We start from the raw sequence: 72,089 nt of genomic DNA, 5'->3' as shown, positions 1-72,089 counted from the left end.
ACTAGTTTTACTAGACCGAGTGCTTCCGTTTAGTTTTTGCTTATGAGCATGCGTCGTTTTTTTGTCCGTCGGACTAGCATACAGACGAGCGGACTTCGGGGTCCGTCGTACTTACGACGTAAAGATTTGAAGCATGCTTCAAATCTAAAGTCCGTCGGATTTGAGGCTAAAAAAGTCCGTTGAAAGTCCGGAGAAGCCCACACACGATCGGATTACCAGCCACCTTTAGTCCGTCAGCGTCCGTTGGACTTTTGTAGACGAAAAGTCCGACCGTGTGTACGCGGCATTAGAGAGCTTCCTGCACAACAAGCTTGGGATTTGGCTGAACTACCAAAAGCATTATGCTTTGCCATAGATGCCATTAAAGATTCTTTTCACCAGGCGTCCCGCCTTATGCTTATGCTTGTGCATATGCGTAGACAGTCACAGCATATTACAATCATGGTAATTAGGGAATAATGAAATAAATACAATACATTAGCAATCATTAAATACATAGAATGTAATGTTAAAGGAGAAAACTTACCTTAATATAGTCCTTCTGCAGGACCTGTATGATGGCAGAACAGGTCTCTGAATAATGATTCCCAGAGCCTGGGGGGAGATCCCAGTCGTAAACTTGATATCCTGGAGACTTCTCCCCGTCGCCAAGTACCGCACGGTGGTGACGAGCCTCTGTTCGGGAGTGATGGCTTGCCGCATGCAGGTGTCCTGCTTCGTAATATAAGGGGACAGCAAAGCCAACAGACGGTGAAAAATGGAGTCCGTCATCCTGGATTATTCTCCTGGATCTCCCACAGCAAAGGCATGTGTGAGAATAGGTCACGTTGGAGCAACCAATTCTTCGTCCATGAACTCCTCCTCGCGCTGTTCATGGACTGGACTTGGGTCAAGGCAAAAACGACAACACCAAGCCCAAGCACAGCACGAACTCTATGACAAGTATGTACCCGCAACATGGCTTTAAAACGATCAGCTGGTCAGAACGAACTAACAGAACGCACTGAAAATCAGAAAGGCCTGAGAAGAGCAAGCTGAAAATCAGAAACAAGCGGACAAGAACAGACTGAACTGATACTAACCCACAAGCACAAACTGACAAGCAATAATGAACTGAAAAGCACGAGGCTGAAAAGCGCGAATCGTCTTTCACCAAACTTCTTTCTACTCACATAAAATAAACACGAGATTAGCAGAAGGAGCCCAAAGGGTGGCGCATTGGCTATTGAACTTCCTTTTTATAGTCCCGTCGTAAGTGTTGTACACCACCGTGTTCTTGACGTTCGGAATTTCCGACAACATTTGTGTGACTGTGTGTATGCAAGACAAGTTTGAGCCAACACCCTCTGGAAAAAAGTCCACGGTTTTGTTGTTGGAATGTCCGATCATGTGTTCGCGGCTTAAGTCTTCTTGATTATCTGCTATATTGTCATACCTTGATACCTTAATCACTTCCGGTTCTCGTGTGGTCCAGTCACTTCCTATGCATTACGTCACACCACATGACTTCCTCAGGGGATCCCCTGAGGAAGTCATGTGGTGTGACATAATGCATAGGAAGTGACCGGACCACACGAGAACCGGAAGTGATGTAAGAGGCACCTGTAACGCCGTCCAAATTACAGATCTGCTATTTTTTCACTACTCTGTTGTAAGTTTCCACTTGGCTTTTAAATAAATCAATGAGTTTATACATTCTACACTATGGGAAATTCTTCTTTATCCCTCGTACATATCCGCTGGGAATGAACATCCGTATGGACTAAGCCGGAGGCACCATATAATATACAATAACTGAAGAGGGCCATCTACCAACACAACATCTTGGAAAGGTCTCCTGCTATACCCATCTCCACTAACAAAATAAGGAAAGAAAATTGCGCTAGGTGTGTGATAAATAAAAAACATAAATTACTGAAAATTGAAAACGTGAAGGATATCCTGCTGCTAAGTACTAAAACCTGATATGGGGCACAGAAAGATAGATATATAGAAAAGTGCAGCGCGGGATAATAAACCAATGGTTTTACCAAGTGAACATAATATATACAGTGGGGACGGAAAGTATTCAGACCCCCTTAAATTTTTCACTCTTTGTTATATTGCAGCCATTTGCTAAAATCATTTAAGTTCATTTTTTTCCTCATTACTGTACACACAGCACCCCATATTGACACAAAAACAAAGAATTGTTGACATTTTTGCAGATTTATTAAAAAAGAAAAACTGAAATATCACATGGTCCTAAGTATTCAGACCCTTTGCTGTGACACTCATATATTTAACTCAGGTGCTGTCCATTTCTTCTGATCATCCTTGAGATGGTTCTACACCTTCATTTCAGTCCAGCTGTGTTTGATTAGACTAATTGGACTTGATTAGCAAAGCCACACACCTGTATATAAGACCTTACAGCTCACAGTGCATGTCAGAGCAAATGAGAATCATGAGGTCAAAGGAACTGACTGAAGAGCTCAGAGACAGAATTGTGGCAAGGCACAGAACTGGCCAAGGTTACAAAAAAATTTCTGCTGCACTTAAGGTTCCTAAGAGCACAGTGGCCTCCATAATCCTTAAATGGAAGACGTTTGGGACGACCAGAACCCTTCCTAGAGCTGGCTGTCCGGCCAAACTGAGAGAAAAGCCTTGGTGAGAGATGTAAAAAAGAACCCAAAGATCACTGTGGCTGAGCTCCAGAGATGCAGTTGGGAGATGGGAGAAAGTTGTAGAAAGTCAACCATCACTGTAGCCCTCCACCAGTCGGGGCTTTATGGCAGATTGGCCCGATGGAAGCCTCTCCTCAGTGCAAGACACACAAAAGCCCACATGAAGTTTGCTAAAAAAAACACCTGAAGGACTCCAAGATGGTGAGAAATAAGATTCTCTGGTCTGATGAGACCAAGATAGAACTTTTTGGCCTTAATCCTAAGCAGTATGTGTGGAGAAAACCAGGCACTGCTCATCACCTGTCCAATACAGTCCCAACAGTGAAGCATGGTGGTGGCAGCATCATGCTGTGGGGGTGTTTGTCAGCTGCAGGGACAGGACGATTGGTTGCAATCGAGGGAAAGATGAATGTGGCCAAGTACAGGGATATCCTGGACGAAAACCTTCTCCAGAGTGCTCAGGACTTCAGACTGGGCCGAAGGTTTACCTTCCAACAAGACAATGACCCTAAGCACACAGCTAAAAAATGAAGGAGTGGCTTCACAACAACTCTGTGACTTAATGGCCCAGCCAGAGCCCTGACTTAAACCCAATTGAGCATCTCTGGAGAGACCTAAAAATGGCTGTCCACCAACGTTTACCATCCAACCTGACAGAACTGGAGAGGATCTGCAAGGAGGAATGGCAGAGGATCCCCAAATCCAGGTGTGAAAAACTTGCATCTTTCCCAAAAAGACTCATGGCTGTATTAGATCAAAAGGGTGCTTCTACTAAATACTGAGCAAAGGGTCTGAATACTTAGGACCATGTGATATTTCAGTTTTTCTTTTTTAATAAATCTGCAAAAATGTCAACAATTCTGTGTTTTCCTGTCAATATGGGGTGCTGTGTGTACATTAATAAGGAAAAAAAATGAACTTAAATGATTTTAGAAAATGGCTGTAATATAACAAAGAGTGAAAAATTTAAGGGGGTCTGAGTACTTTCCGTCCCCACTGTAAATATTACAATAAAGTGACATATGTATCATAATCAAAAATATCCAGTGAAATAAACCAAGTTTAAAAATCAGGTGAAAAATAAATAAAAAAAGAATCCATACATAAATGTATGTGCTAGAGAAAGTATGTGCATTAATGTGACAAACAAAGTTCATAAGTGAAGGTGTCCCAATGGAAAAACTTCAATACAGGAACCAGGGTCTATGTTCTTCGCTTGTGCTGCCTGTCACCTTACAATAAACAATGGAGGCTTACCGGAAAGCCTGCGACCGCCCTTCTCAGGGGGGTCAAAACACGCTTAGTAGAAAACGCAGGAACACTGTTAGGGATTCCCAGGTAACCAGCTGGCATCAGGCAGGAGTAGCTTCCATGGCTCACTTCCAAGAAATAAGTGCTGCGCACCAATGGATGACCAAAGGGGCAAGAGCGCACAAATGGGCGACCGTTGAGACAGGAACTGCGCACCAATGGATAGCGACTGGCTAATGTCTCCTAGAACATGACAGTTGACGCTGAAAGGAAAAAGTCCTCCTGTATGAGGTGTCACTGGAAGGAAAATGCCCAGGGTTGATGGTGTTGCTGGAAAATATTCCTGTGGTGGCGTCACATATCTTTATAGTTCTAAACCAGTAGTAGTCAACCTCAGTCCTCAGGTGACTTTATATATATATATATATATATATATATATATATATATATATATACCCATCTCCACTGCTTTTCACTATCCATATGGAGGTAAGAGTCTAGTGAACGCTGAGTGATACACACAAAGAGTGACACACCAGCGGTTTTATTGAAGAGCACTTATTGAAGCACTGTCTGCACTTTGTTTTATCATAGACTTTATCTTCACTTCATGAACTATTGCAGCACCACGATTTGTTGTGTCAACAGTGTGATAAAGAGAGATTATACGGATTATTGCTACATTCATCTATATAAATTACATGTGTCTCATTGATATATTGCATAGGAATTTTATTATTGATATTTATATATATATATATTTTTTTGCACTGAAATCATCTTATGTGCACAGATTCATATTTGTATTTTGCACAGCGCCATGAGCGTTCATTGGTATTGATTTATTTGAACACAAGCTCATATTTGCACCTAGCAATTTTGCACAGCATCTTTAGCGTTTTTTTGCACAGTTGCATTTTTTAGCAATCTTTGCACAGATTATCGCACAGTGCTAAATCATCTACATTTATTTATAGTATGAACGTTCATTGGCATTGATTTATTTGAGCACAAGCTCATATTTGCACCTAGCAATTTTGCACAGCAACTTTAGCGTTTTTCTGCACAGTCGCATTTTTAGCAATTTTTGCACAGATTATCGCACAGTACTAAATCATCTATCATTAGGCCACCACTATTTGTTGTGTCAGCAGTGTGATAAAGAGAGATTATACGGATTATTGCCACATTCATCTATAATAATTACATGTGTCTCATTGATATATTGCATATGCATAGGAATTTTATTATTGATATTTATATAATTTTTTTGCACCAAAATCATCTTATGTGCATAGATTCATATTTGTATTTTGCACAGCGCTATGAACGTTCATTGTTATTGATTTATTTGAACACAAGCTCATATTTGCACCTAGCAATTTTGCACAGCATCTTTAGTGTTTTTTTGCATAGTCACATTTTTTAGCAATGTTTGCACAGATTATCGCACAGTGCTAAATCATCTACATTCATTTATAATATGAGCATTCATTGGCATTGATTTATTTATCGCACAGTGCTAAATCATCTATATTTATAATATTAAGTTGCGCTGATCACTTATTTATTTTATACCATTTTAGTGCACTCATACACTTTAGATCTAGCTGCAATTTATCAGAGTACTATATTATACATTCACTTTGATAGTGCAAAGGACCTTACTTACATTTATTCATACCTTGTTGAAGCTGGCAAGTTGGGTTCACTCAAACTGAAGCTGGGATTGTTCCTTGTCCAGACTTCATCCCTAATGAACCTGCATTAATTTGAGAACAGAGGAAAGGATACATTATTGTCGCCTTTGTATTTTGAGTCTTGTGCTGTCCATTTCCCTTGCTTTTGCCAATTCTAGCTCCATCAACAGTTCGTGGAGCCTGCAATGATCCTCTCTTGTTTGTGTTTCTCTGTGTTCCCTCGCCCCTGTTTACTATTGTTTCCAGCACCCCAGTGCTGCAAGTGATTCTGTCAGGGAAATAGTATTCACGGTCGTGCACGAAGATGTGCGTGAAGACGTGCACATGCTCAAAATAATTCTTAAGTGACAACTAGATGATCCCTAACTCGCGTACGTGCTCATAATAATTCTCAAGTGAGTAACTCACACGCATATTAGCATGAGCGTGCATAAATACTTGTCACTCACTAGCCTATTTAAAGTTGCTCCAGAGACTAGAGGATTGCTGAGTGGTCATCAGCTTCTACCACCTGTGACCTGATCCTGTGTCTGTTCCTGTGTGTACCCGGCCTGTTTGACTCTGCTCATTCCTGATACCTTGTTGCTGATCCAGCTTATGACCTGACTCTGCCTTTTGCCTACCATTCTGGTGCCTTTTCAGCTTGCCTGATACTGACCCTGGCCTGGCCCTGACTCTGCTCTGGATCCGATTCCATACCTCTGCTGCTTTCCGCTATTGACTTCTGCCTGCCTGACCACCCGAGATCCTGCATCCGCCTGCCTGCCAGTTTGTTTGCTGCCTTCTGTTCTGCACCTACTGCCGTGTATCCACATCTCCCAGTCCACGAGTTTGCCTGCTGCTTGGCACCTGCTGCAAGTGTCTTCCGTCCAGGATCTTGAACCAGGCACCTGTGCCACTCTGTGCCCTGTTATATCCTGTCACCATCTTCAGAAAAAACAGGACAGGAGATGTCAGCTTGGCCTCAACCAGGTACCTGACAGATTCTCAAATTTGTCTCCATGTGTTCCCAGCTGCCCTCTGATGTAAGAGACACTTGCACTCATATTCCTATAGCAGTATAGTCAGTGTTTATCTGGCGCTCCAGATGGAGTAATCCTTAGGGGTAAAGTCTGTGGCTGTAATAGTTGGATGGTGATGTATCCATAGAAAGGGGTATTAAGGGTTAAAAAGGAAGGCAGCCATCCTTCAGAGTGTGTCCAGAACTCTGCAAGACATGTAAGTAAAAAACAGGGAGGGGAGGCGCCGACCCGAGTGTAGTATTAAAATGATGACTTTAATAGGATAAGATTAAAAACACTTACAAGATGATAGAAGATGCATGCTCGTCAAAGTAAAGTGCAGTCCTGGCATTCCACATGGCTCTGTGGGTCCCACTGCTGTTCCGTATAGCTGGAAAGGATTGAGCAGCTGGCTGGAATGGATCACAGTGTTTCTCCAGGAGCAAAAGAACCAAGCAGCTCCACACAGACCAGCATGGACCGTGTAACAGGAAGTGATGTCACTGGCATCTGAATGGACCTAGGCAGGGCTGGAATCTTGTCAATCAGGGCTGCAGTGATGAAAGGCTACGAGCTCGGGTCTGACTGCTCCTTCTGTTGGTCAATTTTCTTTGCTCCTGGAGAAATACTGTGATCCATTCCAGCCAGCTGCTCAATCCTTTCCAGCTATCCGAAACAGCGATGGAACCCAAAGAGCCATGTGGAATGCCAGGACTGCACATTACTTTGACGAGCATGCATCTTCTATCATCTTGTAAGTGTTTTTAATCTTATCCTATTAAGGTCATCATTTTAATACTACACTCAGGTCAGCACCTCCCCTCCCTGTTTTTTCCTTGCACTCATATTCCTGTATTTCCAGTGTCCCAGAGACACCTGCATTCCTATCTTCCTCTATGATTTCAGTGCATTTTTGTAGCTAGTCAGCTGTAGTCTGCGCTTGTGTGCTTGTGTGCTTGGGGACCACAACCTGGAAGCTGTCCTGGAGCAAAACTCATCTCCCCTTGTGAGGTGCTCTGGTAAAAACCAAATGCTCTCTAGACTCTGCTCCCTGAGTACATTACAGTCAAGTTACTGGTTGCATGGCAGGTCCATGATCCCCAGCCATATGTGACAGTGCATTCAGCTAGATATTCCAATTCTCCTTGAAAGAAACAATCTGGATTGTTACTCTCTCTCTTTGCTTGTTTGAGGACTTTCAACTGCTTCTTTCTTTTCCAGATTTATTTCTTGGGGTTTTCATTTCTGCTTCAATTTCTTCCCCTTGAATTTAAATTTGAGCTTGCATTTCTGTCTCATTTATCGTAATTTAAAGAGTTTTGCTTTGAGCCTCCATCTCTGCTTCATTTCTAGCAAATACATTTTGCTCCATAGTTGCTTCTGCATTTGCGCAGGCCTCAATAAGCTTGCCACTTAATGTTGATCTCCTACAATGAGAGGATCTAGAAGATCATGCTGTGGGCTTAGTTGGTCTATTAGATCTGGTCTCCTGCAGATGTGCAGTGTGAAATTCTGTATTTTCCACAGCACCTTGCATCTTTGGAGGTTTATGGTTTTCGTCTTAATTAGGGGTAAGCACCATCCGATTCAGTTCGCACCAGCCAGAACATGCCAACAGACAAAAAAAATTATGCAAACATGCAAACACCATTAAAGTCTATGGGACACGAACGTGAAAAATCAAAAGTGCTAATTTTAAAGGCTTATATGAAAGTTATTGCCATAAAAAGTGTTTGGGGACCCGGGTACTGGCCCAGGGGACATGTATCAATGCAAAAAAAGTTTTTAAAATGGCCGTTTTTCCAGGAGCAGTGATTTTAAGAATGCTTAAAGTGAAGCAATACAAATTAAATATTCCTTTAAATATCGTGTCTGTGGGGTCCTCTTAGTCTGTCTGTATAGTAGCGTATTTCTCCCATGTTTATAACAGTACCGTAGCAAAATGACATTTTTAAAGGAGAAAATATAATATAAAATTGCTTGCGGTTGTAATGTATTGCCGGATCCCGGCGATATACATGAAAAATCATTGAAAAAAACGGTGTAGGTCCCCCCCCCTGTCTATTACCAGGCCCCTTTGGGTCTGGTAAGGTTTCTAAGGGGGACTCCATGCCAACATTTAAAAAAAAACGGTGTTGGGGTCCCCTCCAAAATCCATACCATGTATCCCATACCCATTCACATAGGGGGAGGGTGGGATCTGGGGACCCCCTTTTTAAAGGGGGCTTCCAGATTCTGATAAGCCCCCCCGACTGCAGACCCCCCACAACCACTGGGCAAGGGTTGTGGGGATGAGGCCCTTGTCCCCATCAACAAGGGGACAAGGTGCTTTGGGGGTGACCCTGGGAACCAACATTGGAGCCTTTAGCATGTAACCGACACTGTGGTCGAATAATTCTGGGGACTTCTCCATGCATGATGGTGGGGCTATGGAAGGAGTAACTGTGGACAAGGAGCCAATGGAATAGGACACTTTGGCGACTGCGTTGGAAGGCAAACTACTATGAGCCTGGGTGCAAGAGAATGAGGATGAAGACAGCTTTGTTATCCACTCCACCAACTCTTCTGCATGTTGTGCTTCAATAACACAGCCAGCAGCAGAAAAAAAAGGCAAGCGTGCCCCACGGCCACCTGCAGAGAATGCGCCATATCAATGACCACCACTGTTGACTGTAGACACAGAGGCTGCTTGCCCTGTTTTAGTGGCCTGTGATCGTCTGCCTCTCCTTGGCGGCCTTCTGGACATGATGGGTATTTTTTCTTATCACAGCACACTACACTTTATTATATATTGTGTACACCGCCTGCGCTGTATTATAAACTGTACACTGCCTGCACTGTATTATATACTGTGTACACCACCTGAAGTGTACTAGAAACTGTACACACTGTATTATATACTGTGTACACCATCTGAAGTGTATTAGAAACTGTACACCGAATGCACTGTATAGGCTACATATATACAGTTTTGCTCATAAGTTTACTTCAGTATTTGAGGTGATTTACAGGAGTAAATTGAGCTGTGCTGCTTTTATCACTTTCTTTACCAAAATTGAAAATTGAGGGGTACAGACAGTTCCCCAAACTGATCTCCACTACAGTATATACTAGACTGTGTATATATATATATATATATATATATATATATATATAGAGAGAGAGAGAGAGAGAGAGAGAGAGAGAGAGAGAGAGAGAGAGAGAGAGAAAGAGAGAGAAAGAGAGAGAGTATACACTGAATATACAGTCTACTGCTTATATATTAGCTTACTGACTATATATATATATATATATATTTCCTAAGCACAGTCTGTGTTCGGTTCCATTCGACAGGAAGCTACTCCTTTGGGAAGACTTATGCCCTGTACACACGGTCGGACTTTCCGACGGAATATGTGCGATCGGAGCTTGTTAATCAAGTAAAGGGAAACTGCTGCGCCAACTCAAATATAAAAAGCAGCCAACACTAACAATCAGACTAATTGTATATAATAAGAAAAGCAAAAAGTGTAGCGCTATAACTCAAATAAAATCCCAACTAGGATATATAAGTGATATCAGAGGGGTTTACAGGTAAGCAGACCACCTCTACACCTGTGCACAGAATTAGAAACGTGAGTGATACCACAAATTGTATATAGGTGAGTATCTGTGAATGGTGTAAACGTGTCTCATTGGAGACCCTTTAAACTTTCTAAAAGAAAAAATATCAGCAATAAAGTATTTAACACATCAAAAAGTGATCAAAAGATGGCCGAAATAGGTATATGGACTAAACAGTCTCTGAGGGTTAACAGTTCTTTTGAAATGGAAGGTGTTCAAAAACTTGTATTCATATCTTGCACCACCACGTACATGTTAAACCCAGGGTATGTCTTCATATAAACCCAAACTTTCAACTGGCAGAGATGAAAATCAAATGCCCTTACCGGAAAAGATGGACTCACTGGCCGTTGGCGGTGAGTCATACAGGCTTTAACCGTCTAAACGGTAGGGTTATTGGTAATTCCAATCATAGGAGGGTGCCAGGAAGGACTTCACGACCTCAACTTTCCTAGGGAAACTGGAGAAGGACCCGCTGTTCCTGTGTTGGTTAATCTTGATCAGGATACGTATTCAGATGTGAGCTGGGGTCCTCCGCCGGGTACCATTCACTTGGTGGTAACCCCCCACATCCAGCATGGGAAAAAGAAAGAAAAAGGTTTCCACATGGTGTAAATCCGGTAACAAAGAAAAGAATTTATTGATAAAAAACTTTCAATAAAAAAATTAAAGAGGTAAAAGTTCGGTTCAATTGAACAAAATTATGCGCAGTAAAATGAGGTGGCTATGATAGTGTAAGACACCCGACGCCTTTCGTCTACCGATCAGAGCTTGTTGTCGGAAATTCCGACCGTGTGTGGGCTTCATCAGACTTTTTCCATCGGAATTTCTGACACACAAAGTTTAAGAGCAGGCTATAAAATTTTCCGACAACAAAATCCGTTCGCGTAAATTCCGACCGTGTGTGGACAATTCCGACGCACAAAGTGCCACGCATGCTCAGAATAAATTAAGAGACGAAAGCTATTGGCTACTGCCCCGTTTATAGTCCCGACGTATGTGTTTTACGTCACCACATTCAGAACGATCGGACTTTGTCCGACCGTGTGTATGCAAAACAAGTTTGAGCCAACATCCGTCAGAAAAAATCCATGGATTTTGTTGTCGGAATGTCTGATCAATGTCCGATCATGTGTACAGGGCATTAGAATCAGCAATTCAGCAGGATCTGGCGGATGCGTATCTTCATGTTTCCATAGACGCATCTCACCATCGCTTTCTCGGGCCTTCCGTAGAAGGCTCTCATTTTCATTTTTAATGTCTCCCATTCGGTCTCTGCACGACTCCGAGAACGTTTTCGAAGCTACTGTCTGCTGTCGTCGCGACTCTCAGGGTCAAGGGAGTGCAAATATTCCATTATCTAGGCGGCATGCTACTTCTGGGTCTGTCAAATGAGCTCCTTCTAGTTCTTGTGAATTTCACCTGCAAAACACTAGCTCGTTTGGGTTGGTTGATCAACTTTCGGAAGAGTCAGATGCATCTGACCCAAATGTTGGGGTATTTAGGAGTACAATTCGACACGGATCGGGGTCGTGTTTCTCTTCCTCAGAGGAAGGTCCAGGAGATCCAATCTCAGACAAAAGCAGTGATGGCCAGGCCTTCTATGATGGTGAAGGAATGCATGCAGTATCTGGGGGGTTCTATCAGCCACAGTTACAGTAGTCCCATGGGTCAGGTGGCGCAGAAGGAGGGTTTCAATGCAACTTTCTTCTTCAGTGGGATTGTCACTCCTTGTTCCAGAAAATCTATCTGCCAATTCCGATAATCTGGTCCCTGGTTTGGTGGTCATTAGCTCGCAATCTATCCCGCAGAGTTCAGTTGAGGCCTCAGAACCAATAGTGGTGACGACCAATGCCAGTCTGGCAGGCTGAGGGGCACACTGCCTGGGACAGCAGGTTCAAGACCAATGGAACCTTTATGGGGCAAAGAGTTCAAACTTTCTGGGATTGGATGCTGTCAGATGCGCTCACTTAGAGTTCCAACCTATGTTGCGAGGTCGAGCTGTCAAGATCCTTTTGGACAACAAAACTACGGTGGCTTAGGTGTCTCATCAAGGGGGCACAAGAAGTCGCCCTCTCCTTCAGGTGGCATGTCAATCTTCCTATGGGCAGAGAAGAATCTCGGCTCTCTTATAGCATCTTATTTCCCAGGGCCTGGGGATGTTTTAGCAGATCGCTTGAGGAGGTTTTGGAGATCACAACAAATGGGGCCTCAACCTTAAGTACCTATGCAAGATCCTCAGGGTCTGAGGGACGCCTTCGATAGATCTTATGGCATTGGAGGAGAATTGTCAACTGCCTTGCTTCTTCTCCCAGACCTGGCATCCATAGGCGTTGGGTCAGGGTGCTCTGTCCAGGTCTTGGAACTTCCCCTTGGTGTATGTGTTCCTGCCGCTTCCATTGGCTCTCAAAATCCTACTGAAGATTTGGCGAGAAAGGGTCACAGCAATAGTAGTCCTACATAACTGGCTCAGGGAGCCGTGGTTCCCTCTGGCTTTGAGTTGGGCACACCAATCCCACTGCCTCCTTGTCAAAATCTTCTTCTGCAGAGTGGGGCCTGACACCCGAACCGCAGGAGGATGAAGTTAATAACTTGGAAGTGAGAGGGGCCTTAACTGGCTTGGGTCTCTTGGGCGGTGTAGTGGAGACATTATTACAGGCTTATAAGAGGTACACAACCTATCACTGGATCTGGAAATCTACAGAAAGGGGTTGGGACCTTGGATCTCCTTCAGTATCTAACATTTTGGAGTTTCTGCAGAGTGGTTTCTAAGGGTTAGCTTATAATTCCCTGAAGGGTCAAATCCCCCCCTTGTCGGCTATGTCGTGTACAAGATATGCTCTACATCCATTGGTGATCTGATTTTTAGGGGCAGCCATAGAAATCAGACCTCCATTGAAATCGTTTGTTCCAAAAGAGGGCTTAACACTAGTCTTGGGAACATTGCTGGTTCCTCTGTTTGATTAAGCTTTCTCTTGTTCATTATTTCTTTTAACAGTTTTTTGTTTTTTACTAGCCGTTGCCTCGACCAGAAGAGTCTCCGAGTTGTGCGCCTTCTCATTTAAAGAACCGTATTGTTTGGTGCTCCCAGACAATATAGTCCTTAGGCCGATACCGAGCTTTCTACCTAAGGTGGCTACATAATTTCGTATGGACTGGGAGGTCATTCTCCCAGCCTTTCCGGCGGATACAGCTGATGAGTGGAGTAGGTTAGAACTGTTCTCTGCGGTTTCAACCTACCTTAATTGGACTAAAAGCTTTTGAAAACAAGATCAGCTGTAGGTGTTCCCAATGGGGTCTAAAAAGGCTATGCCAGCAACATCCAGAGTTGTGTCTTCCTGGTTTGTCAAACCATACATATTGCATACAAAACGCTGGGCCTTCCTCCTCATTCAGAGATCAAAGCACATTCGACGAGGGGTATGGCAGCATCCTGGGCAGCATACGCGAAGGTCGCCCCTCAGGTAGTTTGCAGAGCAGCAAGCTGGTGCGCGCCAACACCTTTTACTAGGCATTACAGGCTTAATATGGCTTGTGCGCCTGAGGAAACATTTGGCTCTATGGTTATTATGGTGGCTGTTGCCCATTAAAAAATTGAGTAGCATTGCATTGAGGGTTTGGCTTATTTTTTTATTTTTTGTCTTCCCTCTCTTCTTAATGCTTGGTACATCCCATAATAGGCTGACATGGGGAGGTCTAGGAATAAGGAAAAATTGTTATCCATACTTACCGTAATTTTCCTTTCCTGTATCCTCCCCATGTCAGCCAGGGATTCCCACTCAGTTTATCCGTCGCGAGGTGGGGCTTTTTTTTTATAAACACTGGTGTGGGCAGACAGCCGCCCTTTATGGGCTAAAAAGAGATGGTCCTGGAGGGGTCAGAGCTGACCCATAGTAGGCTGACATGGGGAGGATCCAGGAAAGCATAATTACGGTAAGTATGGATAACAATTTTCCTAAAAAAAAAAAAAAAAATATTTATATATATATATATAGAGATATATATAGATATATCTCTATATATATAGATATATCTATATATATCTCTATATATATATATATATATATATATATATATACAGTATCTCCCAAAAGTGAGTACACCTCTCTCATTTTTGTAAATATTTTATTATATCTTTTCATGTGACAACACTGAAAAAATGACACTTTGCTACAATGTAGTGAGTGTACAGCTTGTATAACAATGTAAATTTATAAGGAAAGCAGGAGTAGATATGGCGCTGCTCTTCTTGGAAACAATATTATATATATGATGAGAGGTTTTTGTGGTAAAATACCGCTGTAGTGCTATACCTAGTTCCTTTATGAATATGTAAATATCAAAAAAGTAAAATAAAAATAAATATACAAAACAGATGTATAAACAATATACAAAATAACCCAAATGGTAATAAGTGTATTGGAACCAAATGTGTGAGTGTTTGAGTGCCTGGCAATTGTTTGCCACAAGATTCTTCGTAAATGTGGAATCTTATTCTCAGTAAAATATTAATTCAACACATGCTATGCAATATTACTTACTATACCTAAAAACTATGTTTTCATATGTGTGACATATATGAACCACAAAGTGCCGATAGTGCTTTATACAAGTGATGGTGTTTGCATCAAAAGTGTATGTCATTTGATCCACAATACCGTGTTGCTGGTTAAAACCATAAACTTAAGTACAAATAATGTGTAAATAATTAAAGTGCAATAAGTGCTTGTTAGGTGATGATACCAAAGTGACTGGTGCTAAAAAGTAAAGTGACTTAAGTGCTTGGCAACCAGTATATTGGAGAAAGAAAGACTCTTTATATTTATTAAAAAGTCTTTTGGGTTGTTCCGAGAAAAAACAAAGATGCAAGGGAAAATTCCTTGTCCAGGTGCTGGTTCAGTGGTTGTGCTTCAATGGCGTGCTCTGATTACGTTTGCACTCACCGGATCCCCTTCCCCCTGCAGGGCTACGAGCGGTCACAGTGTGTGCCCCTGTGCAGCAATTCAGGGTGTTCCCGGTCTTTGCTATGTAATGTTGTTTCTCAGTTGGCATAAAAGAGAGGAGGAATGCCCATAGTGTGAAACCGTATATACAAGAACTTTATTAAGAGTAATACAGTAACGTACTCACATTTACACAGTAGGTATTGAGCATAAAAAAGGAGAGAGAGTTCCGTCCTAAACGATCTGTATTCGTCTAGCCTGAGGTGACGCAAGACGTACGTAAGTCCCGTCCTACGCGTTTCGTCATCAGACGTCTACTGGGGCGTCCATCTTGCTGCACCTCATGTGTTTATATAGCATATCCTGTGTTTGGTGGGTTGCGCACTTGTGTTAGCAGCGGCCATTTTGGTGTGGGTATTTGGAGACCGAAGTCCAGAAACATTCATAATAGAGGGATGTGATGATCGTTTTTTTCTTATCCATTTTATTTCCTTCCCTCATAAATGTGTAAATTTTCTGTCCCCTTAAAATAACTCAACACACAGCCATTAATGTCTAAACCGCTGGCCACAAAAGTGAGTACACCTCTAAGTGAAAATGTCCAAATTGGGCCCAAAGTGTCAATATTTTGTGTGGCCACCATTATTTTCCAGCACTGCCTTAACCCACTTGGGCATGGAGTTCACCAGAGCTTTACAGGTTGCCACTGAAGTCCTCTTCCACTCCTCCATGTTGACATCACGGAGCTGGTGGATGTTTTAGACTTTGCGCTCCTCCACCTTTCGTTTGAGGATGCCCCACAGATGCTCAATAGGGTTTAGGTTTGGAGACATATTTGGCCAGTCCATCACCTTTACCCTCAGCTTCTTTAGCAAGGCAGTGGTCATCTAGGAGGTGTGTTTGGGGTTGTTATCATGTTGGAATACTGCCCTGTGGCCCAGTCTCCGAAGGGAGGAGATTATGCTCTGCTTCAGTATGTCACAGCACATGTTGGCATTCATGGTTCCCTTAATGAACTGTAGCTCCCCAGTGTCGGCAGCACTCATGCAGCCCCAGACCATGACACTCCCACCACCATGCTTGACTGTAGGCAAGACATACTCGTCTTTGTACTCCTCACCTGGTTGCCACCACACATGCTTGACACCATCTGAACCAAATAAGTTTATCTTGGTCTCATCAGACCACAGGACATGTTTCCAGTAATCCATGTCCTAAGTCTGCTTGCTCTTCAGCAAACTGTTTGCATGCTTTCTTGTGCATCATCTTTAGAAGAGGCTTCCTTCTGGGATGACAGCCATGCAGACCAATTTGATGCAGTTTGTGGCATATGGTCTGAGCACTGACAGGTTGACCCCCCACCCCTTCAACTTCTGCAGCAATGCTGGCAGCACTCATACGTCTATTTCTGTAACAAGGGGTTACATTCTGTGTTACATTTATTCATAGATTCATTTATATATTTACCCTTTTAGATATGTGGTCAGTAAATGCAATGATTAAAACACACAAAACAAAGAATGTAATAAAAGAGATTTAATTAGCTTCAATTAAAGATGTATTACAGATGTTACAATACAGGATAAATTCAGCATTCAATCCAGGGAACCCCTCAACTTCTGAATTTTCAGATAGTTCTGGAAGCCGACAGCCTGTTCAAAAATCTAGGACCACTCATGTCCCTCAACGAAGTTCACCGGCCTGCTCTATTGTCTGACCTTTTAAAGGCTAGATGGAAGGCGCGAAAAAGCTGGTTTTATCTAGTACTAACAAAGCCTAGCCCGAAACAATGTGACCATCTGTGAATGACCATCTGTGAGCTCAGAAACATACATTTTACATATATAGAAATATATATGTAATCACCTTAAAACTATTACTAAGTTTCTTGTAATTCAATAACTAAAGTTATATATGAATATAGACCCATACTACATTCCACCCCTTGACTTACAAGATTCTTAGTTTAGTTTATAATACTCAAGATTACTTATAGATATATCAAGATGTTCTACTCAAGGTAGTCCTTTCGCTTGTACTCCAATATAAACATTTCTGACTTCATTAATTTCATCCTTCACATTTCCAGTATTATGAGTATGTATGCGAAACACTCCTCATTATTAAATACGGTCCCATATATCCCACCCCTTGGGTATTTTCCATATGTAAATCAGTGTATAACAGTTTTACATCCTTCCACACCTCGTCTTATTTATCTAAAGTTCTATCTCTTGACCCACTTTCTCTGTCTGATTTACCTGTCCAGGAAATCTCACTCTGCTATGTTAGGGCTGAAAAATATAAAAAATGTCCAGGCTTATAAAAACAACTATATGTTGGACTAACAGAATAACACCAAACTTCCTTTTGAAAGTACAGGCATGAGCATCAAACTTTCCTTTCCAAGAGTTTAAACGCATAGATACTTGTCAAAGTCCTCCTTATCTGGTGATGGACAGCAGAGTCTTAGACATCCGGTTACCAGATCGCAGCTGCAGCATAACACTTGCAACACTGTAGAACTGAAAGAACTGTAGAATACAAAGTCCATATCCTTCGGACTATTGCAGCTCACAAGTCATAGACGTGCAGGCACATAACCACATAGTAGCTGGAACTTCTACAGACAGTTCAGGCTCATGACCATCAGAGCAGATAAAACAGTTCAAGTACTTCACCATAAGATTCAGGTACTTAACCATGATAACGGATGGAACAGTTCAGGTACTCGACCCTCAGAACAGGTGGAACTTGCACCAACAGTTCAGCTGCTGATCATTGGTAAAGACTTTATAGACCGTTGCTGCTGTCAAAAGTGTTTGTCTTCTTTCTCCAATATGCTTCTAGTTGACATCATGGCAGGTGTGTTACCAAATACGTCAGTCTAACATTCCTTAATTAACAACAATGCCCATTATAGATTTCTGAACAGGCAAATCGATAATCATTAGTGACCTGTCTTAACAAAAACTCAGCTTTCTACATTAAAGGTGAAATATTATTACAAGTATATTACTTATCCCCCCCCTGAACTATACACTACTCTGTCTCAAATTATAGGCCCAACTTTAAACTACTTCATATGTTTTTCCTCTATGCACTTTGATCTCCTTCCACACTCTAAAGACATTCTGGCAGGCTACCTGGCTCTTGTCTACACTGATCCCAATATGTGCATATAATATGCCCATGCATATGTGTCACTGTATTCTACATGCCAGTCCCACCCCAAGCAATCAAGGAGAATTGAGGAAAACAAAACCTGAGAACCTATTTTATAACTCTTTTTCTTTACCAAGAAAATTTTATAAAAACTCAATCAGGTGTATAGAACAGGGTGGTCAAAGAATCACTGAGTGTCAGATATAACTGACCATATATATAACACTAGAACACCTCATGTTGAAAGACTTAAAAATTGTGTTCAGTGCAATAATATTAACCTAAATTTACAGTTATAAGTAGACATAAGTACTTTTTTTTCCTTGAAAAACAAAATGATTACTTTAAATGTAAACTGTCAATCATGCAGAAAAATGTACTTTATATGTAAAACCCCAGGCACACTCCCACAGTGGTACCAAAATAATTATGGCAGAATATACAGAAGTAGATGCCACCATAATTTAGCTTACATATACACAGAAAAGAACGATATGTAAATGTTTGGGTATTCTTACACCCTTCAAACCATTACAAGTATTACATTCCAGATATCAAAACAATCTTGCTGTCAATATTCAAACAATATTTGTTCGATATCATTGTATATCAGAGGAAACCCTTATAAATCTATTATGCAGCATCGAGAGTATTAGCTGCTCTGGTTTACAATCAGTTCCAATGAAAACTTTCAGTACATTTGCACATTGCATAAAAATAACAACAAAAACAACATAAATTATTCAGTTTGACTGTAATCTTCATCTTTAGTTCTTGGACATCAAACTATATCAGACAGGTGGATTGATGCTGTTTAATATTGTCTAGGAACTAAACAAAACAAAAAGGTTATTTAGTGTGATGTTATTACAGTTCCTTCCTAGAAAGTAACAAATAGTTAGCAACAAACACATTTAACCAACACTTTCCACAAACAACAAAACATATGGCCATTATTTCTGTTATTCATGAGTGCACTTTTATTACCCTCATTAATTGAGCTCATATTACTTAATTAATTATCACCACGTGGATTTTCATTAAAGGACGTCCATTCAAAGTTGTCATTAACCATGGTTGAAATAATTCACAAGAACATTATATGGTGTTCATTACATTTGTGCACAAACATTATACATCACCAAACTCATATTGATGTTTCTATTGCAACCTCTTGTTCAATACCATACAGATCTATGAAACTTCTAGGAATAGATCTGGTTCCTTCTGTATTAACGAAAAAAACATTAGTGTTGTATCCTAGAACATGACACTATTACATTCACCAATAGAATTATAATAATCATGACTGCTATTCAGGATTTTAAAGGGTGTTAACATCAATCAGCCATTTACTTTCTTTGTTTCAAATAATCCTAGATTTTAACAAAACTAACAATTTCAACTAGGATGTTATTTTTTCAACATGATTAGACATTTCTCAGATGTTCAGCACTGTCCTGCTTTTCACAGGCACAAGCTTTTTTAAGGGGGGGGGTTAAGAGGGAATCTCCCTCTCTTAAGGGATCGTCTCCATTCAAGCAGACTCTCACAAATACAGTCTACAGCTGCAGCTCTTCTTTTCACAAAATGCTGGACTATTGTCCATTGTCCGGGGGGGAAGAGGGGGATACTGCAAGCTGCAGCCATTCCTGCTAACTACTGATCTTTTCAGTTAAACATACAAAACCTCACTTAAACATCAGTAGCCAAATGCATTTTTACATATCATCCATACAACAACTTTTCCTCACATATATTACTGCAGTAATCACAATCTAAGCATCAACACAGGTCATATTTTTCCTTTTCCTACCTGTTTTCTGCTCATTGTTTTCAAACCTCAAAGAACAATTATGTGAGCACCAGCGAAAGGGCCACTCGTCCACCTAACGCGGTCATCAGCTCATCTGTTCTATATCTCAAAAAATCGAAAGCTTGCCAGGGGTTCGCTAAGCACACAATGAGTGGAAACATTCGACCATCTACCCCCTTTTTGTCTCAGTGCCTGCAAAAATATCCATCCTAATAAAGATGCAGCTTTCTGTTCCGATTTTGAATATCGAGACAAGTCAAGATTCAGGAAACAGTGGCGGGGGTCTTCCACTTTAAATGCATCCTGATACTTGATCAATTCACGAGCCAGAGTAGACCAGCGTCTAGAATCTGCCCACTCTGAGATGGGGCTCTTTCGACTGTCTCCCCCCTTCGCTTTTTTTATCCAGTTAAACATCCTCCCTCTTCACTACGTGTACACCACGTGCTAAACCACTATAACACCACCAAAGCAAAGCTAACAACAAACTTGCTATCACAGTGCACACTATAATACAGTTTCCCAATTGTCAAAAAACATTACAATTCACAGTATTACTAGAATTAATCACTGCACTTCAAACCAGCACTGAAAGGGTTAAAAATCCTGCTCGCAGCGCCATTATGTAACAAGGGGTTAAATTCTGTGTTGCATTTATTCATAGTTTCATTTATATATTTACCCTTTTAGATATGTGGTCAGTAAATGCAATGATTAAAACACACAAAACAAAGAATGTAATAAAAGAGATTTACTTAGCTTCGATTAAAGATGTATTACAGATGTTACAATACAGGATAAATTCAGCATTCAATCCAGGGAACCCCTCAACTTCTGAATTTTCAGATAGTTCTGGAAGCCGACAGCCTGTTCAAGATCTAGGACCACTCATGTCCCTCAATGAAGTTCACCGGCCTGTGACCATCTGTGAATGACCGTCTGTGAGCTCAGAAACATACATTTTACATATATAGAAATATATATATATATATATATATATATATATATATATATATATATATATATATACATATATATATATATATATATATATATATATATATATATATATATATATATATATATATATATATATATATATATATGTGTGTGTGTGTAATCACCTTAAAACTATTACTAAGTTTCTTGTAATTCAATAACTAAAGTTATATATGAATATAGACCCATACTACAATTTCCAAAAGACAACCTCTGGATATGACGCTGAGCATGTGCACTCAACTTCTTTGGTCGACCATGGTGAGGCCTGTTCTGAGTGGAACCTGCCCTGTTAAACCGCTGTGTGGTCTTGGCTACTGTGCTGCAGCTCAGTTTCAGGGTCTTGGCAATCTTCTTATAGCCTAGGCCATCTTTATGTAGTCCAACAATTCTTTATTTCAGATCCTCAGAGAGTTCTTTGCCATGAGGTGCCATGTTGAACTTCCAGTGACCAGTATGAAAGAGTGAAAGCGATAACACCAAATTTAACACACCTGCTCCCCATTCACATCTGAGACCTTGTAACACTAACAAGTCACATGACACTGGGGGGGGGGGGGGGGGGAATGGCTAATTGGGTCCAATTTGGACATTTTCACTTAGGGGTATACTCACTTTTGTTAGCAGCGGTTTAGACATTAATGGCTGTATGAGTTATTTTGAGGGGACAGCAACTTTACACTGTTATACAAGCTGTACACTCAGTACTTTATATTGTAGCAAAGTGTCATTTCTTCATTGTTGTCGCATGAAAAGATAATAAAATATTTACAAAAACGTGAGGGATGTACTTACTCTTGGGAGATACTGTGTGTGTGTGTGTGTGTGTATATGTGTGTGTGTGTGTGTATATATATATATATATATATATATATATATATATATATATATATATATATATATATATATATCAAATACACTGCAACTAACTAAAAAAACCTGCCTGCCTAATCTAGCTATCTCTCTGTCGACACCAGCAACACTACACGCGGCTGCTCTGTAAGTAGCCTTATATAGTGTGGGGCGTGGACTTGGTCCCCCTGAGCCATGATTATGGCACCCTCAGCACAGCGCACTGTGATTGGCCAAAGCATGCAGGTCAGGTGCATGCTTTGGCCAATCATGAGACGCTAATGCACTGAGAATTCGCAGTTCATTATGGGGCGTTCTGTGTCCCTTGAATTTCCCGCGAATGCCCCATAATGTTCGCATCAAGCTCATTCCTACTCCTATTGAGTCCTCTATATTAGTGTCCTTTATGAAAGCATTCTGTAGAATTTTGCAACCAGACACTGATAATGTTCAAAGGTGGCAAATAGGTGGTATATAGAATCTCTTAATTCTGCTGCTTGATCATTAATGCATGAAAAAACTGACAGTTCTGTCCCATAAGTCTGTCAAATTGCTGGAGGGTTCATCTGTAGAAGGTTGTAAGTATGAGCTCAGGCGTGTTCAGGCGTGTTTGCACAGCCCACGTGCAGAGCCCGCCAGGAAGTGGACACTGCACTGCGCTAATCACAGGCATTTCCCGATCTCTGCAGCCGCACATCGGGAAAATGTGTCACTGCCTGTGATTAGCGCAGCGCCGTGCCGGCTTCCTGGCGGGCTCTGCACGCGGAGTGTGCGAACATGCCGGAGCTCATCCTTAGTAGGTTGTAGTTTCATAGTTTTCTCTACTTTGCTCTTTGATATCTGTGGAGTCTGAATCCCGGTATGGCTGTATAGTCAGAAGCATGATATACTTGCTTTTATTCATCAAAAAGAGTGCACAGAGCCTTATCTGGACGTTTTTGCTGAAAATTGTTACTGTTTCTTGAAGAAAATGAACAGAGTTTTAGTCAGGCAATATAACACAGTCCAATGGAGAGAAACATCCCTAAACAATTTCAAAAGAAATGCAAGTGTGTGTAAATATGTGTTTTCAAAAGATGAGAGATAGCACTAAACTTAATTGAAGATTATACATATACACATCCAGAAGGCTGTGTATATGTATAATATACAAATTATATTATACATATACAGAAATTCTATTCCCGTTAACTATTCTGACTCCAGTTGTAATAGTGATTTATCCCTTCCTGAACATTTATGTCTGGCCTGAATGTAACAGACAATCCCTGCAAAAAATTTTCAACAGATAGCTGGACTCACCAAACAAATGGCATCCACAAATACAGTATCCTTATTGCATGCAGCAGGATTCAGGCAAACAATATGATGCAGTAGATGCTGGTATTTAAAGTATTTGATGGTCAAAAGGAATATTTATTTCTTAGCCTCAATTTTTGTCTTGCAGGAAGAACAGCAGCAACAGTGGAGGAGGATATGTCGCCATAGAAAGGGGAAGATTCACAAAAAAATGAATGCAGTTACCACCATGGCCACACAGTGGTGCAGTGGTTAGCACTTTCACCTAGCAGCAAAAGGGTCGCTGATTCCACTCCCGACCACAACACTACCTGCCTGGAGTTTGCATGTTCTCCCTGTGTCTGCGTGGGTTTTGCCCCGATTCTCCAGTTTCCTCCCACACTCCAAAGACATGCTAGAAGGTTAAATGGATCTTGTCCAAATTGGCCCTAGTATATGTGCGAATGTGTGTCCCAAGCGTGTCGAGTTCCTTACGGGGTAAATGACCACGCTATATCAAGATGTAACTCAACACAAGGTGAGAGCATTAAAATGAACAATTAGCTCAGCGGAAAGGCATAGTATACTTAGTGGGGTTTATTTACGAAAACTGGAGCGTGCAAAATCTGGTGCAGCCGTGCACAGAAACCAATCACCTTCCAGGTTTTATTGTCAAAGCTTAATTGAACAAGCTAAAGTTAGAAGCTGATTGGCTACCATGCACAGCTGCACCAGATTTTGCACTCTGCAGTTTTAGTAAATCACCCCCAGTGTGTTTACTTTGTCCTTATAACAGCTGTGGGCAGAACCGGCTTTATATGTAACAAGCAAATGTGGCCGCTTTTGAGTACATACTGTAGGAGAATTATATATTAATTTCTATGTGTTGCAAACAAAGTGATTACCAACAAGTAGCTACATTTATCAGTAGAATAAGATAAAAATCACCCCCAAAGGCTGGTGTTGTTTACATTTGGTGACCAGGGGAGGCAGTGGAAGATGGAGATGATTAATCTGCGTTTGGATTTGTTTAGTGGTATATACAGTATAAATGCATTGTTCTCCTGAAATATTAGGACATGAAGGATCATTATTGCCACCATAGGATGCAGCTGCTCCTGTCTAAAGCCCCATACACACGATAGGACTTTGTACAAACTTTCCTGTGGATTTTTGTACAAAGGGCGTTGGCCATAAGTTTGTATTGCATACAGATGGCAGGACTTTTCCAGCCAACTTTCACCAAATCATGTGGTTTTTTTCAGCTCTTTACCACCACCCTTTGGTCAACTTCTGTATTGTTGTCTGATATTGTGTCAATCTCTCCGCTTTTATCGGCGAGATTGACACCTTGCGAGCCGGGTTCACACTGGTGCGGGGATCCGATTTGGATCCTCGCCAATGCCAGGCACTGTGTTTGGTATGAATCTTGAGGGGGGACTCCACGACAAATTTTAAATAATGGGTTCCCCTCCAAGGGCATACCAGGCCCTTAGGTCTGGTATGGATTTTAAGGGGAACCCCTAGGCCTAAAAAAACGAGATTATAGAATTACATGACCATGCCCCCCTTATGACCTCACAGTCCCAGCATGCCCCGGGACTGTGATGTCATAGGGGGCAGGGTCACCGCCTATATAAGTCATAGCGTAGTGCCCAGAGAGCATTACAGCCGAAGAGAGCATCGTGTCAACATCTCTGAAAGAGAAGAGGGAAGAAGACATCTCTGAAGACTGCGCTCCTCCTCTAGCAAAAGAGCGGCAAAAGAACAGAAGATAGTGGAGGAGCCCGGCAGGAGGAAGAAGGCACCGGAGAAGAACCAGAGAGCGCGAAGACGACACCGGAGAGAGGGAGAAGAGGCCTGAGAGACCCCCGAAGTCGGCAGAAGACCCCCGAAGTCGGAAGAAGACCCCCGGAGCTGCCCAATAAATTACTTTTAAAACCTGTGTAGTGTGTTTTTTTTATTGACACTTTTTTTTCCCCAGGTGAATGGGTAGGGGTACGATGTACCCTATACTCATTCACATAGGGTGGGGGGCCGGGATCTGGGGGCCCCTTATTAAAGGGGGGTCCCCGATTCCGATAAGCCCTGCGCCCGCAGATCCCGACAACCCAAGGCCAGGGTTGTTGGGAAGAGGCCCTTGTCCTCATCAACATGGGGACTAGGTGCTTTGGGGTGGGCTGGCCCGCAGGGCGCCCCCCCACAGCACCCACCCCCATGTTGAGGGCATGCGGCCTGGTACGGCTCAGGAGGTGGGGCGCTCGCTTGTCCCCACTCCCTTTCCTGACCGGCCGGGCTGCATGCTCGGATAAGGGTCTGGTATGGATTTGGGGGGGACCCCACGCTGTTTTTTAGGCGTAGGGGTTCCCCTTAAAATCCATGCCAGACCTAAGGGCCTGGTATGCCCTTGGAGGGGAACCCATTGCGGTTTTTTAAAATTTAAATATATTTAAAATTTGGCGTGGAGTTCCCCCTCAAGATTAATACCAAACACAGTGCCTGGCATTGGCGAGGATCCAAGTCGGATCCCCGCACCAGTGTGAACCCAGCTTGCAAGGTGCCAATCTCGCCGATAAAAGCGGCAAGATTGACACAATATCAAACAACAATACAGAAGTTGACCAAAGGGTGGTGGTAAAGAGCTGAAAAACCACGTGATTTGGTGAAAGTTGGCTGGAAAAGTCCTGCCATCTGTATGCAATACATACTTATGGCCAACGCCCTTTGTACAAAAATCCACAGGAAAGTTAGGACTTTGTACAATCGTGTGTACGGGGCTTAAGTTTGCTTTCAAACTTTCTCACACACCGTCATCAATATTGTTGTAACAGAAATACAGACATTACTGCGTAGCGCTGAGCAGTCTTTACATCCTCTGACTTCAGCCTAGCATTAAAAATTTCCGCTTGTCTGCATTTGAGATATTTTTTTCTATTTTCAACCTAATTAGGATGGGGTTGAATAGCCAGTATATGAATGTGTGTTTCTACTTAACTAGGTGGAAACAGACATTGTGAGTTTAAGGCATTTTTAAATGTTTATCTAAATGTGATCTCTTTAAACTGTACAATATGACATTTTATTGGCTCATCAATATATATTTGATATATTTGTGTGATAAACTGGCATACATTTTGTCTGTGGACGTAGGGCAATTACATTGGGGTGCTGCCTATGGTGCAGTGCTGGGAAATTGACAGCTAGAAGCTAATTAGTTTTAGTGAGCGCCTTAAACTTTCCTCTATTGCTGTTTTAGAGAATACACCAGTCACTAGCAAAAGACAGCTCACAGAAACTGCTACATGAAATGTAAAGCTAATTTTCCATAGCAACCAGATCATAGAACCATGCAAAGATTCTTGTTACTGAACTCATTTTTGCTTTTTTTTTCTTTTTTTTTCTTCACTAGGTAACCCTTTTGGATCCAGCAAAGCAAGCGGTAAACCTGATAATTTTTTTGTATGAATAGTTTTTTTTTTTTAGTGAAGTTTCACATATAACATCTAATAGGTAATAAACTTTGTCATACATTGAGATTCAGTAGCGAAAAGTTCACTAGACAGGTATATATGACATAATATGATATGAACAACTGTAAACATTATCAACAGTGTTAACAATTCTGAATGGTATGCATAGAGTTAAGAGTGTTGTCTATCATCCCCAGACACCCCATCTGGGTGCATACTGTGTCAGGGGGAGGGAGACAGCGCCTCTCACCCAAGTACTTTAGGATGGAAGGTAGGCAGGTAGGCAGGAAAAGGGAGAACACAAAGGTAGAATATACTAATTAATTCAAAGGTTGACAAGTTTTTTGTACCAATCGTTCCAGGGAAGCCATTGTTTAAGAGTTTTAAAGCTTGTAAGTGACTCATTCACCATTAAATGCTTGTAGGTGTAATGAGTCTGTACCATAGTAATCTAGCATTATTGGGACCTTGTCGGTCTTCCAGTTTCTAGCGATCAATAGTCTTGTTGCTAATAGTATATGGATAGTTGTTGTCCTAAAGTATGGTAAAATGGAATCAATGTTAATGTTCAAGATGGCTGGTTGTGGGATGATTTTACATTGTGCTTGTGTAATTTCAGATAGTATGTTAGATATGTCTGACCAGATCTTATTCAGGTGTGGGCATGATCAAAATATGTGACAAAGGGTTCCCGTTTGGCCACAGAGTCTCCAACTCTAAGCACCGGCCATCTGGCCATCCAGGATTCTTCTAGGCTCCCCAGTGGACCTTAGCCGACTGACCGGGTTCCCCAGCAGCCCCTAGCAACATCAGGAACGGTAGCGGCTCACCTCGGCCCCCACCCTCCATCGCGCTGTCCTCTACCGCCGCCTCGGCTCCCCAGCGGATTCTCAGCTGTCCGACCGGCTCCCCCAGCAGCCCCCAGCAGCCCCTAGCACCATCCAGGAACGGTAGCGGATCTACCCGGCCCCCCTCCATCGCGCCAGCCGCTACCGCCGCCGCTGCCTCTGGATGCCTGTCCAGCTCTCCAGCCTCCAGGCCAGGACTCACCGCGGCTCCGGCCTAGCACGCCGCCCTAGCCCGGCCTGGTTGCCTTCCTCCCCTGCTCACCCCTGCCTCCACCCGATCAGCAGCCCCCCCTCTCCTTACCCTAGCCTCCAGCGCTGACACGACCTTTGTCGCATCAGGGATCATCACCTCAGGATAGACCGCGGCTCGGGCCTAGTCCGGTGGCCATCTTGGGACACCCAGACGCGGCGGCAGCACTCCCCAGCTACCCTGAGCGCTCCTCGCACTCCACAGAAGGATCCACCGGGACCCCGGTCACCCTCACCCCCTCCCAGACCTCTACCCTTCAGTGCTCCTCCACAGCATTGATCCCACCACGGCTCGGGCCTAGTCCGGCGCCATCTTGGTACTCCCAGTTGCGCCGTAGCTCCCTACCGGCTGCCCAGAGCCCTTCCCGACTCCACAGCAGTACTCCACAGGGACCCACTAGCCCCCACCCACCGGTGCACCGCCACAGCCGCCATCTAGTCACCTCGTCCCTAGCCGCTAGACTCGGGGGACAGACCGCGGCTGCGGCCTAGCCTGGCCCACCTCCTCAGCTCACCCCTCTCTCTATGTGGGCAGCGTGCCATCCATACCCCTAACACCACCTCCGACACACCGGACCTCACCGCAGAGCACGGGCTGATACTGAGAGCAGGACAATCCTCAGCTCAGGCCTTGCACCGGCGTTCATCTTGATCCTTCCAGACGTGGCGCAATACCAGTAAGTACCAGCCTAGGTCAACCCTAGTGCCCGCTCTTGGCCCGACATCCACCCCCCTCCCCTCTCTCATCACCGACCAACCCGGGTCAGGTAAGTTCGCAGGGCCCTCCAGCAGTTGATCCAGGGACCTCGGTCTGATCGCCTCCGGGGGTCAGGAAGGAATTTTTTCCTCTGCTGTAGCAATTGGCTAGCTCAGCTAGGGGTTTTTCGCCTTCCTCTGGATCAACAGGAGAGCGGTAGGCCCGCGTGGCCCCCCTCCACCACCACAGTCCCATTTGCACCATCATCTACGCCACCCTGAAGCAGCGGCATTCTTCAGACCATCAACTTCTCAGCAACAGAAGCAGCTGCACCCTTCAGGACCACCAATTCCTAAACAACCTCACCATCGCCATTTCAGTATCATCACCGAATCATCCTACCATCAGCAATTTTCTCGCCATGTGCAACTTCAACTACTCAGCGGACGCTCTCCACAAGCTAAGAAATACCAATCAACATTAACAACTTCTGTTCATAAAATACTACAGAAAGAACAACTTCTAAGGACCAACCTACAATCAACCATCAAATATAGGAAGACAACAATTCAACCACAACAATTAGCATGCGCACTGATCAACACCAGATCTGCAGTCAAACACAGACTGGAGGTACACGACTTCATCACCCAAAACAACATAGCTTGCCTCTTCATTACGGAAAGTTGGCTAACACCCGACTGCAACGCCATCCTAACCGAATTAGTACCTGAGAACTACAGGATCCTAACGGAGCATAGAACAGGAAAAAAAGGAGGAGGCCTAGCAGTGATCTTCAAATCTCACCTCGCGCTCACCAAACCAACTGTACAGAATTCAGTGCCTTTCATGGAGACACTCACCCTACATCTTCAAACAACACCCCAAGACACTATCCACATACTTCTATGTCACAGACCACCAGGACCGAAGACCAATCTCCTTACACCCCTCACAGAATTCATGTCAACGCACACCCTGAAAGCCAAAAACTTTTTGGCACTTGGAGATTTCAACCTCTGGGCAAACTCCACCCAAGACCCTATCGCCACCGCCTGCATTAACCAACTGAAAGAATTAGGTCTTCAGCAACTGATAAATGCCCCTACACATGGTTCAGGACACATTCTGGACCTCATCTTCAAACAAAATATGGACGTCAACATATTCGACAACCTACCGCTACCATGGACGGATCACCACGCTATCAAATTTGAAATCGGCACCAACATCACTCTCCAAAAACGGAAACAGGCAAATACAACACGCTGGACAAGATCTCAGAAGAAATTGCACTCCGAATTCTTCAAAACCACATTATCAAACAAAATAGCAATGCTAAACTTAAACCACTCAACAGAACAAACACTCAACTCCTTAAACAAGGCATAACTACAAACAGCGGACTCAGTGGCTCCAAAACATAGAACACACAACCGCAAAATAAACTCTGGATGGTTTAATGGCACTCTTACTTTACTAAAGCAGGAACGCAGAAGAGCTGAAAGAGCCTGGAGAAGAAACTCCACAAAGGAAAACCACACAAACTACAAAGCACTCACGGATAAATATCACAAAGCAATCTTCAAAGCAAAAAAGGAACACTTCTCAAACACCATCTCAACAGCCCTAAACCGCCCTCGGGAACTCTTCAAAATAGTCACTAAGACTATGAACCCTACCTGCCTAGAGCCCCCAGGAAACGAAACCCAAGAATTCTGCAATGAGTTATCAGATTTTTTTATCGACAAAATCGACAACATCCGGAAATCAATTAAACAGAAAAAAACAACCAACCTCAACCAACTAAAGCAAAAAGAAAAAATCGTTACGATCATCACACAAGCACCGAATTTTTCACTGATCCCAATCACCACTGACACCACCAAAAACATCATCAGAAGCCTCAGAGACAGCACATCACCAAATGACATCATTCCCACAAAACTCCTGAAAGAATGTTCCGACATCGTGGCTCCTACTATAACACACCTCATAAACCAGTCATTCAAAGAAAGGACTGTCCCAACTGCCCTCAAACATGGCATCGTCAAACCCCTCTTAAAGAAACCCAACCTCGACCCTAAGGACCCTAACCATCGCAGACCGATAACAAGCCTCAACACCATCTCCAAGATTATGGAGAAGCAGTAGTACAACAGCTACAACACCACCTGGACACACACAATCTCCTGGATCCTCTGCAATCAGGCTTCCGCCCAGGCCATGGAACAGAAACGGCACTCCTCAAAATATGGGACAACGCCCTCGAAGCAGCTGATGATGGAGAATCATGTCTCCTGGTACTGTTGGACCTCAGTGCAGCGTTCGATACAGTGGACCACAATACTCTACTCATCCGCCTCACAGAAGTAGCAGGAGTCACAGGTTCAGATCTACAATGGTTCGCATCCTTCTTAGGGAATCGCTCTCAGACAGTGAAACTAGGAGAATTCTACTCTGAAACCCGCGCAATCTCTTGTGGAGTCCCTCAAGGTTCACCCTTGTCACCAGTGCTCTTCAACATCTACATCCGCCCACTCCTCAAAATCATCAGAAAATCGGACCTCTGCTTCCACTCATATGCTGATGATACCCAACTCTACCTCCGCATCACCGGAGAAAAAGACCACCTTCAGCAACTAGAAAAATGCCTCACTCTGATAGACGACTGGATGACTACTAGCTCTCTCAAACTCAACGGATCAAAAACAGAGCTTCTTCTACACGGAAACCAAAATTCCAAAACTAAGACCCCATGGACACCTCCCACCGTCTTTGGACAGACCATCTCGCCAAGCACCAAAGCCAAAAGTCTCTGAGTCATTTTTGACTCAGAAATGTCAATGGATGCACAAATAGGATCAGTAGTCAGCGGATCTCACCATCTCCTCCACCTGCTACGTAGACTCATCCCATTCGTGCCAGAAGAGGGCAAAGCAGCAGTAGTTGGAACAATCATCAATTCAAGACTCGACTACGCAAACTCCCTCTACATAGGACTACCCCAATATCAGCTTGCGTGCTTACAACTCATCCAAAACATGGCAGCAAGACTGTTAACGGGAAAAAAATCCTGGGAATCCATCTCCCCTTCCCTGAGGAGCCTACATTGGCTAACCATAAAGAATCGGATCACTTTCAAGACCCTCTGCATCACCCACAAATGTATACACGGAAACGCTCCTCAATACCTATGCGAGAAAATAAAACGCTACACACCCAATCGCAGTCTTCAATCTTCTAACCAAAACCTCCTCCTTATTCCAAAAACCCGCTACAAAACAAAGGAAGAACGAAGATTCGCAGTCCAAGGACCACGGCTATGGAACGCTCTACCTACTCACATTCGCATGGAAGAAAACCATCAGGCCTTCAGAAAGAAACTCAAGACCTTTCTCTTCTAAGAAGCTTGACAACACAGGACGGATCCAGCGCCTTGAGGCGATTCAGTTCGCAACTGCAGCGCTATACAAATCATTCATTCATTCATTCAACAAATGGGAGTGGGGTTGAGATGGAATTTTGCTAGTTTCTGTGGTGTTAAGTACCAACTTAGAGTTAGTTTCTGGGCTGATTCCCAAAGTGACGCGCAGTTTGTGGATTTATAAATAGAGCGCAGGGCTGATTGCCATTGTTGTTCAGTAAATTGATGTTGTAGGTCTACCTCCCATCGCCCGAAGGGCAATGATTTAGTAAATATTATCTTTTCATGCAATATTGAATGGATTAAGGAAATATTTTGCAGTTACGACTATTGGAGAAGTAGTAGTTCCACAGGTCTGTAGGTATTGCACCTTAGGATTAGGTCTGGGGTTAGCAGATGCAGTGTTTCAGGGGCGATTGGGAGTGCTTTGGTGGCAAGATGGGACCATTTAGAGAGGCGTAGTGATTTCTAAGCATTAACTGAGGCCTGGATGGTTGGGGCAAGAAATTTGTAAGTGGGAGGATTAACAGCTGTGCTAAACAGCCAAAGTTTAAGATTCCCTCCTGGAATCATGGTAGATTCTATGTTTCCCCATAAATTTGCGGTATGTGAGGATAGCCATTCTTTCATTTGTGTCAGTAGTGTAGCAATGTAGTAATCTTTTATGTCTGCATAGCCTGACCCACCGACCAGTCTGTGTTTGATGAGTTTATCATGGCCACTTCTAGACTTTTTCCCCTGCCAGATGAATGATGGACTGAAGGGACTTGAGTTAGGAGAAGGGTAATGGTATGGGAAGTGTACAAAAGAGATATAAGATTTTGGGTGGGAGCATCATCTTGAATGCTGCTAATCTTCTGGACCAGGTGAATTCAAATTTGGAAAGTTTGGTTAAGTCATGGGAGAGCGTGTGCTTGAAGACAACATAATTGTTAGCGAAAAGTTGTTTTACAGATTTAGAAAGCGTGATTTCCAGATAGGAAATGCCTGTGTCAGCCCATGAGTAGGTATACATATTTCAAAGTATGTTGCTGGTGACGCCATCCATTCCGAGGTCTAATATGTAAGTTTTGCTAACGTTCACTTTGTAATAAGAAATACTACTAAATCTGTGTAGAACTGATTGTACCGCAGCCAGAGAAACTGTAGGGTTGGTCATCATAAGTATCACATCATCGGCGAATAAATTAATTTTGTGTTCCATGGGGCCAATCTGGAAGCCAGAAATGATTGGTTGTGATCTGGTATGTTCGGTAAGAGGTTCCATTATTGAATTAAATATGACAGGTGATAGGGGGCACCCCTGGTGGGTTTCCGTTAGATATGAGGAATGGTTTGGATAGCATTCCTGCTGAATAGACTTGTGCCGATAGCATCCGACCTTGGAATCCAAATTTGCAAAGTGTATTTTGGAGGTAAGTCCAATGAACTCTGTCGAACGCCTTCTCTGCATCTAAAGATAGAAGCAGAGAAGGCGTTTGGGTGCTTTCTGCATTATGTATAATGTTAATGAGCCAACGTGTGGCATCAAAAGTGTGACGAACTGCCGTAAAACCGGATTGGTCCAGGAGTATCAGGGATGGCATTACAGTATATCAGTTAATTTAGTAGCTAGTAACATGGTATAGATCTTTTGTGTCAATGTTAAGTAGGGAGATTGGTCTAAGGCTTTGGGGTGAGGTAGGTTCTTTCCCTGGCTTTGGTAGAGTTATAATAAGAGCTTTGAGCATTTCAGGAGGGAGAGAGGAAGAGGAGGCAGCATATTTGCATACTTGGGTCAGGAAGGGTGCTAAAGTTGTCTTGAATTGTTTATAATATTCTCCAGTGAGTCTGTCTGGACCTGGTGACTTATTAAAAGATAATTTTGAGATTATGTCTGTCAGTTATTGGGTTGTAAAAGGGGCATTGAGCATGGAGAGCTGTTTTAGAGAGAGTATAGGTAGATTAATTTCGCACAGGAACTAGCCTATTTCGTCATTAGATGGTTGGGGTATCGTGGTGTCGTCCTTGAGGTATAAATAGATTTTTTAATGATTAAATTCTACCAAAATTTTAGCGTCCCTTTACAAAAGCTATAGCTCTATGAAAACTTCAAGCTGCTATGAACCCAAATTATAACAAGAGTGTTTATTGGTTGAACTAGAGGGACTTGAGTCTTTTTTTAACCAGACTAACTATGTAACTATGTAGCTACAGTATGTACTATCTGTTGGCTATAGCTTTTTAACAGGCAGCTTTAAGCACACAGAGATCTGCTGCCCTCTATTGTTAGCTGCTAATGTCCCAGTGTTATGTATTAGCACTTCCTGTCTCTTAGAGGCTGGCTTTAAAGACTAAGAAGGAGGGAGTGAAGAGAAAGAGAAAGTATGGGGACATATGTCCTGTCCATGGGAAAGCTGTTGTATTTCACCCGGATCAGAAGCAGAGACTGTTACACAAATATTACTATGTTCTAATAGTTTAACTGCAGCTGCCCATAGCCTCTTGAGTGTATATCTAAATCCTTGTGACAGACTCACCCTGTCCTATTATTATTATCTCACATGCACAGGGCCAAATAGCTAGGCCTGTGCTACTATATGTTCAGTATGTAGTAGTCACCTTGCTGCATATTAGAAGTTGAACCTGTTTATTGCAATAGAGTTTATATGCCGCTCCTGTTATTTTAGTTAACCCTATCCCATCTGGTCTGGAATGCAATAGCTAGTTTTAGCTTAGAACTCAATACCCAGCAAAGGCTAGAGCCAGGTTGGGCATCCAATGGCCACTTCTAGTAGTTAGAGTTCCAGTTGCATGTCAGATTAGAAACTACTATGGACTAAAGCACAGTAGGTGACTTTGATTTCCAGTGCCACACCACAGTTTCTGCTGGGAAAAAGCTGTGTTCCAGGCTTGTTGGGTAACGGCTGGATGGTCACATCATTATCGTAGCTCTTGTCGTCAGGTCTCCAATACCAAGATGAATGTCACATCATGATCATTCTCAGGGGCTTCTGCAACTGGACTTTGATGTAACATTTATCTGGAGGTATCTCTATTAACATCTATATATACCTGGGTATGGTATACTGTATGTGCACAATTCCAACAGAACACTTGTTGGGTCCTTTGCTGATAATATCTCTTTGTACATTGGATGTATGTACTATTAGTAATATTTTTCATATAAATAGCTTGTATAGCTTGTATTATTTCTATATTGGTGTGCATCTTTTTCATTATGGTTAATGTTATATACTGATTGCAGTAATTCCTCTGCTCCCAATCGCATTTATTAGATAACTGGTTAATTTCCCAGAAGGGGTATCCCCTGTCTTGGGTGGAGGTAATGCCAACCAACTTAATTATCAAACCCACTCTTCCACTTAGAAAAAAATCTGGCTCTCTTATTTATCTACAGGTTTAGCACAATATCATGTTTGGGGAGGGCCATTTTCCATACCCCCACCACCACCAAAAGAGGGCTACACATGGAAATGTTTATAAGCTGAAGCTTGTGTTTACTTGGCCTCATCTGGCCATGAGAAAGACATCTCTGGAAGGTTCCAGGAGCTATTCCTTTAAAATGTTCCTATTATTTTTACTAATACATTGTATCTTAAACTGCATTTTTATCTCCATTTTAGCATCAACATTTGTTGGTTTATATATTCTGAGCTTTAAATTTAAAGTATGACTATTTCTTTGTGCTGAATTCGAACCATTAGCAATGCCATTAGTAAGGCTGGAAAATAAATGTTAAATTCTGATACCCGCCATAAAATTCAGTTCACTTTTATACATTCTGTTTAATTATTAAATAATAATCAATGTAGCTGAGCACTGAGAAGGGCACAGTGAAGTTTTCAAAGGGCAGGGACATTGAGCAATACCAACTTATCTAACTCGTCTAATTGTTGTTTTCCTCTTACAGATGACCCTCCTCCGATATGCAGGCTCTGTCAGATGTGAGATCATTTCTAGTTCAAGCAACTGTCACCTCTGTCTTTAAAGCTGAACAAGTTTAGGTATGGACTATTTCAGTCAATTGTAAGCTCCCCATAGATCCAGTTTGATGAAAATTTGAGCTCCCTGAATATAGCTAAAGAGCTCAGTAATGAGTGGTAGGGGATACTTGTTAGGAATAGTGATCTTGTTCAGGCCACGGTAAACGATACAGGGGTGTAAAGATCCATCCTTCCTCTCAACGAAAAAGAACCCAGCCTGGTAGGGGGCGTGGAAGGGCGAATGAACCCCTTCTCCAAATTTTCCTGAACATAGATTTTTATGACCTGGGTCTCAGGTAATGACAGAGGGAAAATTCAGCCTCTAGGAGGGGTAGTGTTAGGCCGGAGGTCTATCGGTGGGGAGGAAGAACAGAAGCAGCCTTCTCGGAGAAGAAGTCAGCAAAATCAGCGTAACAGGTAGGGAGAGCTGGGACTGTGAGATGGGCTAGTAGTTGGGTAGTTTAAATGCAATTCTGGAGGCAGGTCTGGGACCAGGACATAATCTCCATTGTAGCCTAATCTATATACAGGTTATGGAGTCTATGAAGGCGGAGAGGTGATGAGAAAACTTGGCGGAGCTAATTTGTGCAGGAACAAATAGTTTGTCTCGGGGGGGACCTGACCCAGTATAGTCTAAAGAAGCAGACCCACCCGCACTAGACTCTTGATGTTTCCCGGCTTATTAGGGCAACTGGCGACAAAGTGGTTGCCACAGTATAGGCAGAGACCATGAGATCTTCTCCTAGCCTTTTTCCCAGAGGACAAATGGGTTGCGCCAATCTGCATACTCTTGGCCACCCTGAGTCAGGTGCCCGGCAGCGGAAATCAGAACAGTATTGCTCAGCGGTGCAGTTACCCTGACGTAATGACCTAAGTTTAGCTTCTGCTGAGTGGGCACGATCAGGATCATCATAGAGTAAACCCAGGACCTTGAAAAATTCTTCAACTGACCCTCTGGCTGGGTCATCTGTGGAGAGACTAAAAGCCCTAGACTGGGGATCCCCCTGCAACCATGTATAAATCAAGTTAACTCGCTGTGCTTCCGAACCTGAAGAGTGTGGCTTAAGCTTAAAATATAGCATATAACCATTTTTTAAAGTTGGAAAACACATGGGGGTCACCAGAAAAACGATCAGGCGGGTTAACTTTGGTCTCTGGCTCCTGCGTCACTACTGGAGGTGTGTCTACACGCAAAGACAATTCCTGGACTTGGCGTGTCAGTTTGCACATTTCCTCAGCAAATAAACGGGCCTGTGCAGATTCCATCTTGACAGAAATTTTGTTAAAGGCTTGTGATAATGTCACGAATGTCATGTCTACCTCAATGCAGGTGGTCAGACACTACAGCTAGCTACTGTGTACTTCACTTATAGCAGCCCCCTTTCCCTTAAGGCAAGCAGGCCTACTGGTACTTGGTTGCCCCCAGAACTTATACACAATACTATAGTGCCAGGCCACCACACCAGAGCAGATGCGAACAGAGCAAATATACTACTTGCAGTTTAGCAGACAGATAGCGTGGTTCTATGACAGTCTAGGTAAAAGGCAGGCTGAGTTCAGGAAATAGTCCAATATCCGATCCGGGTCATACACAGGGAAATCCAACAGCAAAGCAGGGCAGACAAACGGGAAGCTTGATCAAGAACAATGCAGGTAACTCTGTCTCTATCACAAGCAAGGGATAGAGTGTTGGGTTTGCTTATATCAGGTGACTGACCAGATCAATCACCTTCCAGGTGAACACAGACAAGGGGAATGCAACAGCCAACACCTGGATGCTGGAATGAGTAGCAGGAGCACTAAGTGATCCTGACATTCTGCGAAGGCACTACTAGGAAGAGAAGAATTGTAGTGTTGGATGTCAACAAACAGAGGAGGCTGTGGATGTTGGCTCTTGGTCAGTGTGTATCTGCGGAAGGGGAGGGCGGGATCTGTTAGGTAAGTGGGGTAAAGGGCGGGGAGGTTTTTGAAAAAAGAATAAGTGCACTTTGTCTGAAAGTACACTTATTTTTTTTAAGAATGGCCACAGTTTGGCAGCCAATCAGTTGGTGTGCCTACATACAGATACAACCCCTAATTGTATGCCTATATACAGATACCACCCCAGTCACAGCAAAAGAATGTACCTGCGTGTACCTGTATTAGCTAAAAATTCCTCCAAACTGTATCTTCAGAACAGACTATGCTCTCTGATATACTGTGGAATGTGGAGTTTTCTAAAATGTTGAAATAATTGTGAAGTGGAAGGAAAATGATAAATGTTTTTTACATTTTTTTACAAATAAATATGTGAAAAGTGTGACGTGCATTTCTGTTCAGCCCCCCCCCCTCCCCTGAGTCAATACTTTGTAGAACCACCTTTCACTGCAATTACAGCTGCAAGTGTTTTTGGGGATGTCTCTACCAGCTTTGCACATCTAGAGAGTGACATTTTTGCCCATTCTTTTCTGCAAAATAGCTCAAGCTCTGTCAGATTGGATGGAGAGCGTCTGTGAACAGCAATTTTCAAGACTTGCCATAGATTTTCAATTGGATTAAGGTCTGGACTTTGACTGGGCCATTCTAACACATGAATATGCTTTAATCTAAATCTTTCCATTGTAGCTCTGGCTGTATGTTTAGGGTCATTTTCCTGCTGGAAGGTGAACCTCTATCCAGTCTCAAGTCTTGCAGACCAAAAGGATTTCTTCTAAGATTGCCCTGTATTTGGCTACATCCATCTTCCCATCAACTCTGACCAGCTTCCCTGCTGAAGAAATACATTATATGATTCTGCCACCACCATGTTTCAAGGTGGGGAGGGTGTGTTCAGGTTGATGTGCAGTGCTAGTTTTCTGCCACACAGGTTTAATTTTGGTCTCATCTGACCAAATGTTTGCTGTGTCATCTTCCATGTGTTTGTTGTGTCCCCCACATGGCTTCTCGCAAACTGCAAATGGGATTTCTTATGGTTTTCTTTCAACACAATGGCTTTCTTCTTGCCACTCTTCCATAAAGGCCAGATTTGTGGAGTGCACGACTAATAGTTGTCCCATCGACAGATTCTACCCCCTGAGCTGTGGATGTATGCAGCTCCTCCAGAGTTACCTTGGGCCTCTTGGCTGCTTCACTGATGAATGCTCTCCTTGCCCGGCCTGTCAGTTTAGGTGGACGGCCATGTCTTAATAGGTAGGTTTGCAGTTGTGCCATACTCTTTCCACTTTAGGATGATGGATTGAACAGTGCTCCATGAGCTGTTCAAAGCTTGGGATATTTTTTTTATCACGTAACCCTTCTTTAAACTTCTCCACTACTTTATGACCTGTCTGGTATGTTCCTTGGCCTTCATGATTCTGTTTGTTCATTAAGGCTCTCTAATTAGGATCTGAGGGCTTCACAGGACAGCTGTATTTATACTGATATTAAATTACACACAGGTGAACTCTATTTACTAATTAGGTGACTTCTGAAGGCAATTGGTTCAACTAGATTTTAGTTAGAGACATCAGAGTAAAAGAGGCTAAATACAAATGCACGCCACACTTTTCACATATTTATTTGTAAAAAGTTTGGAAAACCATTTATCATTTTCCTTCCACTTCACAATTATGTTCCACTTTGTGTTGGTCTATCACATAAAATCCCAATAAAATACATTTACGTTTTTGGTTGTTACATGACAAAATGTGGAAAATTTCAAGAGATATGAATACTTTTTCAAGGCACTGGATGTATGAATTAAAATGTATATTAAGCTGAAGATGATAAATAAAGAATAATCATGCTACTAACCTTAGAACAAAAACTAGCATTTTACAATTAAGCATTAAGGCTAATTTCAGTCAAAGAATAGCATATCCAAAACTCAAAGCAAAGCTTTAATAAATCACAGCTTACCAATCCTTGGATGTGGCAGCTGCATTCGTTTTCAGGCTTTTTTTCCACTTTATTTTCACCTAATGATCTGGCCAATAACAGTCCTTCTGTCTATAGAGGAGCAATGGAGACACCCTTTTATAGCAGCATTGTCTGGACCTTACATACGTGACTAACAAATTAGAGCCTAATTCAAACTAACACATTTTAAGCAGTAACAGAAACCATTTTTGTGTTTTTTTTGTTTTTTTGTTTTTTTAATGAAGGTTTTAACTATATGAATAAAAGCTGACCATAATAGCAGCCTGCCAGCGTTCATTTATTTGTCTTTACCCTCCAGTTGCCACTTTTGCTAAACAGCTTGGTCTATGAACCGCTTGCCGACCAGCACACGACGATGTACGTCGGCACAATGGCACAGCTGCACAAATGGGCGTACCTGTGGCCAATGTGGCACTGTGACCACGCGCGCGCCGTAAACAAGGCATTTCCCTGTTCTTCCTAGCAACATGACCGGGATCTACTGCTCCCTGGCATCAGGAGCAGTGATCAGGGCCGGATTAACATAGGGGCTATTGGAGCTGCAGCTCCAGGCCCCTTACCTTAAGATAGGCCCATTAAAAAAAAAAAAAATCACTAAAAAAAGATTGACTTTGAGGGTCATGGCTCAGAGACCAGGGGTCACATAGAGCGCAAATTTGGGGGGTAGGTAGCTGAAGACCTACCCAACCACTGGTCAAAATGGGGCTCCTATCATCTATGGTTCCGGAGATACGGGGCTCCTTGTGCAGCCTGTCAGAAGCTACATACAGAGCGGCCAGTTTAAATACAAGCCAGCACACTCTGTTTGCAGCTGACTGAGAGGACGAGCTCACAGTGCCTCTCACTTCTTGTCAGAGGCACTGAGCTCATTGAACAGCTTGGAGCCTGCAACACCGCCTGTCAAACTCGCCTATTGTTTTCCATGGGGCCACTCTGCAACTGCAAGCCAAATTCGCTCGCATTAGCAGCCTAGTCTAACAATGTAAAACTACCATTCAGAAATGTAAAAAAAAAACGAGGAGGCGGCAGTAGCACCTCATGAACGCCTGTCGGCTGCTGCTATACCACTTGTTGAAAAGCAATACACCACAGATCACTTTTAAGTGGGCAGTAAGCATTACCGCAAATGTGAAAGAAACGTGAAACACATCATCTATTTCACACTCACACCACCAACCAGGTCACTCCCCAGCCACTTCCCATGTTAGCCAAAAGATATCACTCCCAGTCAGGCATGTACTGGCCATTGGAACTACAGGGAGTTTCCCGGTGGGCCGATGGCTCAGTGGGCCAGTCAGGCACAGTCCTGGAGCCGCTCCTCACTGACAGTGAGTGATCGTGATTTCACTCCTGTCACCAAGGAGCAGCTGCCTACACTTGCTGGAGAGATGATTAGGCTTTCTGCTCCCTCCAGCCTGCAGGGGGAGATAGACAGCCGGCAGATTTCCCTTCCTCTCTCCCCTTATCACTTGTCACTTATCACATGACTGGAGAGAGGAACGAGAGGCTCCCTTCAGAACTGTGAGTACACATGGGAGGGGGATGAGAGGGGGGGACACTCTGATGTAAGTGGGTGCTGATGGGGACACTCTGATGTAAGGGGGTGCTCTTGAGGATACTCTGATGTGAAGGGGGGTGCTGATGGGGACACTTTGATGTAAGGGGGTGCTGATGGAGACACTTTGATGTAAGGGGGTGCTGATGGGGACACTTTGATGTAAGGGGGTGCTGATGGGGACACTTTGATGTAAGGGGGTGCTGATAGGGACACTCAAAATTAAAGTGGGCCAGTCTGGTTGAATTCCAGGGCCACATGTGTGTCCCAGTCCAGCCCTGCTCCCAGTTACTCCCCCCACCCCATGACCACCTCACACCACCCTGCTGACAGACCTCTCTCCCCAGCCTGTTCCCACGCACCTTCTCACCTGCTGACCTGTGGATGGGGGAATCACTCCCGCAGTGTTATTGTGTTCTGCCAGTGGAGAGACTTCCCAACCCACAGAATACAATAATCAGTGTTGCTAACTATAGCTGGCAGCGCTGATTGTTTTGGGAAAAACTTGACAGGCTGGTTGTACTCAAGTCGATTAATAGATCGACTTGTGTACAACCAGTTAGCTCATACATAGATTGACTATGGCTGCTTAATTGGCTAAATTTCAATTCATGTATGGCCTGCTTAACCACTATGCAGTCCCTAAACATCCTTCCACAAACCTTTACATTTTTCCTTCCCAGATTCCTTCATCCTCCTCACCTGTACATAGTGCCCACTATCATACCCTGCATACTCCTCTCCTGTACATACTGCTCACTGTCATACCCTCCACATTCCTCTCCTATACATAGTGCCCACTGTTATACCCTCCACACTTCTCACCTGTACGAACTGCTCACTGTCATACCCTCCACACTCCTCTCCTGTACATACTGCCCACTGTCATACCCTCCACACTCCTCTCCTGTACATACTGCCCCATAATACCCTCCACACTCCTCTCCTGAACATACTGTCAACTGTCATACCCTTCACACTCCTCTCCTGTACATACTGCCAACTATCTTTCTCTTTACACTCTTATCCTGTACATACTGCCCCCATCATACCCTCCACACTCCTCTCCTGTACATACTGCCCCCATCATACCCTCCACACTCCTCTCCTGTACATACTGCCCACTGTCAACCCTCCACACTCCTCTCCTATACATAGTGCCCACTGTTATACCCTCCACACTTCTCACCTGTACGAACTGCTCACTGTCATACCCTCCACACTCCTCTCCTGTACATACTGCCCACTGTCATACCCTCCACACTCCTCTCCTGTGCATACTGCCCCATAATACCCTCCAAACTCCTCTCCTGTACATACTGTCAACTGTCATACCCTCCACACTCCTCTACTGTACACACTGCCAACTATCTTTCTCTTCACACTCCTCTCCTGTACATACTGCCCCCATCATACCCTCCACACTCCTCTCCTGTACATACTGCCCCCATCATACCCTCCACACTCCTCTCCTGTACATACTGCCCCCATCATACCCTCCACACTCCTCTCCTGTACATACTGCCCACTGGCATATCCTCCACACTCCTCTCCTGTACATACTGCCCACTGTCAACCCTCCACACTCCTCTCCTGTGCATACTGCCCCATAATACCCTCCAAACTCCTCTCCTGTACATACTGTCAACTGTCATACCCTCCACACTCCTCTACTGTACACACTGCCAACTATCTTTCTCTTCACACTCCTCTCCTGTACATACTGCCCCCATCATACCCTCCACACTCCTCTCCTGTGTATACTGCCCCATAATACCCTCCACACTCCTCTCCTGAACATACTGTCAACTGTCATACCCTTCACACTCCTTTCCTGTACATACTGCTCACTGGCATACCCTCCACACTAGTCTCCTGTACATACTGCCCACTGTCAACCCTCCACACTCCTCTGCTGTGCATACTGCCCACTGTCATACCCCCCACACTTCTCTCCTGTACATAGTGCTGACTGTCATACCCTCCACACTCCTCTCCTGTACATAGTGCCCATTGTTATACCCTCCACATTCCTCTCCCTCACCTGCACATACTTCCCACTTTTATACCATCCATACTCCTATGCCTCTTACCCACAAAAACAGTTCTTTAAAATTATATTGAATATCCTCAATGTTACCAGCTCTAGAATGGGCACACTTTTGTTAGTTCAACTAAAGGAAATCTTCTCAGTCCTCATATTTGTTCTGCCCATTGTTAGTATTCATTTAATTTTTACTTTACTACTGTGATGTATAGGGGAACATAGGGGATGCCAGCTACTCTAAATATACCACTGGAAAAAAAAGTGTCCCTAAAAATATTTTTGAAATGTTGGCAACTATGCACTCGGGCACTGCTCAAGGGCCCCCAGGTCAGTAGACGGCCCCATGATATTAAAGTAGTAGTACGTTTTGCTAACATTACTACTTTTTAGAGGCCCTGAGGTAGGTTATTCCATAATGTACTAGTATGCACAGCATGTTAGCACATTAGGGTACACTTACCTGTCAGTCTGAGCCGTCCAGTGCTGCACTGTGATCAATCCGAGGATCCCGGGTGCTTCCATCTTCACTTGGTCTTCCGGGTTCTGTGCCTTCGCTCACTTGCCTTGGCCAGGCTGTGTTGTTGTCACTTCCACTAATGCTCATGCACATCCTCACTCTCTCTCATCCTCCCTTCCTTACCCCTCACCCCTCTCTCTCCCCCTTTTTCTCTCTCTCTCATCCTCCCTCTCTCTATTTAAATTTTTTGCATTTTTAATTATTTTTTATTTTATTTAATTTTTTTTTTATAATAAGCCCCACCATAATCCTTAGCACCAGGCCCATGATGTTCTTAATCCAGCCCTGGCAGTGATCTCTGTCATGTTGTAGTGAGCCCATCCCTGCCACAGTTAGAATCACTCCCTAGGACACACTTGATCACCCCCTAGTGTTTAACCCCTTCCCTGCCAGAGTCATTTATACAGTAATCAGTGAATCTTTATAGCACTGATCGCTGTATAAATGACAATGTTCTCGAAAATGTCAGATGTGTCCGCCATAATGTCGCAGTCACAATAAAAATCTCAGATCGCCGCCATTACTAATAAAAAAAATAATAATAAAAATGCCATAAGTCTATCCCCTATTTTGTAGACGCTATAACTTTTGCGCAAACCAATCAATATACGATTATTGCGATTTTTTACTAAAAATATGTAGAAGAATACATATCAACCTAGACTGAGAAGTAAATTTGTTTTTTTATATATTTTTTGGAGATATTTATTATAGCAAAAAGTAAAAAATATTGCTTTTTTTTTCAAAATTGTTGCTTTTTTTTTGTTTATAGCGCAAAAAATAAAAACCGCAGAGGTGATCAAATTCCACCAAAAGAAAGCTCTAATTATGGGAAAAAAAGGACGTAAATTTTGTTTGGTTGCAATGTTCCATGACTGCGCAATTGTCAGTTAAAGCGACGCAGTGCCGTATTGCAAAAAGTGTTCTGGTCAGGAAGGGGGTAAATTCTTCCGGGCTGAAGTGGTTAACGAAAGTTGAAAAAAATGAAGATCACTAATTCATAATAAAAGGAAAAAAGCCTGAAAACTCACATTTAAAATTAGTAAACTGCAATCCATTACATATTTGCTTTTGGAATTACTGTAGATACTCTTTAAATTACAGCAATGTCTTATCAAATGTATCCAGCAGGTGGCAGCAGACCACTTCAAAAGCTTGTAGCAGAAAAGGTAAAAAATCTTACTGAAGTTTGAAGGAAATTCACAGATAGGCAATTATTCTGTAAAACTAGACAAGCGAATATATGTATACAGTATATATATAATCATATTCTGGGGGCATTAGATCAAGTTGCTTGCCCACGCAGGGTTTTCACCATGAAACATGTAACACAAAATTGTTCATCATCTTGATTATGTTTTTCTTGGTTGGTGCTTTCCCCTGGCAAGCCCAACCCCCCAACACATCAACAAGGGCATGTGGCCTGTGGCCTAATATGGTTAAAGAGAAGGTGACTGCATGTTGCCCCCCTTTCCTGGCCAGCCACGCTGTGTAGTCAGATTAAGCATCTTGTATGGATTTGTAGGGGGACCTCACACTTTTTTTTTTTTTTTTTGCTTGGAGTTCTCCTTGAAATCCATACCAGACTCAAAGGATCTGGTAGGCATTTTGGAGGAGATTCTACTTACATTTTTCTTTATTCTTTCTGTAGGATGTGCTACAGCAAAAGTGACATTTGCAACCAAGAAATGACACAATTAAAATTGAAATGTAAATTGTTGGCAAATAAAACTTCATTGATGAAAAAAACAGCACATAGACCCCTCCAAAAGTCCCGTACAATAGTTATCAGACCCTTGGGGGTCTGCCATATTTTTTTAGGGGACCTTTGATTTCTGTGTGCCATCCTTTCTTTTAACCACTTCAGCCCCGGAAGGATTTACCCCCTTCCTGACCAGAGCACTTTTTACAATTTGGCACTGCGTCGCTTTAACTGCTGATTGCGCGGTCATACAATGCTGTACCCAAACGAAATTTGCGTCCTTTTCTTCCCACAAATAGAGCTTTCTTTTGATGGTATTTGATCATCTCTGCCATTTTTATTTTTTGCGCTATAAACAGAAAAAGACGAAAAATTTTGAAAAAAAATGATGTTTTCTACTTTTTGTTATAAAAAAAATCCAATAAACTCAATTTTAGTCATACATTTAGGCCAAAATGTATTCGGCCACATGTCTTTTGTAAAAAAAAAAGTCAATAAGCATATATTTATTGGTTTGCGCAAAAGTTATAGCGTCTACAAACTAGGGTACATTTTCTGGAATTTACACAGCTTTAAGTTTATGACTGCCTATGTCATTTCTTGAGGTGCTAAAATGGCAGGGCAGTACAAAATCCCCCAAATGACCCCATTTTGGAAAGTAGACACCCCAAGGAAATTGCTGAGAGGCATGTTGAGCCCATTGAATATTTATTTTTTTTGTCCCAAGTGATTGAATAATGACAAAAAAAAAAAAAATTTCCAAAAAGTTGTCACTAAATGATATATTGCTCACACAGGCCATGGGTATATGTGGAATTGCACCCCAAAATACATTCAGCTGCTTCTCCTGAGTATGGGGATACCACATGTGTGGGACTTTTTGCCTAGCCGCGTACGGGGCCCCGAAAACCAAGCACCGCCTTCAGGATTTCTAAGGGCATACATTTTTTATTTCACTCCTCACTACCTATTACAGTTTTGAAAGCCATAAAATGCCCAGATGGCACACCCCCCCCCCCCCCCAATGACCACATTTTGGAAAGTAGACACCCCAAGCTATTTGCTGAGATGCATGTTGAGTGCATGGAATATTTTATTTTTTGACACAAGTTGCGGGAAAGTGACAATTTTTTTTTTTTTTTTTGCACAAAGTTGTCACTAAATGATATATTGCTCACACAGGCCATGGGCATATGTGGAATTGCACCCCAAAATACATTTAGCTGCTTCTGAGTATGGGGATACCACATGTGTGGGACTTTTTGGGAGCCTAGCCGCGTACGGGGCCCCGAAAACCAAGCACCGCCTTCAGGATTTCTAAGGGCGTACATTTTTTATTTCACTCCTCACTACCTATCACAGTTTTGAAGGCCATAAAATGCCAAGATGGCACAAAACCCCCCAATTGACCCCATTTTGGAAAGTAGACACCCCAAGCTATTTGCTGAGAGGCATGTTGAGTCCATGGAATATTTTATATTTTGACACAAGTTGCGGGAAAGTGACAATTTTTTTTTTTTTTTTGCACAAAGTTGTCACTAAATGATATATTGCTCAAACATACCATGGGCATATGTGGAATTACACCCCAAAATACATTCTGCTGCTTCTCCTGAGTACGGAGATACCACATGTTTAGGACTTTTTGGGAGCCTAGCCGCGTACGGGGCCCCGAAAACCAAGCACCGCCTTCAGGATTTCTAAGGGCGTAAAGTTTTGATTTCACTCCTCACTACCTATCACAGTTTTGAAGGCCATAAAATGCCCAGATGGCACAAACCCCCCCCAAATGACCCCGTTTTAGAAAGTATACACCCCAGGCTATTTGCTGAGAGGCATGTTGAGTCCATGGAATATTTTATATTTTGACACAAGTTGTGGGAAAGTGACAATTTTTTTTTTTTTTGCACAAAGTTGTCACTAAATGATATATTGCTCAAACATGCCATGGGCATATGTGGAATTACACCCCAAAATACATTTAGCTTCTTCTCCTGAGTATGGGGATACCACATGTGTGGGACTTTTTGGGAGCCTAGCTTCATACGGGGCCCCGAAATCCAATCACCGCCTTCAGGATTTCTAAGGGTGTAAATTTTTGATTTTACTCCTCACTACCTATCACAGTTTCGAAGGCCATAAAATGCCAAGATAGCACAAAACCCCCCAAAATGACCCCATTTTGGACAGTAGACACCCCAAGCTATTTGCTGAGAGGCATGGTGAGTATTTTGCAGGTCTCATTTGTTTTTGAAAATGAAGAAAGACAAGAAAAATGTATTTTTTTTCCTTTTTTCAATTTTCAAAAGTTTGTGACAAAAAGTGAGGTCGGCAAAATACTCACTATACCTCTCAGCAAATAGCTTGGGGTGTCTATTTTCCAAAATGGGGTCATTTGGGGGGGGGGGGGGGTTGCCATCTGGGCATTCCATGGCCTCCGAAACTGTGATAGGCAGTGAAGAGTGAAATCAAAAATTTACGCTCTTAGAAAGCCTGAAGGCGGTGCTTGGTTTTCGGGGTCCCGTACGCGGCTAGGCTCCCAAAAAGTCCTAAACATGTGGTATCCCCATACTCAGGAGAAGCAACAGAATGTATTTTGGGGTGTAATTTCACATATTCCCATGGCATGTTTGAGCAAAATATTATTTAGTGACAACTTTGTGCAAAAAAAAAAAAAAAATAAAAAAATGTGTCTTTTTCCCGCAACTTGTGTCACAATATAAATTATTCCATGGACTCGACATGCCTCTCAGCAAATAGCTTGGGGTGTCTACTTTCCAAAATGGGGTCATTTGAGGGGGGTTTGAACTGTCCTGGCATTTTATGCACAACATTTAGAAGCTTATGTCACACATCACCCACTCTTCTAACTACTAGAAGACAAAGCCCTTTCTGACACTTTTTGTTTACATGAAAAAATTATTTTTTTTTGCAAGAAAATTACTTTGAACCCCCAAACATTATATATTTTTTTTAAAGCAAATGCCCTACAGATTAAAATTGTGGGTGTTTCATTTTTTTTTTCACACAGTATTTGCGCAGCGATTTTTCAAACGCATTTTTTTGGGAAAAAGCACACTTTTTTAAATTTTAATGCACTAAAACACACTATATTGCCCAAATGTTTGATGAAATAAAAAATATGATCTTAAGCCGAGTACATGGATACCAAACATGACATGCTTTAAAATTGCGCACAAACGTGCAGTGGCGACAAACTAAATACATTTTTAAAAGCCTTTAAAAGCCTTTATAGGTTACCACTATAGATTTACAGAGGAGGTCTACTGCTAAAATTACTGCCCTTGATCTGACCTTCGCGGTGATACCTCACATGCATGGTGCAATTGCTGTTTACATTTGACGCCAGACCGACGCTTGCGTTCGCCTTTGCGCGAGAGCAGGGGGGGACAGGGGTGCTTTTTTTTTTTTTTTTTTCTTTATTATTTTTTTGCTTTTTTATCTTATTTTTAAACTGTTCCTTTAATTTTTATTTTTTTTAATCATTTTTATTGTTATCTCAGGGAACGTAAATATCCCCTATGATAGCAATAGGTAGTGACAGGTACTCTTTTTTTGAAAAAATTGGGGTCTATTAGACCCTAGATCTCTCCTCTGCCCTCAAAGCATCTGACCATGCCAAGATCGGTGTGATAAAATGTTTTCCCAATTTCCCAATGGCGCTGTTTACATCCGGCAAAATCTAAGTCATGAAATGCTCGTAGCTTCCGGTTTCTTAGGCCATAGAGATGTTTGGAGCCACTCTGGTCTCTGATCAGCTCTATGGTCAGCTGGCTGAATCACCGGCTGCATTCTCAGGTTCCCTGTTGGGACAGGAGAGCCAGAGAAAAACATGGAAGACGGTGGGGGGGGTCGTTCCCTCCCACTGCTTGTAAAAGAATGATACCAAGATGATACCTAAACCTGCAGGCATCATTCTGGTATAACCACTCAAAGTCCAGCAACATACCAGTATGTTACTGGTCCTTGTTGGGCATATATTGTAAACTTTTTTTTCATGCAGCCTGTGGGCTGAACGAAAAAAACATATTGATTGGTGGGTATGCCCACCATTAGAATACCTCCCTTCATCCACCCACTTCTAATGATGGGCATACATGCACCGTTTATATATGCCGAAGCATGGGGGCATCCTCCCGCAAAAGGCAGGAGCAAATCGCTCCTCCACCCACTGCTGCCCCCACGCTTCGGCATATATGCTGAAGTATGTAACTGTGGTGGTGAAATCACCTCCGACAGCGCTGGAGTCACGGCTTTATGTATTGTGGGAGCAAATGCTGTTGCTGTCAAGATAAATAAATCCGCGCTGCAACTGAATGGCGTACTTGCTAAGCAAATGATGGTTAACAAAAAACAAAGTAACATTACAGTATAACAGTAATACTTACCATACCTGCAAAGCAAATACAAAAAAAAAACATAGTAAAAAATAAAACATTTAACGCAACCTGTGCCTACATAAAATATATATATGCCGAAGCATGGGGGCATCCTCCCACAAAAGGCAGGAGCAAATCGCTCCTCCACCCACTGCTGCCCCCACGCTTCGGCATATATGCTGAAGTATGTAACTGTGGTGGTGAAATCACCTCCGACAGCGCTGGAGTCATGGCTTTATGTATCGTGGGAGCAAACGCTGTTGCTGTCAAGATAAATAAATCCGCGCTGCAGCTGAATGGCGTACCTGAAAACAAAAAAATGGTTAAAACACAGTAAACTATAAAAAAATTACATACCTGAAAAGCAAACATGATAAAACATAACAATAAAACATTGCAGAATAGAATACAGTAAAAAAGAGTAGAACAATAGAGAGAAAATAGAGAGAGAGAGAACAATAAAATGACAACTATTTTTGTTTTTTTTATTTTATATTTTTTTTGTGTATTTTTTTTTTTTTACTTTTTTTTTTTTTTTTTACATTTTTTTTTATAACTGTAACTTTTAAAACTGTAACGGTTCCAGGTTTGGGTCTCTCAAAATGCGATGGCATCTTGGGAGACCCTGTGAAAGTGTGTCCTAGTCTGTGCAGTGCTGTACCCTACGCTAAAACTCAACTAGTGTATGGTAGCGTTCAAAACATTCACCAATGCAAAGACCAGGATTGCCAGGACAGGAGGGACAATAATACCGGGTGTCACGCCTAAATCCGCGCTTTCTGCAGACACGACATTTTCTTTGGGGGGCTCGTTGGGTAGGGGTACTCTCGAGGACATAAGGAAAATGCCTCTCATGCAGCCGGCCTACTGCATTTGGTTGGGGAAGGTGAGGTGGAGCACCGTCTGGAAACAGAAGGGCTCTGACGATCTCTTCCTGGAATTTAAGGAAGGATCCAGTCCGTCCTGAAGCTCTGTATAGCACATGAGCGTTCAGCAAAGCCAATTGAAATAAGTATACAGACACTTTTTTGTACCAGCGTCTGGCCTTACGGGCAATTAGGTACGGTGCCAACAACTGGTCGTTGAGGTCCACCCCTCCCATATTTTGGTTATATTCGTGGACACAGAGGGGTTTCTCCACAACACCATTCGCTGTAGTAATTTGGACCGTCGTGTCTGCATGAAGGGAGGTAAGAACGAAAACATTCTTATTGTCCCTCCACTTCATAGCGAGCAAATTATTACACTGCAAGCAGGCTCTCTCCCCCGGCCTAAGACGGGAATCTACAAGCCGCTGAGGAAAGCCCCGGCGATTAGGTCGCACAGTGCCACATGCTCCAATTTGATGATCAAAAAGGTGACTAAAAAGTGGCACGCTCATGTAATAATTGTCCACATATAAATGGTACCCCTTTCCGAATAAGGGTGACACCAAGTCCCACACTATCTTGCCAGCGCTTCCTATGTAGTCAGGGCAGTTTGTCGGCTCTACGTGACTATCTTTGCCCTCGTAAACCATAAATCTACATGTATAGCCTGTGGTCCTGTCACAGAGCTTATACATCTTGACCCCGTATCTGGCACGCTTGCTGGGAAGGTACTGTTTGAATGACAAGCGGCCAGAAAATTTAATCAGGGACTCATCAACGCAGACAACTTGATGGGGAGTAAACAAGTCTGCAAAACGTTGGTTGAAGTGGTTTACGAGGGGCCGAATTTTGTGGAGCCGATCGTATTCAGGGTCTCCACGAGGACGACAGAGTTCATTGTCGTTGAAGTGCATGAACCGCAAAATCTGCTCGTATCGTGCCCTGGCCATGGAAGCAGCAGAACAAGGGCATATGGTGAATTGGGTCAGTGGACCAATATGACCGCAACTCACTCTTTTTGGTTATGCCCATGTTGAGGGAAAGGCCCAGAAAGATCTTAAATTCGGAGACCGTAATTGGTCTCCAATCTCTGGCAAGGGAGGACTGGGGATTAGTGGCGATGTGTTGACCAGCGTATAAATTGCTTTGGTCCACAATAGATCTATAGAGATCTTTGGTGAAAAACAGTGAATAAAAATCCAGTGACGTAAAATCAACTGTTTCCACCTGAATTTCGGGTTGGCCAGTGAATGGGGGCAATACGGGTGCTGCAGAAGTGGTGGGTACCCAATTCGGACTGGCGAATGCAGCAGGAAGAGCACTATGTGCACGACGGGCCTGTGTTCGTCTTCTTGGTGGCAGCAGGACACTACTATTGCTTGCCACCTCACCAGCTTGAACTGCACTTATGGGACTCGCCATGTCACCACGTGATACTGCAGTGCTGGATGTACGACCAGGGTGTACTAGGCCGCTGGTGCTTGCCAGTTCACCAGAAGGAATAGCGGCGCTAGTACTTCTCTGCTCCATACGAGGGACCTGCGGTTCTAGCACTTCAAGGACAGAAGAAGAAGTTCGGGGTCTGGTACGCCTGACCCTAGCAGGGACCACAACTCCGTCGTCAGAGCTATCTGTCATCTACAGGATCGTATTCTGAGCCTGAACTTGACAGATGAGTGACTTCCTCTTCACTATCTGTCATGCTCAGAAACCTGTAGGCCTCTTCACTAGTGTACCTTCGATTTGCCATTTTGGGCTCTAAATTTAGGGGTACACTAGTGAGACTCACAGGCAAAAAAGCTCCTGACTGTCAGCGACTGATTCAAAACGCTACCAAAAAACTGTTAGCGATCGCAGGCATCAGGCCTGACTCTGCGAACGCTGCAGTTATGTGTGCTTAGTGTTTTGTAAGTGTCAGTGATCGATCAATACTGCACTTGGGTGGGCTGGGCTGGGCTGGGCCGAGGGGCAAAACGCAGGTGCTAGCAGGTATCTGGGCTGATCCCGCTAACACTGCGTTTTTTTGGGGGACCCTAAACTGCTGGGGAGTATAGATCTGATCGGATCAGATATCAATCCATTCAGATACTGTAGCACTAAGGGAGGTGTATGCTGCATGCGTGGGTGTTAGCGGTACTGGCGCTAACCTGACGCTGCATGGGGCGACGCAGACCTTATCTGACCCTAAAAACGTAACTTATATCACCGCCGGGCAATTAGGGGGTTAAACCTTTACAAGGTAATAAACGGCGGGTGCCCTAAAACTATAATAAACTATAATAAACTGTAATAAACTATAATAAACAAACCCAAACTAACCAGCGTCACCCGTAACAATTATATGTTGATCACTGGTGAAAGCGTTAACTAGGGGGCAATCAAGGGGTTAAAACCTTTAGTAGGTAGTATATGGGGGTCCCTGTCGCTATAAAACACTGACGGCGAACCTATATACTTACCTCCCTAACTAGCGTCACCTGTGTCACTAATACAGCGATCAGAAAAACGATCGCTTAGTGACACTGGCGACGGCGGGTGATTACAGGGTTAAAACTTTATTAGGGGGGTTAGGGGGGTACCCTAGACCTAAAGGGGGGTACCCCAGACCTAAAGGGGGCTAACCTGACTGCCCTAACACTTAAAACTGTCACAAACTGACACCAATGCAATAATCAGAAAAAAAAAAAAACTGCTATTGATGTCAGTGTGACAGGGGGTACAGGGGGGTGATCAGGGGGTGACAGGGGGGTGACAAGTGTGCCTGCGTGTTCTACTGTTAGTGTAGTGTTGGTGCAAACTTACTTGGATGTCTTCTCTCCTCAGCGCCGGAACGAAAAGACCAGCTCAAGGAGAGTGACATCACTTCCTCCGCTTCTGTTTACATTCACAGAAGCCGAAGAAGCCCGTCATTCGCCAGGAGCGATCGCGAGGGGGGAGCCACGAATGAGTGGCCTCCCCCTCACCTTTGATCGACCCTGACCTGAATCCGACCACCGCTGGCATCGGGGGGGGGGGGTCCGATTGACCCCCCACCCGCGGGCAGGCAAGGACATACCTGTAAGTCCTTTTGCCTGCCCGTGCTATTCTGCCGACGTACATCGTCGTGCGGCGGTCGGCAACTGGTTAAAACAAAGAAGTTGAGATGTAGATGTAACTTGCCAGCAATTTAAAACATTTTTTCTTTGTAAGTGACAGTGCTTTCAAAAACCACTGCTCTCAGCCGTATGGAATTTTTACAAACATATTTTTGGTATTGGTAGATGTTCCCTAGGGCAGTGCCCTCATGCTGTGCTATTTTTTGACACCCCTTGCCAATTAGCCCAGAAAAATTCAAGTTAGACTTACCGGTAACTTGTTTTCCAATAGTCTTTCAGGACAGCACCAGAGACATCATGGCTCCTCCAACAGGAAACACCTCATCATACCAAGCTTTAACGTGGAGTTCCACTGGTTTTTTAGTTTATTAAAAGTCAGCAGCTACAAAAAGTATAGCTGCTGACTTTTAATAAACAGACACTCACCTGTTCCATGGTCCAGCGATGTGGCCACCCAAAGCCTCTGTTCTCTCCCCCTCCTCTTTGCGGTGCCGACATTGTGAGTGTGGGTGCCTGGCTGTGACAGTTTGCAGCTTCACAGCCGGGTGTGCACTTCACATGCGCAAGCCGCGCTGCGCTCCATCAATGGCCAGGCAATGTTCTAGGACCTGTGACGTGTCCCAGAACATTGCCGGGAGGGAGGGGCCGCCTAGGCCGCCAGAAGTGGGAAGGAGGAAGTGGGAAGGAGGAAGTCCCACTCTAAACCAGGTACCCAGCCCCCCCCCCCCAAAAAAAATGACATGGCAATTGTGGCATGTCAGGGGCGAGGAGTACTTAAAGTGGAAGTTTCACTTTTGGGTGGAACTCCACTTTAACAGGAGGCTGCGTTTTACCTTCCTGCTGTCCTTTCTGAGGCCGAAAAAAACGCTTATGGGTTTGCACCTGCTTTTTCTTTATCAGAAACAATTTATTTTTATCGGCCGTTCGGTCAAGAATGGATTCTAGATCTGAACCAAACAGCAAATCCCCTGAAAAGGCAATGCTACACAGCCTGTTTTTTGATGCTGCGTCCCCGGGCCAGATTTTTAGCCATAAAGCCCTCCTAGCAGAGTTTGTTAATGCTGCGGACCTAGCCGACATGCGTATGAACTCTGCAGAGGCATCTGCAATGTATGACACTGCTGCAAATAAGGTTGTAAAGGAGTCCAAAATCTCTTGTTTTGGGGAATCTGCAGTAAGGTGGGCCTTCATCTGGTTAATCCAGTGCTCTAAATTCCTGGCAACAACATGTGTCGGCTTCAGATTGTTCATCACCGATCGCCAGGTCCTTTTAAGAAGTAGGTCCATCCTTTTATCCATGGGCTCCTTTAGCATGCCCATATCTTCAAGGCAATGTCAGTTGATTTCGAGACCTGCAAGAAAGCGGAATCCAGTTTTGGAACCTTCTCTTGTGGGCCCGAGAAAAAATGTCTTCTTCTCTGGTTCCAGCCATTCTTTTCTAACCATGTCTGTGATTATCGAATGTACTGGAAAAGTACAGCCTTTTGAGTATCCCATCCCAGCATACATGCGGTCGTGCAGTGAGAGCTCCTTCTTTTCCTCCTCTATCCCCAAGGTAGCATGGATTAATTTCAAGAGTCCTTCTACCTCTTCTAGTGACAACTTGTAATTAGAAGCGGCATCTGCTTAATTTTCCTCCTCTTCTGAATCTGATTCATCTGGAGCGAGGGAAGCAGGTTCTTGGGAAGTATCCTGGGAGACTGGACCTTCCGCCTGTATCAGAGAAACCCCTTGGGATTCTGAAGATGGAGGTGGAGCTCTAGGCTCCCCTGAGGGACCTAACTCTTCTCTCAGGTTTGACCTGAAAGCTTGAAAGGTTGCGCGGAGCTCATCTTTATTGGTTGAAACCAGATCGCCACAAATGGATGGAGACTCCTCCCTGACTAAATCTGCAATACAATCTGCACAAAGAGATTTTGTCCAAGCTTCGCTTAAATTGTCTTTGCAGACAGGACACCTTCTCTTGCACAGAGCTTTTTGCCTGGACAAACAAAAGAAAAAACAAAAGGACCACGCTGAAATGCTACTGTACAGCATAGGTAAAAATAAACACCCAGGTGCACTAGGAAAGAACCTCTCACTTCCCTGTGCCCAAGCAAGCCACCACCACCACCACCTTGTAGAGTTCCTTATGCTAGGCAGGACGACTAACCCACTAGCCACTGCACTACACATGCACCAGGGAGAACTCACGTGGGGGGATTAATACCCATAGGAGAAAATGGCCCACAGTAAAAAAAAAACACAGTCCTTTACCTTGGTCTTACTGGTGCCTTGGCTTGCCCCCTTATCCACTGCATCCTCCATTGCAGAGCGCACTGCAGCCGCGTGGCTGAAAGAAGGGTGGTTCTGAGATTCAAAAATGCTGCTGCGCCGACCCGGAACCAAAAGTTAAGAGCACCAGGTGACCCTGCCCTCGCCCCCTGTGCTTTGCATCTAGAAATGACACTGCACCCGACCCAGAAGTGCTGCCTCTTCCTGTACAATGCACAGGACATGGCTGAGGGCTCTTCTCAGCTGCCAGAACAATGACGGCTGCTCGGCTTGTACCGCCGCTGTCCCACGATGTGGGCTGCCAGCGGGGAACCTCCGCAACCGCCCCCAGCCAAAAAAAGGGCAGCACCCCCAGACAGTACAGGCTTTCCCCGAGCACAGAAGGGGGAGAGGGAGCCCATGAGACCATCCAGCAAGAGGCAGGCAAGCGGGAGGATCACTCTCCTAAACAGAAAAAAACTAACAGGTGAGAACCTTTTGTCTCCCAGGAAAGCCCTGAGAGATCATGGCTCCCACCAGAGGTGTTCCTTCGGCTGGAGGAAACACAAAAAAACTGACGGAAGCTGCGTGGAGGCCTCCTGTTAAAGCTTGGAATGATGAGGTGTTTCCTGTTGGAGGAGGAGCCATGATCTCTCGGGTTATATTAACCCCAGGCACATCTTGCATATCCAGCTTCAAAGCAATATGCTCCCACAATAAACAATAAAAGGCCAATAAACGTTCTCCAGATAATATTCACCCTCAGACAAACTTCTCCAGGATCTCATATTAGATGTAAAGCATTCAGTGTATTTATCAGCAGTACCCAGTGAAGGAAATAAGTGACCAATAGTGAAGCCCGCAATACCATTAAAAAACAATTTTATTGTAGTAACTTACAGTTTAGATTCAAGAGTGCATGCATCACAAGGAACAATCGGCTGCAGCATTCAGCGTGCTGGTGTCAACCTGCCTGATATGTTTCATCACAAACGGATATCATCGGTGGTGTGGCTTCACTAACCCCAGCACGCCCTAAATATATAGAGAGGCCAATTGCAACTGATTGGGGAGGGAATTATCTCCCAAAGCAGCAGCTGAGTGTGGTAAACCGTCATACGGTGCGGCGTGCTATGCGCACATGCACCAGAGAGACACAACTCATTGGCTGCCAGGTGACGTCTGACGTGGGGATAATATCCACCGCGTCATTGCGTTCACCCAAAAAGCTCACCGAGCAGCTGCCCTTACGGCGCATGCGCGACTAAACCGGCCATTTCATTGGTTTGCTAAAACAACAACTGACGCCGAACTGCCGTCAGCTGCGTCATCGTGTCAAGCAAGGGGATAACATCATTGAAGCGCAGATGTATTACACATCCGCATTCCAAAGTGCAAACACATGAAGAGGAAGTCTCAATAGCCCAGGGCAGCGGCAATGGAATGCATTGCGGTCCAACATTCCGGAGTGTGGGCTAAGAGACTCATATACAGATGTTAAGATCATGTTAGAACTAGCAGGGAGCTATCACATTAAAAATGAATAATTAAAAAAACCAACATAATTAATAAAAAAACAGAGCAATATGGAATGCCTATGGGAAAGCTATGGAGGAAGCCACCCAGAAGTAAACCATGGACAATAAGACAATATACAAAAAGAATAGTGAAAATCGTTAAAAGTAGAACATAAGTAAAAATTAATATTTAGTATAGATAAAAAACATCAATCATTAAGATATAACGCAAATTGTGTGTAAACTAGAAAAAGGACTCAATCAAAAAAAGATAAAGCAATACAAAATAATATAGCCAATATAACTATAAACTCAAAATCATCAGGTATTGGCTAATCATAGATATATATTCAGCTGTTATTTATAAAGCTATTAACGTCCCATTCTACATTCATTCGAAAGGGACTGTAGCACTTCAAGTTGTATATCCAGCTGGACTCCAACCGTGAGATCTCTCTTTTAGTAAAGTTACCTCATCAATGGGGTGTGAACCGATCAATGGCAATAATAGTTGTTCCGGCTGGATTCTTATTATGGTGCTCTAAATAGTGTCGTGACACAGTGTGTTTAGGGAACCCCTTTCTGATGTTTGTTAAGTGTTCCCTAACCCGCACATTCATTGCTCTCATGGTGCGGCCTACATACTGCAGACCGCATGGGCAAATTAACAGATATACTACATTTTTAGATGTGCATGTTATAAAGGTGTCAATGTTATAAGCAGGGCTGGTGCAAGGATTTTTGACACCCTAGGCGAAACCTCATTTTGCCGCCCCCCCCCCTGGCTCCACCCCTGACCACACCCCCTTTGCCCTGCCCCACCTTTTTACTGAAACGCTCATCGAATGAAGCCTACCAGCGCCCATCAAAGAATGTTTGCCTGCTTCCATTCATTTGGAAGTTGGGACACAGACACAGTCCTCCGCTGCACCTCTGACACTTTGTGCGATTAAAGTGGTGGCTGCCTGCTATTGCTGAGACTTAGTTGCCTGCTGCAGAGAGAAGAGTGTAGGAACACCAGTGGCTGGGCGCCCTAGGCAGCAGTCCTATGCAGGGTTATGGGGAAGAGGCCCTTGTTCCCTTCAACATGGGGACAAGATGTTTTGGGGGGGCTGAGCCCTCCTGCCCCAAAACAACTCCCCATGTTGAGGGCATGTGGCCTGGTATGGTTCAGGAGGGGGTGGGCGCTCGCTTCTTTCCTGGCCTGCCAGGCTGCATACTTTTTTCAGGCATTCTTTTTACAAGTCGCACCCAAATCGCATCTATATCACACAGGTGCGACTTTCATGCGACTTTTGTGGGTTTACATTGAAGTAATTGAATCAAGTCGCATGAAAGTAGTGCAGGAACTTCTCTGAAGTCACTGTGACTTGAAGTCGCAAAGATTTGAATGATTATCATAGGTAAACTTGTGGTGCGACTTGTCATGCGACTTTGCGGCAGGAAAAGTCACACAAGTGTGAATGGGACCTAAACCCTATAGGAAACACCATATATATATAGTAGCATACCTCAGTTCTCATATTGCTTGTTGTGTGCTCTTTGTTCAAAGTTGTTGTTTCTTCACAAACAGCCTTTCCAGATTCTCTCACCCATTACTGTCTATAGGGTGGCTCCTTTTAGGGTCCTCTAGAGCCAATCTTACACTTCTGTGTGTGTCGGTGCGGTACCTCTTCCCGTTCCAGCCAGCCCAGGCTCCACGTGTCCCCAAGCGCGGAGAGCTGCCGCCAGGCGCCACGCCATCCTCCATCCTTACTCCGCTCCAGGAGAGCGTGGGGGGGCGGGGGGGCACTGTGCCGCTGGACTGACATGGATGATGGACACACACTGTAGAGCCGAGAGCTGTCTCGGCGAGATATATGACAGAGCGGAGAGTGGAGAGCGGAGGGGGCAGCTGCTGCTGCCTGACACTGACACAGAGAGCGCCCTGGGGGTTGCTGGACAGGACAGATGTTACTGGCTCGCCGCTCGCTGCAAGATAGCAGAGCAGAGAGGGGGGATTACTGTCTGTGTAAACACAGCAGCGGCGAAGCGGGGGGGGGGGCGGGGGCGGGTGTCGGCGGCTGCTGCTTGACATGGCAGGGTAGTTGCAAGGACAGTGCAGGAGTAAAATAGCCAGCGGCCGGGCGCCCTAGGCGGCAGTGCGCCCTAGGCGGTTGCCTAGTCCGCCTAGTGGTAGCACCGGCCCTGGTTATAAGTCCTTGCGGTGGTATGGGATCTAAACTGACTGATTTTTATATTTTTATTTTTATTAACGTAGCATACTGTGCATTTGCGACAGGGAAAAAACCTTTTGATTTCTGAAAAAATTATACCCTGATTGGTGCATCCAAAATATTGGGAGCAATCTGCAACTTTAGAGGTGATACCCCTCTGAAAATCACCTGTGGGTGTCATTTTTTAAAACTTTTAAAACTTTTTAAAACATTTAAAACTTTTGAGTGTAGAAGTCTTGTCAAACAGCAATTACCGTGACGTGTTATTCTCTTTGCGTCCCTCTAATTTAGTTTCACCTTGTCACTAGGGACTTGGGGACTTCTAAACTAAGTGCAGCCCATTTGCTTGCAGTTTGTTTAACCACTTTACAACCGGCCCATAGCCGAATGACGGCTGCAGGGTGGTTGCTTAACTCTGGGATCACGTCATATGACGTCTTCCCAGAGTTCCCCTCTCGCGCGTCCCCTGGGGCGCGCACCTGAACATATCCGTGACCGCCGGGTCCAAATAACCCGGCGCATCACGGATTCCGGTAAATGGCCGCTGATCGCGGGCGTTTACCATGTGATCGCTCCGTCAAATGACGGAGCGATCACATGTAAACAAACCAGCGTCATCTAATGACGCTGGTTCCTCTCCTCCCCTCCTGTGTACCGATCGGTACACTGTGAGCAGAGAGGGGGATGGATGGATGGCTACAGCGCTGTGGGCTGGTTGTGTAGTGCCCACAGCGCTAACCAGTGACATCCAGCCATCCATCCATCCATGCTCAGCCATCCCTAACGCTCTGCAATGCCCAAGAATAATGTGCAATACTCTGCAATGCCCTGCACTACTCGGCAATACCCCCGCAATACTCTGCAATACCCCGCAATACTCTGCAATACCCCGCAATACTCTGCAACACCCCCGCAATACTCTGCAATACCCCCGCAATACTCTGCAATACCCCCCGCAATACTCTGCAATACCCCGCAATACTCTGCAATACCCCGCAGTACTCGGCAATACCCCGCAGTACTCGGCAATACCCCACAATACTCTGCAATACCCCACAATACTCTGCAATACTCTGCAATACCCCACAACACTGTGCAATACTCTGCAATACCCCACAATACTCTGCAATACCCCACAATATTCTGCAATACCCCACAATACCCCACACCACTGTGCAATACTCTGCAATACCACGCAATACCCCGCCATACCCAGTCATACTCAGCCATACCCAGCCATGCTCAGCCATACTCTGCGATACCCCGCCATACTCTGCGATACCCCGCCATACTCTGAAATACCCCGCCATACTCTGAAATACTCCGCAATACTCTGCCATACCCAGCCATGCCCTGCCATACTCTGCAATACCCCGCAATACTCTGCCATACCCAGCCATACTCTGCAATACTTGGTGATACCCAGCCATACTCTGCCATACCCTGCTATGCTCAGCCATACCCTGCCATGCTCAGCCATACCCTGCCATGCTCAGCCATACTCTGCCATGATAAGCCATACACGGCTGTACTCGGCCCCTGTATGTGGCCAGGCTGTGAAAGTCTCACGCCGTACTCAGGAGGAGGAGGAGAATCTATTTTGGGGTGTCATTTTTGGTATATACATGTTATGTGTTAGAAATAATGTATAAATAGACAACTTTGTGTTAAAAAAAAAATGCGTTTTAACCACTTCCTGCCCGCCGGCTGTCATACGACGTTCTTGACTTTGTGCGGGGATATCTGAATGATGCCTGCAGCTACAGGCATCATTCAGATATCAGCTTTTTTAGCCGGCGATTCCCTACACCATAAGAATGATCATAGCGGCTGTTCCACTGCTTGATCGCTCTTACGGGAGGCGAGAGGGGATGTCCACCCTTTTTAATTTCAGGCTTCCCAGCCTAGAGGTGAGATGTGAGGTCTTATTTACCCCATATCTCACTGTAAAGAGGACCTGTCATGCCATATTCCTATTACAAGGGATGTTTACATTCCTTGTAATAGGAATAAAAGAGGTCAAAAATTTTTTTTTTTGAAAAAAGCATCAAACTAAAATAAATAAAGTAAAATGAACAATAAAAAAAAAAAATTTAACGAGCCCCTGTCCCTGTGTGCTCGCATGCAGAAGCGAATGCATACGTAAGTCCCGCCCACATATGAAAACGGTGTTCAAACCACACATGTGAGGTATCGGTGCGATCGGTAGAGCGAGAGCAATAATTTTGGCCCTAGACCTCCTCTGTGACTCAAAACATGTAACCAGTAAAAAATTTTTAAAGCGTCGCCTATGGGGATTTTTGAGTAGCGAAGTTTGGCGCCATTCCACAAGTGCGTGCAATTTTGAAAGGTGACATGTTGGGTATCTATTTACTCGGCATAACTTCATCTTTCATATTATATAAAAACATTGGGCTAACTTTGCTGTTTTGTTTTTTTTTTAAAGCACAAAAAAAAAAAGCGTTCAAAAAATCGCTGCGCAAATACCGTGCAAGATAAAAAGTGGCAATGACCGCCATTGTATTCTCTAGGGTCTTTGCTAAAAAACATATATAATGTTTTGGGGTTCTATGTAATCTTCTAGCTAATAAATGATGATTTTTACATGTAGGAGAGAAATGTCAGAATTGGCCTGGGCACTCCAGAACGCCTGAAGGTGCTCCCCTGCATGTTGGGCCTCTGTATGTGGCCACGCTGTGTAAAAGTCTCACACATGTGGTATTGCCATACTCGGGAGTAATAGCAGAATGTGTTTTGGAGTGTAATTTGTGGTATGCATATGCGGTGTGTGAGAAATAACCTGCTAATATGACAATTTTGTGAAAAAAAAAAGTAAAAAAAAACTTGATTTTGCAAAGAATTGTGACAACAATGAATGTCAACTTCAAAAAACTCACCATGCATCTTTCTAAATACCTTGGAATGTCTTCTTTCCAAAAAGGGGTCATTTGGGGGGTATTTGTACTTTTCTGGCATGTTAGGGTCTGAAGAAATTAGATAGGCCATCAGTACTTCAGGTGTGATTAATTTTCAGATATTGGCACCATAGCTTTTGGACTCTATAACTTTCGCAAAGACCAATAATATCCACCGATTTGGGTTATTTTTACCAAAGATATGTAGCGGTAAATTTTGGCCAAAATATATGAAGAAAAATTACTAATTTGCAAAATTTTATAACAGAAACTATGAAAAATGCATTTTTTAACAGATTTTTCGGTCTTTTTTCTTTTAAAGCGCAAAAAATAAAGAACCCAGCGGTGATTAAATACCACCAAAAGAAAGCTATATTTGTGTGAAAAAAAGGACAAAAATTTCATATAGATACAGTGTTGCATGACTGAGTAATTGTCATTCAAAATGTGAGAGCACCAAAAGCTGAACATTGGTCTGGTTAGGAAGGGGGTTTAAGTGCCCAGTGGTCAAGTGGTTGACTACTTGCAGACCACTCACCACCCTCTGTGGTAGGGTGTCCCCGCTGCACTGTATCATGTACATGAACGTAATCTGGCATTTCAAGACAGGGGGCACACGTGTGCTCCCGCCGGCCCGTTTGTGCTGTAATTTGCTACAGCACAAGTCAGTTAGCAGGTCCCAGCCAATGATTTATAGCTGGGACCTGCTGATCGGCTTAGCGAATGACAGTAAAGAGCCCTGTGTTTACTAACAACACAGGGCTCTGTACATGGAGCAGAGATGTGGCTGTTTTTCTCCCTGCCAAGCAGGGAGATAAAACAGTCACATCTGTTAGTAAAATCAGCACACATTAAACATTTTAGGCACACAGTTAACCCTTTGTGATTGCCCCTAGATGTTAACCCCTCCCCCCCCCTTCAGTGTCAGTTCCCATCCAGTATCAGTTAGTGTGGGATTGTCCGCCACACTATCCCAGTCCCACTATAAGTCACTGATCACCGCCATTACTAGTATAAAAAAAAAAATCCCAGTATGTATACCATAGCTTGTAGACGCTATAACTTTCACTCAAACCAATCAATATACCCTTATTGGGAATTATTTTTTATTTTTACCAAAGGCATGTAGCAGAATATATTTTGATCTAAAGTTATGAAGAAATTAGATTTTTTGTTTAAATTTTATTGAATATGTTATATAGCAGAAAGTAAAAAATATAGTTTTTTCTCAAATTACCAAAACAATGCTCTACTTGTATGAAAAAAATCTATATAAAATTTAATTTGTGTACAGTGTTGCATGACTGCACATTTGCCAGTTGAAGTAGCACAGTGCCAAATACCAAAAAATGGCCTTGTCATGAAGTGGGAAAAACCTTCCGAAGCTGAAGTGGTAATTTGAGTAGCCCTTTTAGCTACTAATATGCTCCCTTCGGAGTTCGGACGGGAGTGGGGTGAGATGACAATTTGAAATCAATTCTAGTATATCCAAATGTTATCTTTGTGTTCTGGGAAAACCAATTTGGCGCAAAGCCATGAAATTAAACTTTAGCATGTGTTTGTTCAGTTTCTGAAATGATTTTTATTTGCATTGTCAACAAATGTTTCTAATCTGCAGCAGTTCGATAAAATTGTTAGAATTTCCTTTTTAGATTAAATAACACTGTGAATCTATTAGAACTTGTGACTGTACTTCAAAACTAATTTCTGGATGTCAGGTGACATCCATGTATTTATATATCTGATCACAAGATGAAAAACTAAGCAGCACAGCAGGTCTTTCACATGACATAACACCACATCATGCCAATAGTCATTTCACGTGCATGTTGATTAGTCATGGGCTAAAGCTCAAAAGAGAGAGGATAAAAGTTATTTTAAGTAAATAGTTGGAGAAGGTGTTCTGTATATGGAGATCTCACACCCTGCCTCTTTTCTATTGTGCCTATGCTGCCTACGCAGTCAGATTGTCATATTTTAACTGAACTAACAAAGACTCCCCCCTCCCCGGAAAATATAATGGAATTTACAGTATTTCGAAGCTCAGTCCAGAATGCAGAGTCATCAGGTGTGGCCCTATTATGACAAGGAGCTTGCTTTCGAAACCACTAAAGCCTCGCACATACAATCTGATTTTCCGCTGGGAATTGTGTGATGACAGACTGTTGGCCGAAAATCCGACCGTTTGTACGCTGCATCAGACAATTGTTGTCAGACTTTCCACCAACAAATGTTGCATGGCAGGATTATAAATTTTCCACGGACAATGTTCTGTTGTCGGATTTTCCTATCGTGTGTACACAAGTCCGTCATACAAAAGTCCAGAGTACAAACACACATGCTCGGAAGCAAGGACGAGCCAGAAGCGGTCGATCTTGTAAACTAGCATTCGTAATGGAGAATTAACATTCGTGACACGGCAAATTATGAAATGTCGAAATGCAGCGCATATTCTCTTCTTCTTTAATGGGATAATAATGAAGCAGCTTTGCTGGTGATACTGATGGGGTTCTGCCAAACGTATTTAAAACAGCTTTTTTTTTCTAGTGATATCAAGAATAATATTATATTTTTAATTTTTTTGGTCAAGTTACCACAACACCATTATCCCGTAGTTTTTTAGATCAAAGATACAGCTATGTTGGTGTCCCTTGTTAATTTTACATTGTACTTTTTAAATGTGCCTACATTGCCTACTCCCAAACTGTCATTTGAAGTAAAACACATATCCAAGTATTATTCTACACAATTGGTTTTTATTATGTATTATTCAAAAATGTAAATAAAATAAATTAGACATGCTATCTGCCATACAAAGATAAATAACTTAACCAAAAAGTGCATTCTATGCATACAAAGAGAAATAAAGTATAACAAAATCATAATAAAATTTTTTTTTTTTAAATTAGTAATTGAAGGGCTGAAAATCCCCAGCCCAGAGGCCTTGTTGGGGGTCTTCTGGCTGGAATTTCCACTGTCCACCATGCTCTGTGGTGGGTGTAGTTGCTGTTGTGGGTGGGGTGCCTGTGGTGGGTGGGGTGGCTGTGGAAGTGGTGGAGGTGGGGCATAAAAATCCGAAATGTGGGTTTTTGATGTAATCTGTCCCCTCCCCCCCTTGTTGAGGAGCTGCAGCATGAGTTCCTCACACATTCTCCTTTAATCCACATCCATCTCCCTTAACTTATTTGTCGTCAGACACTCAAATGCCTCAGCTGCATCTGGGTCCATCCTGATGGCACTAGTGGCATGGTTGAGGAAGGCAGCTGTGGCCTTGTCCAGGTTCCTGCTCTTCCTGGCCATTTTAGCAGGAGGGCGTAGGGGAGAGATCTGGGACTCCATGTGGCTGCTGGCCACTGGATCCTCCTGACTGACACTTTCCTGTTGATGAAAATGGGACATAATTATTTTTTGTTTTTGGTCATCAATCACACACAATTTTGATCTCCTGACTGTTGCAAATTGAATGTGGACAAATGGAAAAGACTATCATTCTGACCCCAGCATTTTTCATTCTTGTACAAATCATTTTTGGACACTACTGTCTATTGATATGGAAACCACTTTGTTAAGGCAGGAATATTTGAACAATAGCGTCTAGTTATCATCATTGTATTTTTGGATAAAAATATGTTCAACAATGCTATTCCTGGGTCAAGCTGGGCTCCTCCGCATCTTCATCCTGTGTAGAAGGACCAGGGTGGACCTCAGGAGCTGTGGCCTCAGCTGATGTGGAAGGGAGAGTTGACAGCAATGGCCTGGGTTCAATCTGGTCGGTTAAACGCAGGCTGTTGTAATACCACAGCCTGGGAACATAGATATCATCAGCCGATGCTCCCGATCTCTGTGATTCCTGGACCTTCTTGAGCTCTCTTGAGTTGGTTAAACCAGTGCATCCCAGGGCAGACAACGCATATATCAAGACCAAAATCTCCAATCTGAGGAATACTTTTAAGTATTCCTCAGATTGGAGATTTTGGTCTTGATATATGCGTTGTCTGCCCTGGGATGCACTGGTTTAACCAACTCAAGGAGTTTTTTTAATGCTGCCTTCCTCAAGATTTTATTCAAGTAGTCTCGACTTTTGACCTTCCACAGACAGGGCAGCTCCCGATACAGATCATTGAAGTGTGGCAAAACATCTGGCGATGTAAATTTATCAACCATGATAAATGATCAAATGCCTGCAATTCAGAACACAAGATAAAACTTAATGTCTGGCATAACTCATAAACTGGTCCCAATATAGGTCTCAATCTAAGCAATGTAGGCCAATAACCACCTTTACCCCAATTTACATTTGTCCCTTCGTTAACTGGCTCCTTTCGTGTGATGGCGATCTTTCGTCCCCCACTCCAAGATCATTCCTACAGCCGTTACATGGACTGTGCGTTATGGCTTTATATACACTGTGCATGCGTGAAACCCCTCTCTCTCTGCTCTCCGAGCGTCATGACGCTGGGGCGTGACCATCTCTCTTCTGCATGCGACACACACGGTGGAACATTCAGGAGGGACAACATGGTGGATTCTGCGAATTCTAGGCAGCCCCGCGGTGGTGGGGCTTATAGGAGGCACAAAGCCACCCCCATGAGCAAGGGTGAGATGGGGCAGATGGTGCACATCCTTGAGAAGCATGACTACGACTGTAAGCTGCGCAACTATGAAAGGCCCAACAGCCGAAAGTATCTCATTTTGGAGAAGGTCATCGCCGTTTTGCAGGGAGAATTTTCGGTGCAATGAAGGAAGGACCAAATCAGAAAGCGATGGTCTGATCTAAAGCACCGCAAGCAAGACCAGATGGAGTCCATCCATCGCATAATCAAACAAGTAAACAATATTTGTATCTAACCAATATGTATATGTGTAAAATAGCTGTCTGTATATGTGCTTTCTCCAAGTAGGTCTCGATAAATCGAGATAATGTTTTCTCTAGTCTTTGTCTGAATTTGTATTTTAAAGATGAAGTTAAATATAAAGCAGATATGAACATTTTTAAATTTTTTTTGTTTTGCCATGTATTTATTTTTGAAACTATTTTTTTCTCTTCTTTCAACAGGGAGGCACAAAAAAATGAGGCTACAGACAAGCTGCCAGAGGGGATGAAGGGAGGCTACCCTCACTCCGGCCCCAACAGGGGAGACAGCAAGGCCATTTTCCCCCCAAAAGTGACAACTTTAAACACACTCATTTAGCTACCGATTCTAGGTGGGCCAAAGGCCATGGGCTTGAACCGGAATTTAGGGGGTAAAGAACACTTTTCTGGTTGCTGCCTGGCTCCTCAGTGCCCATTAATGCAGCCTTGCCAGTGTAGACATGGGTAGAGGAGAGGCCCCGGGGATCATAGTCGCACAGAGTCACACCTGCTAGAATGATCATCATATATCCCCTATCCCATAGGAGACAAGAGGGGTGGGGGGCAACTGCAGGAGTTTTTCAATGTTGGCACTTGTCCAGTGTTTGCCCTCACCTCACATCACCTTTCCTTTTCGATGCATTTGTCACTGAAAAAAAACACAGTGCAGCATGGTGGAGTCCACTAGTCAGGAGCAAACATTGTCATCAGACTAATTCAGCAAAATGGATGCTAGAAACAGATGTGACTTGGGGTGGCTTAATGAATGGTGTATTGTTTTATTTTTTTTTTAGAGGAAAGTGATGTTGGTTTTGAGGCGTGGGATCTGACACCTGGACCCAGCACAGACCTTGCACTTGTTGACGTAACATCCCCTGACGCAAGTCAAACAGAGGGCCAAAGAGACCCAGAAGTGGAAGAAACTATTTGTGAGCCTCTTATTTGGGCAAGTAAGTATTCTTTGAATCTGGCTTCTAATGTGTATACATGTCAAGTGTTTAGATGTCCAAACCAAACACCCACACCACACATTAGTGGAGTATTTAGTGCCTTAACATTAGCATGGTGCCTGCTTCCCGTTGGGCCGGCATACAGCGGTGCCTGTTTGGTTGTCCTCCCACTCTTGCAGTACCCCACAGGAAGAGGAAAGAGGAACGTAAGACAGTCTCATTTGTTTTCTTCCCTAACACAATGTTGTTTGACATTTTTTTTTCCTCAGGTCACCAAGAGTATTGGGCATTTGTGCCCCATTGCTTAGGAAGGTTCATTCCTAGTGAATAGCTACTTTATCCTACAGTCGGGATGGTCTGTCCCACCCCGACCCCAATGTTTTTTTTGCACAAATTTGGTTTTATGTTTTTGTTCTTTTTGGTTACAGGACATTGCTATTTACTTGCTTTGCTGAAGCTGACTTAAGAAATATGGCCCTTATGGCTCGATATTGTCACTATCCCTTTATAGGCTCTTTTGTGTCGTTTCTGTTTCAGGGGTGCCTCACTAATGTTGGGCGGGGATCCATGATGGCCAGCACCTCGGGATCCTCCCCCAATGGTAAACGCATTCATGACCAGTCTTTCCTAGAATGAGTGTCAGAGTAATTTCCCATAATGTTAGGGGTTTTAACTCCCCACATAAAAGGAAAAAGGCCTTCACCTTGTACAAGCACCTAAAAGCTGACATTGTTCTCCTGCAGGAGACCCATTTCACAGAGGCCAACCACCCTACATATTTTGACAAATCATATGGTCTGGGTTCTTATACCACGTTTGGGTCCAGGTCCCGAGAGGTGGCGATTTTTTTTTTTTTTAAATGTTTGATATTGAGAGTATATATAAAGATCCAGCGAGCAGGTTCATCATTCTTAAGGGCTCCATTCATGGGAAGAAAATAACGGTTGCTAATGTTTATGCCCCTAATGATTCCCAAGCTACCTTCTTTAGGGCATTTTTCCAGACACTTGACAAATACTCCTCCCCACACTTAGTGCTTGGAGGGGACTTTAACCTAGTAGCCCACTCTGACCTAGACAGAAGCAGGAGTGGCGGAGTTATCAACGCTTTCCCTAAAACTCTGAAATCATTGCTTCACTCTCACAACTTAGGAGACGCTTGCAGAGCACACAACGTGGGGGCTAGGGAGTATACAGTACATTTTACTGCCACCCCCACGATAGCTAATCCAGACTGGATTAACTTTTTTGCACTCCTATACTCTTAGCAAATTCTACTGACGCAGCAATACATCCCTGCCCCTGGTCTGACCATCAAGTGGTCTCTCATGGTGTTTCTCACATAGGCCTTAAACCTTCCACAGTGGGTTGGAGACTTAATGAGTCCCTTCTCACGGACCTAATCCTGACCTCGAAAATCTCTATATTCATGGATGAATATTTTGCCACCAACAATATAAACAAGACCTCCCCCTCCATCTTGTGGGCAGCCCATAAGGTGGTAATTCGTGGTCATCTAATTCAATTGGCAGCCAACAGGAGAAAGGAAAAATCAGCGGACATCACTAGACTTACTGCTGATCTCGACAAACTGTACCATCTGCACACTCAAAGTCACGCCCCAGGGTTACTACACCAAATAAATGCCAAGAGATTAGAATTGGATAAAATCCTTTCCGATCAAACTGAAAAGTCCCTTAGATGGTCAATGTTTGCAAGGAAGCTCAATCAGTCTTTCCAACCCCCTTACACATACAAACTTAGAACACCTAACGGTAACCTGGTCTCCCACCCAGCAGATGTCCTTCAGGCTTTTTCAAAGTTTTATTCTGACCTGCCCTCTTCACCCACAGATCCTGCCCTCAAATCTTGGCTAGACAACTTACCCCTCCCTGCTCTCTCAAGATCAAATAGAGGAAGTGAATGCCCCATGTTCTGACTCGGAACTTATTAATATTATTAAATCCTTAAAACCCTCAAAACACCCCGTGCCCAGACGGATACTCAGCCCCTTATTACAAAAAATTTCAAGGCATTTTAATCCCACATCTAAAATCCCTTTTCAATTACATCCTTAGGGGCAACGTTTTCCCAGACGATATGCTTCTGGCCAATATGTCCTTGATCCCTAAATCTAACAAGGATCACTCCTTACCCCAAAATTACAGACCGATCTCGGTCATTAATACAGACCTAAAGATCTTTGGCCACTTACTAGCAGACAGACTTTCTAAAATTATTACCTCTTTAATCTCCCCTGACCCAAACCGGTTTTATCCCGACAAGACAAATTACAGACAACATCAGACTGGCTTCCAACATTATACAAGACGCAGACTTACACTCCAATAAAGTATTACTCCTAAGCCTTGACATTCATAAGGCATTTGATAGTGTGCTATGGCCTTATCTAGAATGGACTCTGGAAAAATTTGGCTTTGTAGGGGCCTTTGTACATGGGTTCAGAGCACTTTATCACCACCCACGCACACGAATTAGACTCCCTGGTTCCAACTTTAACTACTTCACACTAGGCAGAGGTACCAGACAAGGCTGCCCCCTGTTGCCGCTTTTATTTGCTCTAGCCATTGAGCCCCTTGCACGCTGCATTAGAATGGACCCCAACATCAGAGGATATAGAAGGGTGACCAGGAATTCAAACTGAGTCTGTATGCGGATGATGTTTTAATGTTCCTGACTGACCCAATAGTGTCCCTGCCCAACCTCACCTCTACTTTACACACATTTCAAGAAATCTCGGGACTAGGGGTTAACCTCTCGAAATGCGCTAGATATATAAGGCTAATTACCCTCCAGCATTTACCCACATCAGACAACTTCTACACACATGGAATTCATACCACATTACATTTCTGGGAAGAATCCAAGCGGTGAAAATGTCCATTCTCCCCAAGCTTTTTTTTTTTTTTTTTTTAGGGCCCTCCCTCATTACAGGTATGTCTCCTGCCAGACAATAGAAATAATCCAAAGGGATGTGAATAACTTTGTTTGGCAAAACAAAAACCTGATTTAGGTAGAAAAATTATTTTTAGCCCTTGAGATAGAGGTGGTTTGGGCTTACCGAACCTTTGGCTATACTTCCTCGCTGCCAGATTGCTGCAGCTAGCGCTATGGCACACCCCCTCACACAGTATCCTCTGGATCCGCTTTGAGCGGGCCTCAATAGCACCATATCTTTTACAAGGTCTACTGTGGGCCTTGTCGGTTCGCCCCAAAGAGGTTTCCACTCTAAATGTAGTTGTGGGGCAATCACCACACCTGTGGGCTTTGTATAAGAAGAGGTTCTCTTTGCTCCCATCCAATCCCAGATTAACAACCTATCTTGGGGACCCC

This window comes from Aquarana catesbeiana, linkage group LG06 (genome assembly GCF_042186555.1).
Source record: "Aquarana catesbeiana isolate 2022-GZ linkage group LG06, ASM4218655v1, whole genome shotgun sequence".
NCBI lineage: Eukaryota > Metazoa > Chordata > Amphibia > Anura > Ranidae > Aquarana > Aquarana catesbeiana.
The sequence above is the reverse complement of the archived record's forward strand: the minus strand, read 5'-3'. Positions refer to the sequence as shown.